Source organism: Pelodiscus sinensis, chromosome 16 (assembly GCF_052426305.1).
Source record: "Pelodiscus sinensis isolate ZL-2025 chromosome 16, ASM5242630v1, whole genome shotgun sequence".
Classification (NCBI taxonomy): Eukaryota; Metazoa; Chordata; order Testudines; family Trionychidae; genus Pelodiscus; species Pelodiscus sinensis.
In genome coordinates this window covers 26054479-26120602 of record NC_143067.1, presented here as the reverse complement: position 1 = coordinate 26120602, position 66124 = coordinate 26054479, and the positions used below count along the sequence as shown (strand labels likewise).

At 51.2% G+C, this 66124-nt stretch overlaps 1 long non-coding RNA gene across 1 annotated transcript; it reads right to left on the bottom strand.

Moving 5' to 3' along the window:
* Positions 1-28811: 28811 nt before the first annotated feature.
* On the bottom strand, positions 28812-60286 carry LOC149523515 (uncharacterized). Its single transcript, XR_016346973.1, has 3 exons — positions 59890-60286; positions 40926-42103; positions 28812-40490 (listed from the first exon to the last, which is right to left on the bottom strand). It is a non-coding gene; the product is annotated as an uncharacterized LOC149523515 (long non-coding RNA).
* Positions 60287-66124: the final 5838 nt, after the last annotated feature.

Below are 66124 nucleotides of genomic sequence, written 5' to 3'. Positions count from 1 at the left end.
TATAAACAAAGCTCATTCCTAGCAGTTTGCCTTGAATTAATTTAGCAGAGAACTTTTGATTTGATGTGAAGCTCTTGAGATCCTTTTATACTACAAAAGTCATGGAATTGTGCTACTTTCATGTGCACAGGGAGATGGAAGCTAATTTTTGTATATGGTTCCTGTACAGTATTGAAAACATGAGTCTAGCATGGGAAATGCCATCATAGGCACATCAGAATGTCATTATTTTTGAAGGCACTTCCTGCTATTGCAGCCATTGGGTTTAAAAATGAATATCTCTTCCAAAGAGGGTGAACACTTGTGTAATACACACTGTAATCAGTACCAAAGTACTAAACTGAAGCCAAAGTACTAAACTCTATGAATCGACACAGATTCTGCTCTGCCAGATTCATTCTGTTCCCTTACTAATTAGAGGGCAAAACAAAATATTTTGCAAGCTAAAACAGACTTCCAAGCAATTATAGCAAACCTACAGTGGTCCTATATAAGGCACCAGCCTCCTAGTGAAAGCTAGAGATCCTGACAGGTGAACATAATACAATAAAGAAAATAGATGCCATGATGTCATGCCAGCCAGTCCAAAAATTCCAATTGTCCAGAGGTTTTAAGCAATTTTGTAACTATCCAAGAACATACTGTCACTTGGATGCTTTTAAAGTGTAGGCACATGGCCAAGATGTCGTCTCCTAAGTTCCATGCACTTTTCCATTCATGTTCGAACAAGCACTCTGGGTATTAGCAGTGGAGCTTCTGGTAAGAGATTCTCAGTTTTGACTTGGGATGCAGCTTTGTTTAAAGGAACAGAGCCTGCCAAATTACCAAACACACTGAAAGCCTGTTCAATGTATAACCTTGATGTACACAGTCTTTAACCAAATTTATTCTTTTGAGGTATCTGAGGGTTCTACTGATTTTTATTAAACTTTTGAACCTAAACTCAGTTGTTGAAGAGATGTATCCTGTACTACCATTTTCTTACATCATACCTCACTCCCTGAATTTGCATGTGGCTTTGTGGATTGTACACCTATTGAAGTCGTCATTTTGCACTGAGGAACCTTCAGTGTCTAGTTCAAAACGTCTATCTAGTGAACTTTTTGCAGGGGTTTCAACTTCTCTTTACGCTACAGTTTAGAAGATGTGGCGTTTAGCCAGCCTGCTCCCTCAGCCTTCTCTATTCCTTACTTAGTGAAGTCGTCATGGTGAATTCTTAACGGCTTGATGTCATATCAAGTTTGAGTGCAAGTTTATGAGCACTGCAGGTTTCGGTGAAGTTGGGCGCATTTAACTGCTACAAGCAGAAATGTATCCCATAATGGGGCAAGTGAGGAACTATAGGAAAGTAGATCTTTGGTTTATTCCTTGATAATGGAACAATGTGAGCATTTGCTGCAAATCCTGTATGCAGTGAAGCCTTTTTGGGCTGTTGTTCAGAAGGTGTAAGGCTGTGGACTTGATTATTTTGATGGAAACCTTCCTAAACTACACAGATGAATCAGTTTTTTGTCCCAAGTTGTGAAGAGAGAACTCTCCCTTTAACACACAATCTGTCCCAAAGAAATTGGGTCTCTTGCAAAGAGCCTTGTAGGTCCCAAATGTACTAAGTCTTCAGCTGAGTTTGAGGTGTTACAAGTTTATGAAAGCTTTGATCTAGTTGAATCACTGATTATGTGCATTAAATAGCATACACAAAGGAACTATTCACAAGTTCAGCATGTATAATTATTACTGCCATCTATAGCCAATGCTGGTTTTAGATAGGTAGGAATAATTTGTGGAAAAAGCAAACTTAGGTGAGGTAGCTAAATTGGGATCAAGCTTTCAAATACTCTAATTACACTGCTAAATAATTAAAGTATGCCAGTGGTTCTCAACAGTGGTAAGTAAACAGGCTGAGAACCAGTGGTCTCAGTACTTTAAAACTTGCCATCAGTTATGCAGTGTTTTGCTTCCTGAGATTTCTTGGAGGTACTTGACCACATTTTCAGTAAATGTTGTGTCGTGTCTGTCCGTTCGCCCCCCGCTTCTGTGACCCAATTGCTTCTCTCCTGGGTTGCTTCTAACTCAGTTCCCATCCACAAATACAAACTTCTTGCCTGACTCTGGGGGTACATTACACACAGGCTAGTTGGTGCATGCTGCAGAGTAGACTAATGCCTGAGTACTGCTTACAATAAGGCTGGTAACCTACTTTTGCAGCATGGATGCAGGTTAAATCACTTAAGTGCTGATAGTCATCTCTTTCCACAATTCCCTGGGTGTGCCTAGAAGGATGGATGTTCTCAGTTTGCTGGGAAAGAATCACAGAATGGCACAGCTATTGCAGTTTTAAGACCTGTGGGATATCTTCCCTGCTGCATCTAGCAGATAAGTGCAGCATTAGTGTGGTCACAGTAACTTGGGTGTGGCTTTGCAATGTAACTGCTCTCACCTGAACTGGACTATTCTGGGTCCTGAGCAGCTGACTTAATTCTGCCATAAGGACAGCTAGGGAACTGATAAGAAGACACATTTACAATGCTTTAATCTGATCTACCTAGAAAAAGCAAATTTTTCTCTTTTGGATTGTTGGGTTTGTCTGAAGTGCTGTCAAATGCTCCCCTTCCCCCAGTTTGTATGACAGTTCTGCACAGCAGCAGAACAGCTCAAATGAAAATATCAGAGGGAAAGGTTGGGGCACAGGTTATTCAGCCTACTTACTGGAAGCAAGTAAGCTCAGATTTCTATGCTGAACTTTATTTTTTGGCAGTTCCTTCGGCAGGAGCATTTGCTATTTTAGAAGGACTACTTCTAAGCTGTTATAGCATATGTAAAAGGGTACGCCTGCTTAATATGTACTACATGCATGTCTAGTATTTAGGACCATTACAAAGGCTAAAGCATGCATTAATAATCTTTCAGGAGAAATAGCCAGTTCCTACTTTTGTGACTCATGAATTTGGCAATGTAACAGGCAAATTAGCAGTAGTGCCTGTAGGTAGCACTTGAAATTCAGTCACATTCTGGAAATAAACCCTACCCCTGTTCCCTCAGGAGGAAATCTGTCTGCAGCTGGATTGCTATTGGCCTTAATACAACTACTTTTCACTCTTCTAGGTGCACGAAGTCAGCAGTATTCTTAATAGATGTGCTTGTACTATAGCAATGGTCTCTAACCTTTTTAATCATATCACTTTTTTAATTTAAATGCAATCCAAGATCTACCTCAAACCCAAATACTCTTGCTGCTCCTCCTTTGTGCCCCTGCTCACTCCATCCTCTCTCCCTTCTCTATCCTGCCTCACTTTCACCAGGCTGGGACAGAGGTTTGTGGTGCAAGCTCTGGTCTTTGATTAAGAGATCTGGAGTGTGAGAGGGACTCTGAGCTGAACTTAGGACAGGCAGTTGGGGTGCAGGAGGGGTTTCTAGATACAGGCACTGGAAGGGTGTTTGGATGCAGGGTTGCTCAGGGCTAGGGCAGTGGCTTGGGGTACAGGAGGGGGTTCATGACTTGGGTGGGTTTCAGGATGTGGGCTCTAAATAGGCACTGCTTACCTCAGGTGGCTTCTGGGTGGTGGTGCAGTGGGGCAAAGGAAGACTCACCCTGTCCTGGTCCTGCACCACTCTCAAAAGCAGCCAGCAAACTGACTCCATCCCAAGCCCTGTTCTCTCTCTCTCTCGCGCCCCCCCCCCATGATGATAGGATACAGGGTGGGAGGGGGGCACCGAGACATCAGTGCCCCTCTTCTCTCTGCTCTGCCCTGCCCTGCCCTGCACAGCAAGCAGGAGGCTCGTGGGGGTGGAGAAGGCAGCTCCAAGTCAAAGGGCAGGAGGTATGCAGCTGTAGGGGGAGGGGCAGTTGAAGTGTGGGCACTTGATAGCCTCTTGGCCAAACCAGTCAGGATCCCCTGTCAGAAGCTCCAAGATCCATCCCGATCATCTGGTTGGTGACCACTGAACTGCAGTGCCCAACATGTTCATGTTTTACCCAGGTTTATGGGGCTCAGCTGCAATGAGGGAGTCTGGCTTGTGATCCCCTTTTTGGCTAGCACTACTCTGCCAGCAAGGCCCATCAGCTGATTACATCATTTTCAATTTGCCCCGTCAATATGTAAGTGCAACCTAGTATTAATTGTATTCCAGAGAGGCTTTGGACGGGCATGGAGACTTTATCTCTGTTCCCTAGACTTGTAGTATGTAAGCTGAGACATTTGAGATCCTGGGCCAGAGCCACCTCTGAATCATAGGAGTATTTCTGCTTAAATGGGCATTTCTTCCAAATAACCAAATTGCAACAGTTTTCCTAATGAGCTACACCCAAACTGCCTCTTACAGGAAAAATGCAGCTGTCATAGCATGCCCAGCTCTTCCTTCTCCCAAGAGCAGTTGTTTCTTTGCAGCAAGTTGACACTTATGGGGCTGTGCTGGAGCTAAAGTGTATTGAGTTACAGCAGCGCTTTCTTTTCGGTTAATGTTGGCAGGAGATCATGGAACTGGGTGAGGAAACTAACACATACCTAGTTAATGGCTGGCAGGGAGACATCCAGCTCCAGCTCCACCTCCAGCTGCTGAGGCCAGAATCCCAAGGGAGAAGGCTGAGCACCAGGGATCCATTTGGAAAGAACAAGAAGACGGTGGGAGGAAGAAATACTAAACCCATGTGAACTCTTTCCAGGAAAGAACTGTATGTTGCCTAAATGTGTTTCCAGAAGGGCACAGATCCATGCAGGAACAACTTCCATCAGCTGCAGCTGACTCTATGACCATCTGTACTACTGCTGTAAGCGTGGACTAGAACAGAAGCTCATCTTGGCCCAGCTTTTATTGCTGGGATACCAGACGTTGGCAGAGATTTTAAGGGTCTCCTAGAGTTATGGTCATGGAGAAAGTGCTTCCACCTCATGGAAGCAGATGTTGATCCTTAGGGCAGCCACTGTCCAATAGCGGAGGAGAAGGGGGAGTCCCTGAAGGGTGCTGAATAGCATTCAGTAATTGGCACAGGGGAGACTGGCCGTCTACTCCAGTTACTAATCTGGGGCTGGTCTATGCTTTAACTACATCTCTCAGGTAAGTTTCAACTGACCTAATCCCTGGCATGGAGCACAGAGTTAAAAGAATTCCTCCACGTGTCTACACTGCAGTGCTATAGGGGCACAGCTGCAGCAGACAGCCTTAATTAAACAATGTTGGCAAAAATAGGAAAGCGGATGGCTATAATTCAAGATGCTTTCCTGCTTGGAGCACCCCAGAGCGAGTGACCTGTAGGAACTGGGACATGTATGGACACGTTTCTCGAGCCCTGTGTGAGAAGGGGTATGAGAGAGACACCTTGATCTGTTTACTTTTAAGGTAACTAGAAAAGTTACCAGTTTTGTTCAGAGACAAGTCAGGCATGCTCCCCATTGACAGATTGTCAACGAAGGAAAAAAATCTTGGTGGCGCAAAGAGGATCTAGCAAGGATGTTTTGCAACATTCAGTGATCCAAACAGAGAAAAGGGTGGAAAAGAGGGCCAGGAAAATGAACAGTAGGACAGAAGTCACTGAGCGCATGCTATAGCTCATGGAAGACCAAACCGAGATGTTGATGTGTCTAAGATGCAGAGTGAACAGAACCAAAGGCCTCCCTGTCAGCACATGCAGAATTCTTTTCATAGCAACCCTGCCAGGATGCCCCCATACTCACTTTCACAGTCAGGTAATGGGTTTTTTCCAGCACAATCCAATCCCTGTCACAGCAGTTGTCACTTTGACGGTCATTAACACAATCATGAGGCTTTCCAGTACTGTTTACCACCACACATTTGCCCTGTGGCTGTGTCTAGACTGGCAAGTTTCTGTGCAAAAGCAGCCGCTTTTCTGGAAAAACTTGCCAGCTGTCTACACTGGCCACTTGAATTTCCGCAAGAACACTGACGATCTCATGTAAGAAACCAGTGCTTCTTGTGGAAATACTATGCTGCTCCTGTTTGGGCAAAAGTCCTTTTGCGCAAAAGGGCCAGTGTAGACAGCTCAGATTTGTTTTGCGCAAAAACGCCCCGATCACAAAAATGACGATCAGGGCTTTTCCGCAAAAGTACTTTTGCAGAAAAATGTCTATACCAATCTAGACATGCTTTTCTGCAAATGTTTTTAAAGGAAAACTTTTCCGTTAAAAGCATTTATGGAAAATCATGCCAGTCTAGATGTAGCCTGTGTGTGACCATGATTGAAAGAGATCAATAAAGATAAATGTGAGGCTGGTTTCCATGAGTTTATTTTGAGTGACAGAAACCAATCACTGGCCCCTGTGGAAGCCTGTAACATCCCTGGGTTTCACAGGAACATCTCGCTCTGGATCAGCAGTGGGATGAGACAGGGAAGCAACCCCAACAAACAAATGTCAGTGCCCCTCTTTGTCAAAGTGGTTGCCACATGTAAGACTTCAAGTAAGGGGTAAGCAGGGTCCCCTAGGATCACTGGGCACTTCTTTATCTCTCCACTGTAATTCTGTGGTCTGGAAGGAAAGTCCCAGGCTATGGCTTTCTGTACAAGCTAGTGGTCCTGAAGGTGTGTGCATCGTGCATCCTTCCAGACCACCCCACATTTGTGAAATGCCCACAGTGATCTACAAGCACCTGAAGCACCATGGAAAAGTACCCCTTCTGATCGATGTATGCTGTATCTTTTAAGGATAACTCATGACTTTCACATTGGGATGGCTGGTCTGCTCCTACTCCCACCCCCACTCCGGTCAGGAGGATTGCTCTGTGATGTGGACACAGTACTAGGAGTCAGGCATGTGGGCTCTAATATCTGCTGTGCCATTGACTTGCAACGTGGCCTGAGATAATCACTTGCAATATAAACAAGAGGCACTTCCCTCTCTCCCAGGGATAGCAATTCATGTGTGTAAAGGGAAGTGTCTCTGCACTTTAGGCCAAGTTAATTACTCTGCCAGTTGCTGAGTTCTCGCTCAGTGAACATAGAAAGGAGGTTGTCAAGATCAACAGGTCCTGAACTCTCCTTGCCTGTCCTTCAAGGTTCTCAGTCTAGGCCTTTGCACTAGGACCATTGTTGTCCTGGTCCAGGGACAGGCAGTGTTTTGTGAGCAGCCTTTGTAAAAGCAAGGACGCTACTGGCTAGGGTTATCCCTACACAAAACCTGGGTGCGAGGCAGGGTCTGTGCACTCTCATGCCACAAGCTTGAAAATGCATTTGAACACTTTCTCCTTGAGACGAAGCAAGATTCACAGTAGAGGGGCAATAGCATTAAACTATTGCCATAGGGCTGAGAGAGCAATCTGAAGCTAGAGCAGTAGATTCTGGACCCTGTACATTGAATTGTCTTAGTTTTAGTTGGTAACCTTTTATTAAAGGCAAACAGGACTTGTGCCAGTCTTGATAATGGTTTTGCTTAAATACTCAAAGGGGGTTGATTTCCCCAGCAAATATCAGAGGGGTAGCCGTGTTAGTCTGAATCTGCAAAAGCGACGAGGAGTCCTGTGGCACCTTATAGACTAACTGAAGTGTAGGAGCATAAGCTTTCGTGGGCAAAGACCCACTTTGTAAGATGCATGTACTTTCCCCAGCAAAGTGACTCCAGAGGAGGCAGCAGATTAGGCATTTCAACTGATGACAGCATGATTTTTAAAACATTCACAGTTAGCCTAACTCTCTGCTCCCATGTGAAGCTAAAGGCAACTTGATCTGCCAGCACCCAGTGCATCTGAAAATCCCCTGCTCTACACAGGAGAATTTTTAATCATTTCAGCCCATTTTGCCCATATGTACTCCCAAGTGTTGAGTTGTTCATTGCACACAGGCTTGAAGTTGCTCTGTTTCTCAGTCCCCTTATTGTGGACATCCACGCATCTGTGTTGTCTTTTCCAGTCACAGCTACCAACACACTGACTGATTACAGCCATTCTAAACAGAGGCATTTAGTCTCTGCATGTAGGATGCTTTGCTAACGCTGCAGGAAGTGAGACAATAGAGTTGTGAACTAATTGTCAGTTTTCTGAGGCGTTTTCGGAAGAGGTTGCTCAAAAATGGTCATGAGCAGAAGAGACGTGGCAATAACTGTATGTCTGTGGTGTGTGTGTGGCCTAATATCTTGCTTGCAAAGAAAGGGAAATCACAGGATGTTTTTCTCACCAATTGTTGAAAGAAATGACAATGCTGTATAACTTCCTTTCGTTAAAGCTTCTAAGCCCGGCTCTACTCTGGTGCTTGCCTCCAGCTCCTCAGCACTACTGGAGCCTTGTACCCAGGAATCTGGCTGGATTCTTTGGGTGACATAAAAGAAGAGGCCACGCTGAAATGTAGTCAAACAGCTGCAGTGCACGGGCTACTGTCCAGTCTGGTAGTCCAATGCAATGGTGAAGAGAATCAGTGTCATGGTCTCATATGGCCACCTCCTGCTATGGATGCTGCAATAGGCCAAGAAGCCTCCCCTCCCCTCTGTAATGAGATCCAAAAGCTTCCACTTACCCTGCTTCTGCTAGCTCCCCAGGAGTGACAGTTCCCCCTGATGATTGTCTGTCTGCTCCAGGCCTGCTATTAGAATTCAAAAGCCAGGATTGAGTTTCTCTCTGTATTCTTAGCCACCTAGTGTGGGGGAGGGGAGGGAAAGGGGAGTCCTGCCATACTTGGTCCATCATTCAGACCTGTCTCCTGAGCTTGTCCTTCCTACCTCCACACTGCAGCTCCTCCCCAAGTTCCTCTATGCAGCTGCCTACCTACATCAGCAGAATGACTGGTTTCAGGTTTAAGTCTGTGGGTCTAGTAGAACCTGTAAAATCTCTCAAGCAATGGGGCTGGGGGGAGCCACTGGGAGGGACTTGGCATCTGATTGGCATGCCCTCCTGCTGTGGTCTGTGCTAGGAGTTATGTGTTTGAAGGAGAGGCCTTACCCTTTATAAATGCCAACAGTGCTTCTGGGAGGAAAGCGTGAAGGGGAGGGGGCTTCTGTGTCACTACTGAGTCCAGTCACAGGCCCTCAACATCTGAGATGCAGAACAGCTGCAGCTGTTGTGCCAAACAATGGTTGGTGTTTCCAGCTGCTTTGTTACCACATGGGTGTTTGCAGCAAGCTTTGCTGATGCACAGAGGTGGGGTGACCAGTCAGGGCACAGTGCAAGAGCCTGTTTAGTTACTCACACATCAGCCAGTCGCCGTGAGGGTGCAGTGAACCCCCCTTGAGGGCAAGAACAGTCTTCTTCCATTGGTAACCAGCTTTGCCCGTACCAGGCGCAGCAGCATGGGAGCACTGGCTTGCAACTCTGGCCGAGCATAAGGTGTGTCCCACAGTGTGGGCATCTCACACGCCTGGGTGCCTGGAGCCAGGAGGGAGAGAGCTCCTTGGAAATCCCCAAATATTGGGCCCATCCTACAAACCCTAGGCTTTGTCTACACTGGCGCGATCTTGCGCCAGAGATATGTAAATGATGCTAAGCATGGAATATTGCAGAGCCTCATTTACAGACCTAATGAGCCACCATTTTGCGGAAGAGGCTCTTGCGCTAGAAGGAGCTGTCTACACTGCCCCTTCTTGTGCAAGAAAAACCCTCTTGCGCAGATCACCCAAACCCGGCTCTTCCGGGATGTAATCTACTCGCCGTGGGCGAGTAGATTACATAGCTTGTCGAGCCCTGTTTATACCTGCCTCTGGAATTGCCACTGCATGCATCTGACAAAGTGGATCTCTGCCCACAGAAGCTTATGCTCCAATAAATCTGATAGTCTATAAGGTGCCCCAGGACTTCTTGTTGTTTATGCAGAAGTGGGCTAGAGAGGGAGCTGAAGGTCAGGTTGGGGTGGGGGGGCTGGCAGGGCTGAGAGGAAGAAGGAAGCTGAAGCTAACATCCTTAGTTTTGCACAGACTAAATAAGCTCATGGCCCTGGAGAACTGCCTGTCCCCCCCCGCAAGTCCCTGGGCCCTTTCCCTGCAGAAGGGGCAGAGCAGTGCAGCGCTCACAGGCTGAGAGACACCCCGTGGATCTGCTCCCTCCAGCCACGTGCAGCTGGAGCAAACAGGCCCCACCCTGCTAAGACAATAATTCTCAGCAGGGCTGTGTGCATTCAGCTTTTCACTCAGGCAACCGGAGGCGACTGAGAGTGGCCCAGCTGAAGCGGATCCTTTTGACTAGAGCTGGTATTGGCCCAAACTCAGTCTAATCCCCCACCCCCTTCCTGATTTTTGACTGACTGAGTTCAGCTGTGATTGCTTAATTATTTACTTAGCCGCCCTGCAAACAGCCGCTCCTAATGGGCCAGGCTGCATGGACAGGGCTGATCCAAAGTTCAGCAGTAAGTACAGAAGCTGCTGCCTGGGTTGGTGTCCCCTGCTTCTCCCAGCTAGGAAGTGGCACAATCCCTCCCCCTCCCCGGCAGAAACTGGGAACAGACTCAGAGGGAAAAGCTAGAGGGGTGGAGTTACTGCCCTGATGCTTTGCAAGCTGAGATCTGGGCTGGGTTCCTGTGCAGGGCACAATCATTGGAGCAGAGGCAGCTGGCTAGGGTGAGCCCCTCATTTCATAGAACCATAGAAGAGACCTCAGAAGGTCATCAAGTCCAGCCCCCTGCTCTAGGCAGGACCAATCCCAACTAAACCCAGCCAGGGCTTTGTCAAACTGACTTAAACACCTCATCTGGGTCTAGACTGGCAAGTTTTTCCACAGCTGCTTTTGTGGAAAAACTTGCCAGCTGTCTACACTGGCCACTTGAATTTTCACAAGAACACTGACAAGCTCATGTAAGAAATCAGTGCTTCTTGTGGAAATACTATGCTGCTCCCATTTGGGCAAAAGTCCTTTTGCGCAAAAGCTTTTGTGCGAAAGCGCCAGTGTAGAGAGCTCAAATTTGTTTTGTGCAAAAAAGCCCCGATCGTGAAAATGGCGATTGGGGCTTTTTTGCGCAAAAGCGCATCTAGATTGGCATGGATGCTTTTCCGCAAAAAGTGCTTTTTCGTTGAAAGCATTTGCAGAAAATCATGCCAGTCTAGATGTAGCCCTCTAGGGATGGAGACGCCTACTTCTCTAGATAACCCATTCCAGTGCTTCACTACCCTCCTAGTGAAATAGTTTTTCCTAATATCCAACTTGGACCTCTCCCACCACAACTTGAGACCATTGCTCCATGCTCTGCCATCCATCATTACTGAGAACAGCCTCTCTCCATCCTCTTTGGAACCTCCCTTCAGGAAGGTCCTAGATAGGACCTTCCAGCATTATTACATATTTCACCTCAGTCCTGGGGAGAGCCCATTGTGTTAGGAGCTGTACATGACACAGAAAGATAGCACCTACCCTAGACAGCCGCCCCTCAGCCTCCCAAGCAAACCTGCCACCTCTCTATGGGCAGGGAGGAAGGGAGGTGCTGTGGCTAGTTACAGCAGAAATAGCCTCCCAGGGTGCTCCTCTAGCATGGATACAGCTGCAGAGCATGTGGTGCTCTCCTAATTTAAAAGGCAATGGGGGAGAGGGGTATGTGCTTCTCTCTGTGTCCTCTCCTCTCCCATGTAGCTGCTGTTGCACTGGCTAAGCCCTGCAGCTGGAAGTGATGGGAGAGAGCTTGACAGCTCCCATTCCTTATCTTATCATGGACTCTCTTCCCCTCCTTCTGTCACTGCAGGGCCCTTTGGTTTGCAGCCCCTGGGGTTTGGGGACCCCACTGAAATGCCACTAGGATCTGCAAGGGGCAAGCTCCCTTGTGCTCTAGCTGCAACAGCTTGCACCCAGGGAGCAAGCACTTAGCAGTAATGGTGGCAGTTGCAGGTGGGCCTGTTACTAGAGGTTAAGTCTACTTCAGTTGTTTTATTGGTGTACTAAAGCCACACCAGCTCGTGAATGGCTGGAAAGAGGAAGCAAGGAGCTAAGGAGAGGGTATTATGCTCCTCTCCCCGGTATTCTCCTCAGCAGCTGGGAGCTCAGAGCTCAAAGTGCAGGCTGCTTTGCAGTCAGAATTAAACGGCTGATCTGACCAAGGCACAGGAAAGAGGGTGACTAGCCCTGTCTGCTTGCCTGCCCTCAGCTCTCTGTGACAGTGTTACCAAGCTCCAGGACCTGGTGAGCTCTGGAGTCTGCATGGGGCCCCCTTCAGCCATCCCTCAGGCTCTCCCTAAATGCCTGAAAGAAGAGAACAGCCCTCCCCCAAGTCCTTCCCAGGACCTGCCAGTGTGGTCTTGGAGTGTTAGCTCCTGGAGACAGTTAATCTTCTGCCTTGCTCTGGGTTGTGCATGCCACCTGCACTCAGCACCACAAGGCTTAGGCCTGAGTGGGGGTCCATGAACAGAGCTGGGCTCTACTCTTGCCCTGCCATGAACAGGGGCTTTGCCATGGAGGGCAAGGGATGGTTGTCTTTGCTGCTGCAGCCCAGCCCAGCCCCTCCAGAACACTCTCTGGTGGCCATTAGGGATGTAAACTCCTGTTTAATCAGTTAACCACTCAAAGAGATCCTGCAGGCAGGGGGGCTGCTCCAGTCTGGCTGGGCGATTGGTTAACCAGTAAGGGTGATACTTACCAGTTAACCGCTGACAGCCCTAGTTGCCATGAGCCAGGACTTGCATTTTGTCTGCCCTCTGCTCACTTCCTGGTACGCTGGCCCAGGGCCTCCTCCTAGTCACTGTGGGTGATTGCACAATAGGCTGCAATGCTGGGAGCAGTGGCCCTGCCTCTCTGCTTTCCAGCACTGCTGTGGGCCATGCCTGGGCCCAGCCCAACCCCGCCCAGCCGGTTCAAACTGCTCTGCTTGTTAGCACAGGCAGGGACGCCAGCTCCGCTTTGGGCCACAGAGGCTGCTGACGATGGAACTTTCCTGCCCTGCTTTCAGCTGACAGTCTGGGTGTGTCTGGGCCGCGGATCCCTCTCCAGGGCAGGGCTTGGCCTGGCTCTTTCTTCCTGTGCCATCCTGCCCAAGAGCGTCCCGCTCCCGTTTGTCTGCTGGCAGAGGAAGCTGCAGAGCAGGGAGGTAATTGGGACCACGCCTTGCTTGAGCCCCTCTGTTAAAAAGGAGCCGAGCTGGGTCAGCAAACCCTGCAGTGCCAGTGTGCCAGCAAGGGTGTCTGAGTGCAGCTGATACTCCTGGCTCGCAGGCCCGCCCAGGGGCAGGGATGGGGCCAGCAGTCAAGGTGGCCATTTGTCCTCTTTGATAGAGCACAAGACTGTCTTCTGTCCTCTATCGATAGGGAAGAGGACACCTTTATGAACCAGAGGTGAACGTGAGCCAGTGCGCCCTGGTGCCTTATTAAGCAGCAGGCAGCCAGGTAGTTGAAAGGGGCTGACTGGGGGGTTCATCCCCTCCTCCTGGGGCTGCCCCAGCCCCTTGCCCCCTCCCCCCAGCACCCTTTTGGGAAAGGAAGGGGACTGCAGCCATGCATTCTGGCTTTTCCCTAACCATCCTGGAGCGAGGGGAAAGTGCTCAGCTTATGCCTTCCTCTCATTCCCAAATGCGGGGGGGGGGGGGGGCGCGGCAGGAATACATCAGGCTGTGAACTTTCCCGTCGCTCCTTGAGGGTCAGAGGAAGAAGAGCAGCTGCAACCCCTCCCCCTGCCTTCCTGAAATGGCACCCTTGATCCCTGACCTCATCTTTACACCCCCAGCCCTGAGCTCCTCACTCTCAGCCCTGACTCCTGAACTGCCCACATTCCCCTGCCCTGGGCCCCCTATGCACTGAATGCGACTGTCCTCTATTCGTGAGGTACCAGGATGGCCACCTAACCGCACTGTGGCGGGGCCTCGCTGCTCTTGTACTGGGGTCAGCAGCTTCTCCTGAAAAGTGACATGCGCCACACTGCCCCTCCCCTGATAGTGCTCATTTTGGGAGGGCAGGAGCATGGCCTCTGCTGTCTTTCCATGGGCAGCACAGTCCCAATGTGCCCAGCCCCAGGCTTGCCCTTCCTGCTGCACCCTGGCCCCTTGCACCTTTCCGGTGCTCCTCTACCAGTTTTGCCCTCTGTGCCCAGCTGTTCCTGAGACGCATAACACAGCAGTTATTCATGCGCACAAGGCAGGACTGGAAAACACACACATGAATCTCCTGGAGTGCTGACTCAGGCAGGCGGGGGGCGGGATGCCGTGCGTGCGTGGTGTATAATTCCCCTGCTGTTGAGTTTGTGCTGCGATGGGTGAAGGGCAAACAGCGGGAATGTGTGCCTGGCTGGGAAAGGCACTCAGCACCCCCCTGGTCTCCAGCTTCTCAGCCTTGTCTTCCCTAATTGCTCACAATGCATCTGCCTTGCCACCCCTCCAGCAGCCCCCGCCAGGCACTCTGGGCATGGCCTCTGGCCCATGGGGTGCCCAGTTTTTTATTCTGGAAACCTAGCCTGGTTCTTTGTCTGCAAATAGAGGGAGGGAGACTAAAAACCCAGCTCCTTCAAATATTTGCCTGGGAGCGAGTGTGCCGTCATATGCGTGTCTGCTGGAGGTGACTGGATCAGGGTAGGAACGCAACAGAGGCTAATTACAGCCATGGTGCCCTTCGCTCTTAGCAGCTGAAGTCAGCGGCTGTGCTGCTTCCTATTGAACACAGGCCTGTGAGGTGGGCCCATGGATGTGCTGAGAACAAGTCCCTGGGAGTCTGCTCCCTGTTCCTGAGCAGTGCCGGAGGACGGTGGAGTTCACTAGCTGCATTTGTAGTAAAATTGTCTTGGGCCAAGCCCCCCTGTGAGCTGGCAAACTGGGGCTTGAGCCAAGGTGCTGCCTCTCTCCTGAGGAGCCAGGGATATGTGTCTGCCCCTGCCCATCCCCAGATTTAGCTTCCCTTGCAATGGCCCCTGAAACGGCCACGCATGGATATAAAACCTGTCAGGACGTCTCTGAGCCAGCCCTACTCAGTCGCTGCAGGAGTATCTGCTCCAGTGCATTGACAGCAGGTGTATCACCCTCCTGGAGCAGTGTGACGCCACTGCTGTGTCATCGCGTCCATAGACCAGGTGCCCTGCCCCCGGCACGCAGGATGCGGACTGCTGACTCCCTTGTTGGAAGCGGAGGCAGAGACCAAGGACTGAATGGGCCAAAATGGTGTCTACAGCTCAGTGCTGTGACCCATGCGGAAGGTGTTTAGGCTCCCGGGCCTTCAGCAAATCCTGGTCTGGAAATACTGAGCACAAAGGAGGGCGCGCGCGCGCGTGTGTGGCCCTGACTCTGGTTAGAGATTTGCTTATTTGTCCTAATCAGGAGGCTTGCAAAAACATTTGTCCTGAGCAGATGGCTGTCCCCAGCTCCGGGGAGAAGAGGAGCAGACACTTGGCCCTGTGTGCCGAAGCACAGCTCTGAAGCAAGCAGGGATTGGCACATGCAGCAGGTCTTGCTGCACAGGAGTTGAAACTGGAGCAGCCATGAGAACCTGGGCTAGCCCAGCGCCACCTGACCCCCAGTGGGTCAAACAATGAACCATCTGCTTCAAAACAATGCTCTTGGCTCAGGGTGAAGTTAGAGCCGCCCTATTGACATGTTACCCAGTGGGTGCTGGATGGTGCAATAGGGAGCTGAGGTTGCTTCTTTGACCATTGCACAGAGAGACTGAGCTGCGGGCAAGTGTAACTCACAGGCAAATGTGAGTTTCAGGTCCCCTTCTGGGCCGATCCATGGATGATCTAGGTCAGAGCCATTCCCCAGCTACAGCACTTTAGCCTTGTGCTTTTAGCTCAGGAAGTCCCTGGTTCAGAACTAAGATGGCAGCCAACACTGAAGTACAAGGTATGTGCTGCTCGTACAGGAGCCTGTCCCATGTCTGTGGGAGGCACCTGTTGGACTAAGCTGAGGTGAAGGTGCTACTGTAACTGGCTCAAGAGAATGCAGACTCTGGGCCATTCATGGTGGAAGCATGGAGTAGAGGTTAATCCCCCCAGGCCTGGAACAGAGGAGATGTGGGTTCTGTGCTCAGGGCTGCCTCTAGCAGACTTCCTTGGACAAAGCACTTAACTCTGCAAGTTTCTGAAAGTGAGGACAAGGGGAGTGTGTGGGGGGGGGGTAGCCATGGGTGGGCTGTGGCTCATCCACTTTGTATCCAGGCCTGCCTGGAACTCCTGCTAGGAAGCAGGGATGGGGCTTCGCCTGCTCTGCTCCAGCTGGGGCGTGGGGCTACAGTGCCGGGGTTTATTCCACTTACTCCATTCCTCCCTGGCATTTGGCTGAGGAGAGGGGTCAGGGCTTACCACCTCATGCCTCCTGTCCCGCTCTCCCATCCTTGCCCGCCCTTCCGGCTACACCACGGGTGTGTGTCCACCTCAGAGAGCTCCTAGCTGGACAGAGCCCTGGGGCTGCCTGCGGGATGGACTCAAGAAGTGTTTGCCGAGCTCAGAAATGTCTGATCTAGCATGGACCCACTTCCCTCTGGCAGCAAGAGCAGCTGATGAAGGCCTGATTCACCAGCACAAGTTGCTCTCCTACGACATGACTTCTTCCCTTGGTACCAGAGAAAAGCTTGGAGGACTCTGCGCCTGCTCTCTGTTCCTTGCCTTGCCTGTGGAGCGGTGCAGCGTGTGGGAATCAGCCTCTCTTGGGCCCCAGAGGCCAAAACAGGACAAGGGGGATTAGTTTTAAGCGGATTTCTGCCACCTGTTAGGGAAGCACTGACACTAAGGGGATACTCCACGTCACTCTGCAGCCTCCCCAGCAGCTGGCATGTAAAGTCACATGGTGCCCGAGTGTGCCCGGGGTGGGGCTGGATTTAACAAGGCAGTGTCAGAGCAGACAGGGAGTGGGGGAGGGGGAGGGAGTTCCAACAAGGCCCCTCTGCCCCCCTGAACAGACCCGATGGCCTTGTTCCAGCACGGATCTCCCCTGTAACAAAAAACCTGGTAGAGGCAGGTTTTGGAGAAGGGCAAAGTGAAACTGCCCTTTCTCATCAGAACCCAGTTCAGCTGCAGCGCTACCCATCCAGCTCCAAACCATTCACTCGACCTGCCAGCTGATGCGCTTTCCTCAAGACTCACGTCTACTGGGTACTTGTCATCAAGCCCAGAGCTGTGGGAAGTTGGAGGAGGGGCAATCGTCCTCCTGCCCTTGAAAAGAGTAGCACAGACAGCTGATTCCCTTGCATTCAGCCAATCGGATTGGGGTGATGAGAGAGAACATGTTCCATCATTTTCCCTGCCGTCCCGAATGGGGCAATCGGATCTCTCTGTCACACATGCACACAGGTCTGATTAGGATCTGACTGTTGTGTGGCTGTGAAATAACAATGCTAACTCCTTCTCTTTGACTGCTGACTCTATGCTGGCCTTATGATATCTGGGGCACAGCCCAAAACCTCCTTCCTGTACCCGTTTACCCTGGCTCCTGCCCCTCTCCATAAGGGCCACATGCACTGCCCTGCTGCAGGCCCCGCTCAGTGAAACTCAGAGGCTGTGTCTAGACTGGCAAGTTTTTCCGCAAAAGCTGCTTTTGCGGAAAAACTTGCCAGCTGTCTACACTGGCCGCTTGAATTTCCACAAGAACACTGACTTCCTACTGTCTGAAATCAGTGTTCTTGCGGAAATACTATGCTGCTCCCGTTTGGGCAAAAGTCCTTTTGCGCAAAGCCTTTGCACAAAAGGGCCAGTGTAGACAGCTCAGGTTTGTTTTGCGCAAAAAAGCCCTGATCGCGAAAATGGCGATCGGGGTTTTTTTGCGCAAAAGTGCGTCTAAGATTGGCATGGACACTTTTACGCAAAAAGTGCTTTTGTGGAAAAGCGTCCGTGCCAAACTAGACGCTCTTTTCCACAAATGCTTTTAACAGAAAACTTTTCCATTAAAAGCATTTGCGGAAAATCATGCCAGTCTAGACGTAGCCTCTCTGTTTGCTCCCCAGTCACTGCTGTGGAGCCTAAACAACTCTCTCACCTGCCTGGGGGCTGCTGGAGGAAACAGCAGTGTTATGGCAAGAGCCTTGGGACCATCCACTGGGGACAGGTGGAAAAACATTACGATTTGTTTTGATTTCCCCCCATCTATATTCTTATTGCCATGCAGAATTAATCAAGGGACTTCTGCTCCACTCAGAGTCCCTCTGGTAACTGCTCTTTGATCTTCTCACCTACAATCTGCTCGTAACCACCGGCACGTCTTGGACCCTGAGTACTGCTTGAAGCACTTCTTGCCACGAACTGCCAGCAGGGTCTTCATCTTATCCCCTGGAGTATAAACCTTCATTACATGTATCCCAGAAGTATTTTTGAAGGTATCATCATTGCTATTTGCTTACATGTTTTTTTTTTCCAATTAGGCAGAATTTTTTGCAATATCCATCCCCCCACCCCAAATCCTTTTGATCTCAATATATTTGGACAGTATGTATCATACCCCACAACAAACTGGGAACAGATCCATTAGCCAGCAAGAGTTTCTCTGTTGCTCTGATGGAGTTCACCCTCTCTCTCGTCCTTTTTTGTTCTTGATGGGTTTTATCCTTGCTACCTTTCATTACTGAGGTGGGGTTAGTGCCCGAAGCCACTGTCAGTGGCTCTTTTCTCTTGGACAATGTGGATTCCTTTGGCAACGTGCATGGAGAGAAACAGAGAAGCTTCTTCTAGAGCAGAGGTGTCCTGTTTCCTAACCAGGTGCCACAAGAAGGGGTGTTCCCCCGTGCCCAACAGCGCTGGTGCTCTTCAGGGCTTGATAGGGATGGCTCTCCCTATCTCTCATCCCATGTAATCTGCTGTAACCATCCCACAGGCTGCTACATTGGCTAGCTTCCTTTTCGGAGGGCACCCGGAGGTAAGGAATTCCTGGACCCCCCATATTTTGCACAGGAAAAGGTTTTGCAGGTATCCAGGGTCTACGTAACAGCATAAATATCAAATGGGGAGCTATAGATGCCAAACGCTGCTCCTAGGCAGCCAATGTCCCACAAAAATCTACCCTCCTGTGCTCTGTTGTCATTTCCTCTTGCCACTGCTCTGATGTCCAGAATGCAGCTTTTAATTCCCAACCAGGAGGAAGTGCTCCTCTCTCTCTCTCCTCTCTCCCCCCTCCCCCCCGGATTCAAATCCAGCTGCAAAGAACCAGCTGGCCAGCCGGAAATGCAAGTATGGCTTCATGCTGAAAGCCTGGCTGTGATTCATCTTGCAGAACTGGCAGACATCTGCTGACTCACCACCACCCTTGCCCATGAATGGCATGTTCAAAGAGCAGCCTCCGAAGTGCCAGCAGAAGGCATTTGCATTCTCGCATGATTTCCCTTTTCTTTCTGTTGTGTGGGTGTAGATAGGAGTAGACAGCAGGGCAACCCCAGCTAGCTGAGAAGAATTCACAGCAGCAGCAGCACTATAACAGCAGCAGCTTTGGGGAAATCTAGGGCACACAGACCAAAATCTGACCAATGAGGGGAGGTTCTGTGAGGTATCAGATCTATGAGGTTTTCATACGGATCTATGGGTTTGAACTGGATCTAGGATGCCCCAGGGCCCAGGCAATCCAAATGGTATGCAGTCCATCTGGCTGGGAAAGTTGGCAACGCTAGTCCCGTGCGTCATGTGTCAGTGAGTGCTAGGCTGGTGTGGGAACTTTGGGGCAAGGGAATGTAAAGCAGATCCTCCTGACCGAGGTTAGCAAAAATCCCCTGGCATTGTCTGTAGGAGCAGAAATATTAGGCTGGTAACCTAGACAGGAGGCCTCTCAGAAGCTCCTCAGCAGTTTCAGCTGGATAGAGTGTTCTTGTCCCTAGACTGTTAGGTACTGTTTGGTTCTGAACAGCTCGTGTTTTTCACCCCATTAGTGATGTTTCACACAGTCTTTCTCAACTTCCCAGAACTTCATTAATGTGTGAAATGGGCTTTATAGAAAGTTCTGTGGAGAGGCAAAGTATTAGGATGATAATGGAAGAACCACCAGGCCTTTCATAGGAGCTTACCTCTATGTTGTTAACTTCTGTAATTTCATCACAATTCTCATGCTATTCAGTGCTTTTCTTAAAGCACCAGCTTCTGGAGTCTGGGGGTCACAGGAGGCTCTCAACTTTAATTTTAAAAAACAGCAATTTTCACACCCTTGTTATTGCAAAGAAAGGCAGGAAACAGCTTGAACCCCCAAAGCCAAATTAAAGGAACCCCAAGCAGTACAGGAGGCCCCCGATTTGCGACTGCCCGAGTTCCGAGCCCCCACACTTACAACCATTTTTGTAAGTGTGGAAGGGGCCGAAAACCCCTGAAATACGTCCTCGGCCCGCATTTTCAACGGTGCATAGCACCTATCATAAATGAGGGCTTGAGGTACGATGCCCCCAACTTGCGATATTTTCCCAGGTATGGATCGCGTGGCAAGCCAGGGGCCTCCAGTATTTGTTTTTTAAAAGTCTTCTGATTTATTTAATGCTTGATGTTGGCAGGACTGTTACCATATTTCAGTTTGCTGCTTATCTTAGATACATATACAGCCCATGTCATGAGAGGGCAGGAGCTCTTCATAGTGTCTATGCATTTATCCACCCAACATCGCTGAGGTAAAGTCCAGTCAGTTGGGAAAGTTGGCAACCCTAACCCAGAGCATTGTGTATCAGTGAGCGCTGGGCTGACGGGGGAGCTTTATACAGACCATATCATGAGAGGGCCTGAGCTCTTCATAGTCTCTATGCAGTCTCCACCTCACGCCTCTGGGAGATAAAGCAGTGCTATTATCCACAGAGAAGCTCTGTGGGTTTCTAAGCCAAGGGCCAGTTCCATAACCCCAGCACATTTGTTGTAAGGGATCGCACCGCTGCAGATCTGTCTGACAGCTCCACCATATCTACAACATGACTGGTAGCTGCTTGAGTTGTTCTCCTGGGTTTTTTTGCCCCAGGCTCCGGAGCCAGGTCTCAGTAGGTCATGGCTGGCCTTTTGAGGGCAAAGGGAAATTAGAAGACGGGATGTGTAATCTTAGCATTTCACTCTATCGCTTCCTTTGGGGAGTTGTGGGCCCTTCCTTGAAGTTTGGACTAGAAGCAGCATAGCTCTAAGGCCTTCAAGTATGTCTCAGACAGACCCTGAAGCCAGGATTTGCCATCTCCCTGGAGACCATCTCTGGCTGTTGACAAATCCCAGCTGTGGCAAACAAATTGGCAGCCTAAGCTGGTCTGCACTGAAGCAATGTATCTGAGGATTTTTAGGGTGCATGAAAGTGAAGACCTAAGCACTTCTGTTAGATCTGTCCTGACCCATGCTTAGCTCCCTCCCAAGCCCCCTCCATCTTGGTGTGACTGTCAATGTCAGCTCAAACATCCCCGAGAGATGGTGTTGAAACTCCACCAAATTCAACACCTCGGTGAAAAGAGGCAAAAGCAGAGCTCCAAACCAATCTGGACTTTCCCATACAGGCAAGTTTGAATCAGGAGCTTGGGACCATCTCTACTTGTGGCCACAGCCAAATGGGAAGCTGCTTGCATTTGTCCATTCTGCTCACCTGCCATCACTTGCTGAGGATCAATGTTAATTACATCCATCCCCACTGAAGCAGGATCTAACAGACTGGTGAGGTTATGGGGAGGGACAAGCTGCAGAAGCAGTTCTCTTTCCCCATCAGGGTTTGCAGTACAGGCAGTCCCTGACTTACGCGGATCCGACTTATGTCAGATCCGCAGTTACGAACGGGGCTTTTCTCGCCCCAGAGGACGCGGGCGGTGGGACCGCTCAGACGAGCCGTGGTCCCGCCGCCCGCGTCCTCCAGGGCGAGAAAAGCTGCTCCGCATCTCCCTGGTCTGCTGCAGACCAGGGAGACGCGGAGCAAAGCCGGGGAGGATGCGGCGTGTCTCAGCAGTCCGCCGCCCGCATCTCCCTGGTCTGCTGGGGGAACCTCCCCCAGCAGACCAGGGAGACGCGGAGCAAAGCCTCGGAGGACGCGGGCAGCGGGACAGCCCAGACGCGCCGCGGTCCCGCTGCCCACGTCCTCCGCGGCTTTTCTCCGCGTCTCCCTGGTCTGCTGGGGGGGGCCCTAGTCTGCTGGGGGGGGGCCCCAGAAGACCAGGGAGACACGGAGCAAAGCCGCGGAGGATGCGGACAGCGGGACCGCGTCGCGTCTCGGCGGTCCCACCACCCGCGTGTCCCTGGTCTGCTGGGGGGAGGCGCTGCTAGTGCGCCCCCCCCAGCAGACCAGGCTTTTCTCGCCAATGCCTGGGGCAGAGCAGCTGGGGTGCTGCCGGGTTGGTCCCACAGCGCCGGTCCTTGGCGCTACTGGACCAACCCGGCAGCACCCCAGCTGCTCTGCCCCAGGCGTCTCCAAGTCAGCCGCTGCTGAAACTGGTCAGCGGCTGACTACAGGAAGCCCAAGGCAGAGTTGCTCTGCCCCGGGCTTCCTGGAATCAGCTGCTGATCAGTTTCAGCAGCGGCTGACTTGGGGACACCTGGGGTAGAGCTGCTGGGGTGCTGCCGGGTTGGTCCCCACAGCGCTGAGGTGCGGCACTGCGGGGACCTACCTGGCAGCGCCCCAGCTGCTCTGTCCCAGATTCAGCCGCTGTTGAAACTTATCAGCGGCTGTTTCCAGGAAGCTCAGGGCAGAGCAACTCTGCCTCAGGCTTCCTGTAGTCAGCCGCTGGTCAGTTTCAGCAGCGGCTGAATCTGGACGCCAGTTCCGACTTACATACAAATTCAACTTAAGAACAAACCTACAGTCCCTATCTTGTACGTAACCCGGGGACTGCCTGTATAATGCCCCACTGTGTCCAACCCTTGTGATTTTACTGGGAAGCTCATTTTTTCTTGCAGCTCCAGGTCCTGGATTCATTGGATTACATGGGACTGTCATCTTAAAAAAATGTGTTTCTAGCCCTCATGGCTGGGGAGAAAAGTTGGACATATGACCCACATGCATCCTAATGGCACAGAAACCAGAAGGCAAATAAAATACCCCTCTATGTATTGTTTCTAAACCAGTCTCATGATTTCTGAGGGCCTGACTCTTGTTCTTCCCATCCTTGGGGTTGGCAGTCCAGCGAACCCTGGCATTCAAAGCCCCTTCTGTGCAGCCGGGGGGCTCTCTGTACAGATGAACACTTAAACTGGAAGCATGTCTTTGACCTTGTCTTCTTTAATAGAAACACATAGCAACGGCCTATATTTAACAACAAATCTTTCAGGGCAAGACACGCCACTCCGTGCCACACACATCTCCCCCGGGGGAGAGGCAGAGAGAACAAACAACATGTGATAGCTACGCAGTCGTGTTGCTCAATGTACTGTTGGAAGATGCTCAGATGCTACAGTGATAAGCAGAGTGTAAGAACCTATGGAGAGCAGACTAGATGGCCCTGCAGGGCTGAGACACCAAATGTTCCTCCCCCTGTTCCCGGAAAACAATCATCTGGAAATCCCCCTTGCTGGGTGATTGGGAATAAGGCTGAGGGGCTGGGTTGTCTGTGAGATGAAGTCAGTGCCTTCACCTCCTCTTTGAATACCCGTGGAGATACAGGAAATCAGCCCTGCCACTGCTCTGTGGTTTAGGAGGAGGGGGCTGGCTCCACCTGGCAACGACCATTATCTGCCTGCAGTGCAGCATCCCTGGAAGGTTCCAGGCCCAGGAGTTGTTTCATTAACTCTGTCCCGTTTCTATGATGGCTGCATCTGGGCTGCACCAGTGAGGAATGGATCCTGGAGGAGAGATGCACGTACCTTGGGAAGGAGCTGCGGCCATTAAAACAAAGGTTGAAGTAGCTGCAGGGCCAACGCTTAAGGGCGCAAGCATCAGACATGCAGCATCCCAGCCTGGCTGGAATCACAGATTCAAATCCAACCCTATTGTGACCTCTGAGCCCTTTCTCCTTCCAAGGAGGAGGGGTCCCTTGCAGATCACTGTGTTGGGGTCTTTCAGATGACAACTTGGCCCCTAAACTCCTGTCTGCTTGACGTGGACAGGAAAGATCCCGTGGCTTGACTAGCATCCTGGGCCACCAGGAGAAGGAGGATTTTTGTGGCTAAAAAGGCAAGGGATATCTCAGTGTGTTGGTCACATAGGCACCCTCTCTGCCTCTGTTTTCCCACAGCAAAAGGGTCTGTGCTCCATCCCTTCGTCCCAGGGATACAGGGAGACTATATTAACTATGGGTTATAAAGCAGGCTGTGAGTGTAAGATGGAAGGTGCTGTGGAAGCACAAAATATCTGCAGAATGCCTGGTTTCCATCCTGCACCGGAGACAGCTGCATTTTCATGGTGCTATAATGATATAGATTGTTTGCATTGTTTGGAGCACCCTACAGAGTGAAAGCTGCTATTGAAATGGAAACATCCATGTACTTTATTCAAGAGGCAGAGACAGAAGCTTCCCTACCAGAGCTGGCTGGGGGCTCGCTGCATATTTGTGAGGTCCCCGGCCCTGACGGTTGTTCAGATCCCCTGGGTCTAGAGGACGGGGGCAGTGTGGGACTCTCCTTATGTGTGGGTAGGCCTTGGTGACCATTTCATCCCCAAGATAGTGTGTCAGGGTCTTAGTGCTGCAGAGAGGCCTGACCTGGGACCTGCACTCCCTACAGTGGAGCTGGTCTGGAAGTTTTTGACAAAACGTTTTTTGCTGGAAATGCTGATGAGGTGAAACTGAAGCTTGTGGAAAGGGGCGCTGGGAATGTCCGGGATAAAAAAATGTGGAAAAGAAGTTTTGCAATTGTCAAAACATCCTGTGGAGATGCTTTAGAAATGAAGTTTCTTTCTCAGGCTGAAGATGACTTTCCCTTTTGAAGTGGAACAATTTATACTAAGAAAAGGTTTAAAATGGTTGAAATTGATGCAAGCCTTTTTGATTAGCCTGAACTGACATTTTCCCCCAGGTTTTTGGTTTGTGAACATTTCCAGGACTGTGATTATTTGCCCTGCTTGGGGACAGGAATAAGTTTTGAAATCTCAACAATTCTCCCGGGATGGAAAATGGAAAACTTTTCACAGCCAGGCCCCCTCCGAGGAAAAGGCATTTTCCTCAGAAAGTGCAGTGGGCCAAGGCAGATGGAGCCCACCACAGGCTCAGGGGGACCTCTGCTGCGGTGACATAGCCAGGATGGGATGTCTGGGTGGGCCCTGAATTTGGAGGGGCAGGCGATGACAGAGATACAGGGAGCAGGAGAGATCGGGAACAGGAGAGCCTTTCCTCCCACCCTCTTCATCTGGCCGTGCATGCGGTGATGGCTGCTCTGGCCAGTGGTCCTTTGGGGCCCAGGGTCGTACACCCAGCTCTGGGAAGAGATGCAGGCATGGCTCCTGGCACCCATCCCCATCCCACAGCCCCACACCAGGCCCAGCTCCCTGAGGCAGCAGACTTACCTTTTTGAGGATCTTCTCTGCCACTGTCAGGCCACCTGCTCACTTGCCCACCTGCTTCCCAAAACCAGATTAGTCCCAGTGTCCCAGGGCCCACAAAGCCACGCACAGAGTTCCTGGCCAACTGAGGAAAAATGGGCACCCTTGTGCCACAACCTGCTTCGCCTGCCCACCTCGCACTTGTGCTGGGGCAGGGACTTACGTCTGGGTGGGTGCTGGAGTGGGGCAAATGCTGGGTCAGAGCAGAGCCAGGGCTGGGGGGTTGGCCTACAGTCCCCTCTCCCCCACACTGTAGCCCTGCCCGTGACTATGCAGGACTGCACTATGCCATGTAGCTTGGTAGGAGCCCAGCCCCTTTCACCAGCAGGGTTCACCTTCCGGATGAAATGGCTCCAACAGGAAAGCTCAGAGTCTGGCGGGCAGTCAATGGGCCTGTATGTGGCAGGGAGGGGGGCGTGGGCAGTGTTTTGGAGCATGGCAGGCTTTGGGGGCACTCTGCTATTATAGGGTCTCTGGGCAGGGCAGTCCTGGTGATCCCGCCTGTGCCCTGTCTCATACCTGCCCACATTCAGGCTGACAGTTTCCTAGACTCCACACTCAGCCATGCCCACCCATGGCACCAGCGTTCCGCCACCTTCCTCTGGGCATGAAACCATCCCCTGGAGGGAAGGACACGGGAAGGGAGGACGTCATTTCACCAAATTACAGCATGGCAGACATGCAGGCTGGGGCTGGGGCTGGTGCAGGGGCACATGCTGCCCACCCCTCTTTGAGGGAGGGGTTTGCTGTGGGGACAGGATGGGCACCAACCCTGCTGTTCACTTCAGCTCTCACTAGCAACGCCATTTGAGTGTCAAAAGGGCAGGAGCCAGCAGCTGACACTGGAGTTTGTTCTTCCAAGGGACTCTCCAAACTAAAGCAGCAGCTCCTAGCACTGCCCATCTCTCAGCCTTTAGGATCACAGCATGGGGGCTGGCTGGCATGTGGGTATGAATACATACCCCCCAGGTCCGAGGCTCAGCCATTCACTCACATGGTCTCACTCACCCCCACTCCTTTCTCACACACTCAGAGAACTCCCCCGCCAACACCCTTATGTGGGACACAGTGTGTAGCAAAGACCCCAAGTGAGGGACACACTGAAGTTATCCAAGCAGAAATCTGCTCCTGCTCCTGGAGTGAACAACTCTTCTTAGAACCTGCATATTCTCCCATGTGGAGCCGGGAGCAAACCATGCGATGCCGCTTGATCCCCGGGGTGGTGTGCCCATACATGCTGTTGGCGCTATACCACGGAGCAGCAAAATGGAAATTGCTTGGGGGGGGGGGGTCATGTTTTCTGAAAACAGGCAAAGCTGGTTCCAGCTTGCAGCACAAGTGGGAAGTGGAGACTTCTGGGTGCAATGGAGCAGCCTCCCAATGCTCACTAGAGCAGCTTTTCTAGTCTGCACGTCCCCTTCCTGCCCTCCTGGAAATTGTCCTCCAGGCCTGGGGGGAGCCACTGGGGTCAGCAGAGCTATGGCAGCCAGGATGGGTATGAGTGTGCAGGGGGCTGTGACACTCTTTGGGCCACTGCCTGTGTTTTTTGGGGTGGGAGTGGGGTAGGGAGCCGCTCTGAGCATATGGATGGTGCTTACAGTGATGCAGCCAGCGTGTGAGCTGAGATAGCAGCCTGCTCTCCCCAGGAGGAAGGCCAGCTCTGGTGAGCCACAGACCTCGGTGAGACAGAGGATGGCATGGGGCTGCACCTGCTACCTGCACCACAGAGAGGAAGAGGGACAGAACGGGGGAGGGGAAAGAGCCAGCTAAGTGGCAGGGGAAGCAGGCAGGGCTGGCGAATTCTGCCAAGAAAAGGTGTGAGCTGCTGGGGTTGTTCCCTTGCCTTGTTCTGTGCCAGCTCTGCAGAAACTCCACCTGGGCATGTCCTGCCTGTGCTGGGCAAAGCTGAGTCAGCAGTCGAGAGGTTTGATCTCACTAACCTTGGGATGGATGACGTTTGCACAGTGCCTGCCAACGGGAGGCTCCGGGCTGGTCTGTACCTGTGTGTGAGAGAGAGGAGGCATTCCTGTGAGCATGCGATGGGTGTGTGGTGCTGGGAGGCTATCAGTGTGTGTAGGGAGGAGTTTCCGGTCATGTTGCTGTGAGTGTCTGTGAGGGTGGCCGCTGGGAGTGGGAGCACTCGGAAGCCACTTGAGGGTGACTGGAGCCTCACACTGCTGGGAGCTGGGGATTGGTGTCTCTTGGGATTTGGGTCAGTGGCGTAGCCAGAAGGGCTCCCGTGGGTCCTGACTTTGGGTTGGTGGGCAATGGTGGGGCCAGTAAGCCTCCACCCGCTGGTCCCACTCCTCAGACAAAATGTGAGCCACAGGGTCAGCTCCCATGCCCAGCTTGTAGGGTGGGCTTGCATGAAAAGTGGGTGGACCATGGCCCACTCAGGCCCACTCCTGGCCACACCGCTGGTCTCCTGGGAATTGGCCACAGAAGCTGGAGGAAAAAGTATTGCCCAGCAGTTGCAACAGGCAGCTATAAGCTAGAGAGCTGCAGCAAGAGATAGGGCCAGACCCTACCCCACATCTCCTTGTGGGGACTACAGCCAGGGAGAGCCAGTCAGGGCTTGAATGAGCAGTGCAAAAATCAAGCCATTCTGCATGGCAAAGTCTTGGCTCAAGGCATAGTAGGTCTGGGCTAAGGAGAGCGTGTTGGGGAACAGGGGATGGGGAAGCCCAAGAGGCCGCTAGCTTACTCCTGTTGAACCATCCTGAGGTCTTTCCCCATGCTTCAGTCTTCACTCAAGCAAATGGGTAAAAAGCCCTTAATGCCAGTTGATCCCAGTGCATAGTCAATATTCAGGGCTTCACAGATGGTTTCTGTTGGAAGAAGAAACTCAGGATGGAGTCAGGTGTCTGTGGTGCAATCTGTTTATTTTCAAAGAACGCACAAAATCTTGTTTCTGTGAACACGAGCAATGAAGCAGCAGGAGAAAGTTTCCCTGCACTCAGTTTCAAGTCCCTTTCTGACAGCCTAAACAGTTGGGGAGAGGGATAGCTCAGTGATTTGAGCATTGGCCTGCTAAACCACCTGTTGTGAGTTCAGCCATTGAGGGATCTGGGGCAAATCTGTCAGGAATGGAACTTGGTGCTGCTGTGAGGGCAGGGGACTGGACTTAATGATCTCTCAAGGTCCCTTCCAGTTATATGAGATGGTATATCTCCATATATTCTTTCACTCACATGTCTCCTTGGCTTTCAGCTGCATCTACTTGGCTGTGTCTAGACTGCACCCCTTTTGCGGAAAAGGGATGCAGATTAGCCACAGCGCAATTGCAAATGAAGCGGGGATTTAAATCTTCCCCGCTTCATTTGCATAAACATGGCTGCCGCTTTTTTCCGGCTCAGGGCTTTGCGGGCAAAAAGCGCCAGTCTAGATGGGGATCTTTCGGAAAATAAAGCCTTTTCCGAAAGATCCCTTATTCCTCTTAAAATCAGGAATAAGGGATCTTTCGGAAAAGGCTTTATTTTCCGAAAGATCCCCGTCTAGACTGGCGCTTTTTTTCCGGCAAAAAAGCGGCAGCCATGTTTATGCAAATGAAGCGGGGAAGATTTAAATCCCCGCTTCATTTGCAATTGCGCTGTGGCTAATTTGCATCCCTTTTACGGAAAAGGGGTGCAATCTAGACACAGCCCTTAGGTTCTCTGGTGTTTCTGTTGCCTCTCTCCTGATTCCCTCCCCCAGATGCAATCACATGAGTCCTCCACCCTGGTGGGGACTATGGTTTTTATCAGACCTGCAGGAAACCTCTTGGACTGCATGTTCCATCCACTGTCCAGGCTTGTGTGTGTTCTGGTCCTTGGCTGGGGCTGTTCCCCTTTGCTTCAGCTATCACAGAGCAATGGAGCATTTAACATCCTCTCTATCAGGCTGAATGGGAGGCAGCTTCCACACCCACCCTTAACCCCAGGGCCTAATCTCAGGCTCCAATTCATCCCTTGGCCTGAGATGAGCCTAGCACAAGGGGTGTGTTCTGCACCATCTTTCTGTCTCCCTTGTGTTACAGCTGCAGCTATGGCCTTGGAGCTGGCTAGAGGAGCCTTTGGGGATGCTCCAACCCATGTCTAGCAGCCCACAGTCTCTGTGGACCCCAGCACTAGCTAAGGTCCAGTCTACACTTAAATGTTAGATTGACCCAGCTCTGTTGCTCAGGGGTGTGAGCAATTACGCTCACCTACTGCTGGTATAGACACGGATGGGTCAATGGAAGAATCTCAGAAAGGTGGACCACCCACAGCAACAGGAAAACCCTTTCTGTCCATGCGAGAAGCCATATTGCCAACACACCCTATGGCAAGTGGAGTGATGCCCTGCCCAGAGCCCTTTACCTAAGGCTATTCCCCGTCATGCGCTCTAAGGTTGTGTCTAGACTACATCCCTTTTCTCGAAAAAGGGATGTAAATCAGACACTTTGAAATTGCAAATGAAGAAAAACGGCAATTTACAAGGGGATCTTTTAAAAATAAAACCTTTTTTCGAAAAATCCGGTCAACCTTATTTTTTGACGAGCACAGGATCTTTTGAAAAAGGGTTTTATTTTCGAAAGATCCCCGTCTAAACTCCGTTTTTCTGTCAAAAAGCCCCATTTCGAAAAAAAGCATGGCCGCCATTATGCAAATGAAGGGTGGGAAATTTAAATCCCAGCTTCATTTGCAATTTCGAGAAAAGGGATGTTGTCTAGACACAGACTAAGCAGCAGACTCTTGGGCCTCTGGAGCCATTCCCCAGAGATTCCTAGGACAGACTTTCTGCCATGTGATGCCACTGTGGCCTGTGTAACATGACCGTGCTCTGTCGCTCTCAAACACTCCCCCCATGCTCATCCCCAACAGCCTCCCCTGCCTCAAGTCTCTGACTACCCAATCCCTCACTCTGCTGATTTCCAGGGGAGCCAGCCTCCCTGCGTGGGCCCTGCGATCCAAAGCTATTCTTAGCCTGCCTTCCACTTGTATCCCCTGACAGATGTAACAGGAACCAACCCTCTCCGGCTCTGCTTCCCTTCAGCTGCCTCCCAGGTCACAGGAACTATCAGATCTGCTCAGGCCCCTTTGGCCAGGAAGGGCCACTGAATGGGGACTCTCATGCTGTGGGGCAGGTAGGTGCTGGGAGCACCATGAGGCCCAGGGGCACTGGGCTGAGGTGGGTGGGAGCACCAACAGGCCCCTCATGCACTATGTGTCCTGGGGGTGTGAGCTTGGAGGAGCCCACTGCCATGGGGCAGGGAGCACTGAGGGCTGCTTCTTTAGTGACAGACTGGGGTCACCCAATAGCCCGCGTGCCTTCTCCATGCTCTGAGGCCTAACTTGTTGTGTGCCTCCTATGCCTAGGGTGAAGAGCTGCCAGGCTGGGATGGGAGCAGCAGGCGGTGTTCATGGAGTGGGCAGGTTCCCCTCCCAGTGAGGCCAACAGCTGGCCGGGATTGACTGGCTGCAGGGGCGGCCCGTGAGCCTAGGCAAACTAGGCGGTCACCTAGGGCGCCGCTGGCCCGGGCGCCCGATGATGACATCATGGGGCGCTTGGGCACCCCATGATGATGTCATGGACATTGATGGCCGTGCAGGCAGGGGCGCCAATCACGTCTTCTGCCTGGGGCGCCAGCTGCAGCAGCCGGCCTCAGGCCGCTCCTGACTGGCTGGTGACGGCTGATACAGTTTTCAGGGCACACCCCATCTCTGCCGAGCCCCCACAGCTCCAGAGCAGAACATAGTCCCCCGGTGGTCACCCTCCAGCCACCTCCAAGGGGGAGGGCAGCGAGAGAGGCAATGACCACCACCTAGGTGGAGCGAATGAGCTACAGATCAAAGGCTGTGACCAGGAAGGTGCTGGCCGGCTGGGCCCCAGGAATCGGCGCAGCTGGCAGCCAGGCTCCCTAGTGCTGAGGATCACGCTGAGAAAGCGTTTCCTGGCCATGAATCACCTGGAGCCAATCCCAGGGCACCGCCCATCCTCAGTGAGTCAGGGATCAGTCTGGTAGGTGTGAGGAGACTAGGGAGCCCAGTGCAGTCTTGCTGCTGCCCTCTGCAGGGGGAGACCGGACAGCACGAGTCAGTAGCCTCTTGCAGCACCCACCACCAGCTGGGGTGGGGGTTGGCGTGGGGATGGCTGGCAGGGCTACTTGTCCCAGACAGCCTTGGGACCCCTTCCCCTATGTTAACACAGAACATCTCTGCTTTCCAGCATGGGTCCCAGCTGGAGAATAGCCATAGCAAGCTGGTAGCCGGGCCCAGCCTGGCCAAAGAACTCAGGCAGCTAGGGGTGCCCCCAAAGTCCCACTCCCTTGACCTCTCTCTGGGGCAGTGCTGGGCTGAGCTTCAAGGGCTGGAGCAGAAACCAAGGGCCTATGCACTGTGGGTAAGAAACACCAGAGGTCAAACAGAGACCTCAAGGGGATTTTTAGTACCGTAACTGTGAGCTAGTTCCAATGCCATCAATGGCACACTTGTCTAGCTATTTACCCACCGCTGCTCAGCGCTGCTGGGCTTAGTCCGGCCCAGTCCAGAGGTAAAGAGGCAGCTGAGAAGGCCAGTGCCATGTGGGATACCCCAGGGATCAGGTGCCTGTGTCTGTTGCCGGATGCTGGCAGGGAGGCTGGCCTGGCTCTGCTCTGTGGGAGCTGGCAGCACTGGCAGGGGTCCCTCTTTAACTGTCTTAGGTACAGCTTGAGGGGGGTGTATGTGTGCTCTCTAAGCTCTGAACTGTTCACATGTGGGACTGGCCCAGGGAAATGCCTCCCAGGTCCCCAAGCTATGCTGTGGTGCCTCAGTGCTGAGCCATGCAGGCTGAGCTGGGCAGAGGAGCCTGTTTCACCCATAGCGGTGGGGGCGGGGGCGGGGTCTGGTGACATAGCCATTTCTTGCAGCACCGCTGCGTCAGTGGGATGTGTCACCCCAGCCTGCTCAGAGAACAGCTCGAGGCTGGCAGCTCCACTGCAGCGACTCCACACCCCCGCCCCCGCACAGTGCCATATAGCTTAGGGGCAGAGACCTGCTGTGTGTTATCCAATACAGTGCGGAGTCCCCCTCTCCAGCTGCCAGGCCATGGGGGAGGGGTAGGTCAAGCACCAAGGCGAGTATGAGGACTGGGCCCAGCCAGGGGAGCAGCATAGAGCCTTGAAGGCGTATGTAGAGAGCTAGGGACTGGGGGAGGCAACCACAACCAGCAATGGGGTGATTATTGCCTGCAGGGGAGGGGCTGCAGGGAGGGGACAAGTGGGGCACCCCATGTAGCAATTAAAATTTTGGCCAGGGCATAGTGGGAAGCAGGGCACCGCTTGTGTGTTACCACAGGTCACCTAGCAGTAGGAGATCAGGCCCCTTGGGCAGTGCTCCTTGGAGTGCGCAGGTAAGTGTCCAGTGGGCTTGGCAGACTGGAGCATGGACCTGTCTGGCATAGCTCAGGTTGGCCTGTCCGCACAGCCAGTGAGAATTGCTGCTGCTGCTGCATGAGCCCTCCCTTGGCAGGTCCCAGCTGGCAGCAGTGGGACTCCGCTGAGTGCTCCTCCTGGTCCCTTTCTCCATCGAGTCTCTCTCTCCCTTCCCTTCCCAGAGCAAATTCTGCTTTTCACACAGGGTCTTGCCTTCACCTGGGCTCCCCACTGGCCAGATTGCCCCAGGGACAAGAGAGCCTGGGACTTCCTGGGATCTGACACTCAGGTCTCAGGGGCTCCTTGTGGCTGGCTGACTGGAGGTGGGGGTGGGTCAGAGTGTTGTTGGCAGCGCCTCCCAGAGCTGCAAAGCCAGTGGCCGTGCTGTCATTCAGTGGCTTACTCTGGCAGCACCTTGGGGCTTTTCCTCTGCCACCTGGCCAGAACGGCACCTCCTTGCAGGGAGACCATAGCTCAGGGGTGGGCAATCATTTTTGACTGGGGGGCCACTTAAAAAAATGGTCGCACGTTGCCCGGGAAGGGGTAGGGATTCACGCAGGAGGGGCAGCAGGATGGCAGGGAGAGCGTGCTAAGTCTCTTGCTCCCTGCCCTTAGGAGCATGGTGCTTAGAGTCAACTGCCAGGGTTGACTCTCAGCACTGTGCGCTCCCTGGTCCCTAGGCCCCAGTTGGCCTGGGGGCAGGGAAGTGGCAGAGCCTCTGCGGGCTGGATCAACCCACTTGGTGGGCCAAATCCGGCCCATGGAGATCCTTTTGCCCACCACTGCTTTAGGTGCTGGGAAACTGGGTCCAGGCACGAGCACAGGCAGGGGACCCACAGGCGGAACCCAGCTTGTTCAGCTGGAATGCCCCATTAGAAAGCGCTCTGTGTGTTTGTTCCACATGTGCCAGCATATTTGCATGCAATGTGGCCCTTCAGCCCTGATTTGCAGCTCCACCCCCACTCCACAGCTCTTCCCAGTCTGAGCCCCTGCAAAACTCTGCTAATCTCCTCAGCTTGATCCCCACCCGTCTGCTATTTCCATGGGGATGCTCCACCCTGCTACTGCCCCTTCTGCACAGCAGGTGGCCTTGCTTGGCTGAGAGCCTGGCCTATGGCACCCCCTGCTGGTCATGTGCCTGCCTTTACACAGCTCTCTCTAGGTGCCAGGCTCTGGGTTCTCTGCAGAACACTGATGAGCCACCGTGCAGAGAGCAACCGCGGGTGCCGGCCAATCCCTGTCATTTTCTGAGGAGGGCAGGACTGAACTCACGTTACCCTCCCTCTCTTTGGCCTCACAGCCCAACTGCACAGCCTGTGTAGCAATCGCAATCTCACAAGGACCTGACGTGGCTTTTGAGTGCAGTAGCCCAGACTCTGCAGAGCTAGATGTGAGCAAGGGGCATCCCACTGGGAAGTTGGGAATTAAACTAGCCTGGAGGGTTATCGCCTGGAGTCTGCCACTGTGGCAGGGCTCATCCTGGCAGCGGTTTGAAGAGGCCTGGGCTATCGGAGTCAGCCCAGGGCAGGCAGCTTGGTGGGCAGAGTGCAGCAGAGGGATGTGGAACATGTGATTGGGCACCCCACAATCTTGCTCTTCCTGCTGCACACCACAGCAGTTCCTGACCCCTGCACCGCTGTGGTGAGTTTCTCTGAGCATCCAGCATTGTGCATAGTAGAGTCACATTATTGCAGGGTGCCTTATTGCCTATACATTGCCAGCATGAGCCAGAAGGTGGCGCTCATGGCACAGGCTGCACCACTCTGCTACAGCCAGGGGGATTGCCCGGGGCTGTTGCCAGCAGGCTGCATTGCTTAAGGTGGGGGATGTTGTGGTAGCGAAAGCTGGCCATGGAGGGCTTGTGAGAGGATGCCCAGAGCACTCTTGGCCTAGGCTCTGGAGCAGAAAGCGGGAGCATACCAGGGTAGGTGGTACTCCAGGGACGTGTGCTTGGGGTGGTGGCATCTGGCATGAGACACTCAAGCTACCAGTGAAGACTCCTGGGAGAAGAGGGTTTGCCGTCCAGCCACCCTACTGCAGTGGTGGGATGGCTTATGGGGAACGCTATAATCTGGGGCCTGCCCCGTAAGTGAGCTGTGGAAGCAGTCATTAATAGGCAACCAGCAAGCTCGTGACGTCAAGGCTGGTGATTCCACAGCATGTGGAATTACACAGGTGCGTACCCCCCGGGACATCAGGGCTTTCCCCACGTAGGAAGCTGAGCAAGCTGGTGTGGGGGTGGTAGGCACATGGAGAGGAGTCACTGGGAATGAGGGATTTGGGCTCAGGTCTATCCTGACCTCTGCACAGCCTTCAGGAAGGAAGATTCCCCTGTCGAGACTTCGGGGGCTCCAGTGACTGGTTATTTAGCTTGTCTATTGGGGTAGCTCCTGGTGACAAACAAGGCCAGGGCCCTGTTGTGCTAGGTGGTAAGCAGACCTAGAGCACCATACCAAAGAGCTTGCTCTGTAAACTGCTTGTTGCCTGGAGGAGGGGGGCACAAGCTGCAGAGGTGGAGCTCTGTGCTCTTGGTTGCTCCATGCTGCCGTTTGCATTTGCTGATGGTGGGGCATGACTTTCCCTCTCCCCTGCCTCCAAAAACCCCAGCCACAGACAAGTCAGGTGATGAGCCCAGATCTTTATTTACACAGCAGCAGCCAAGTAACACCCCCAGAACACCAGGGAGGTCTTTACTCACATGAAAAACCCCACAATCCGAATGGCAGCACACCTGGGAGCAGGGCTATCGGGAGATACTAAGGGGAGAGGTGACTCCCGCTCTGAGCTAATACAGGAAGATGCTCTGCTCCTGCAGGATCCCAGTACATGGCAGTGAATGGCCTTGCTGGTGGACCCCTAGGTTGCTTTGCACTGTGGTGAGTTGTGGTCCAGGGGTGCAGTAGCACTTGGATGGGCTTGGGTCTTATAGCTTGGTCTGTAGGAGCTGGGGAGAGTTAAACAAGGGCTACCCCCTACCCTCTCCACAACCAGCATGGCCATGGAAGTGTTGGTGGGCTCCATCTTCCCTCCCTCTTGGCCTGGAATTGCCAGAAGTGAATCCCCGACTGGGCTTCATACCTTGTGCTCCGGCGCCCCTGACTTCTGGAGGTCTCTGCAGTGCCACGGGGCAGGTCTTTTCCAGCTGCTGAGCCATGGCCTCAAGAACAGTATTTCCAGGAATCCCCCTCAGAGTGCCTAAGGGATTCCTGGGAAAACTGGACCCTGAGGACACGGCGGGGGGAGAGCCGCGTGGTCTCTGCCATTCCCAGTACTTGGAACATCCGCTAGCCATCCACAGCTTCGATGTTCCTCCGAGGCAGTGCTGCTCACAGAGGGGTCTGCTGCACAGGCATCGAAACCCAGCTTGTGTCCCTCCTGCAGGGAGGCCCTGAAGTGACCCCATGCTCAGGCCCCCTCCCATTCATTCCTTTAGCCCCCCCACTCCTGAGGAACATGCACTTAACTCGATGTCCCTGGGATACTTTGCAGGTGGGTACTGCACAAGCCCACAGACACTAACCACACAGCTCCGGACTATTTGCAGGTACCTCCTGCAACCCCTGCATGACTCTGACCTACAGGTAGGGGTCAGTGCTCCGTACCATTGGATCCTTGAATGGCCAGCCCACAGGGCCATGGACTCCCTCTCCCCAAACGTCTCCTGCCTTGCCTGAACAGATCCGAACCCTTGTAATGGGTGATGCTCTTTCCCCAAAGCTCCTCTTTGCTCCAGCCTACTTGCCGAGCATTAGGGAATATCCCAACGTGCAGCAGGATTGGATGAGCCACACTGTCCATTAAAGGGGAGGGAACTCACATGGCTGGTGCACGCACACGCACTGTGCGACAGATCCACCTAGGTGCATGCGTACATCCACACACAGCTCTCTGAACCCCTGCCTAGGGTTCAGCAGGGAGACTGGGGCAGAGATCTGGCAATGAAGGCAACTGCAGGGCAATTAAAGGCCTCCTTGATAACAGCTTCCTGGAAATCCCTCCTCACTACCCCCTCCCCTGGTAATCAGAAGACCACCCTGTGTCCAGGTTGGTGCTAGAGACTTTTCCTTTGCTACCTCTGCTCTGAGCTTCAGGTGGCCCAGGGTTTTGTCTTCCCAGCTCTCACCCCATCCCTTTCCTTGGGTCTGAACCCAAGTGGAGAGTCGTCCCTTCTTGCTGTCTTCCTGCTGGCCTGTGCTCCCATGCAGCCCGCCTGAGATGTGTGTCCCTCAGCTGTGCAGCTCCTCCCTTCCCGAGCTACAGTGCTTCATCTCAGACTCACAACTGACCAGAGATGCAGCACTGCACCTTGGGCTGGGAGACATTGACAGAGCTATGTGGGTAGCCATCCAGCCGCAGCCTCCTTGTACAGATCGCCTCATGGCAAGCTGGGGACATGGGATGGCAGGCCTGCCAACTCTTCACTGCTGAGAAAGAGAGAGAGAGAGGGAGGGAGGGGGGAGAGAGAGAGTGTTTCCCACCGGGGTTTAGAGCTGGTTGAAGGTGCAGCAGCAGCTGTGGGCCAGCAGAAGGAGCTGCACAGCCATGGGCAGGTAAAGGGCTGTGTGACTTGTGCAGTGGGGCAGAGGCAGCCAATGAACACATGCTCTGCTAGGATGGGGTGGGCAGGGATGCTGGCTGCCTGGCAGAGCATGTTCTGGAGCTAAGCCCTAGAGCCAAAGGCCCCTGCTGTCAGTACAGCCCATGGAGATCCAGGAGAAAGGGCACTCGCTAGCTTCTGTTTGAAAAGCAAAGAAGAGACAAAGGCCACAGAGCCATGAGGCCCAGGTACCGGGGTGCTGAGTGCAGTGTCAGACAATCCCCCAGGAAACGGGAGCAGGAAGTAAGGAGAGAAAATAAACAGGCCTGGCTGAGGTCCCCAGGCCTCTTCCTTCCTGTATATGGCAGGAAGGCTTTTGGCTCTTTGAAGCAGAGCTGGCATGTAAGGCTCTCATGGGCCTCCTGCACTAAACATGGCTGCAGATGGCTGGCTGGCCCTGGGAGTCCAGCAGGGAAGGGTCCAGAGAGCACAGGGCTGTGGTTTCTTCTGGACAGAAGCCCATTAATCAGACCCTCTGCTGTGGACAAAGAGCAAGACAGGCCCTGGGGCTGTTTAGGCAACTGGAAGTGTCTCCATGTGTTTATGGGGAGAGCTGAGCATAAACTGTTTGCATTGCCTTTCCCAACTTGTGCGTGCAGCTGGAGCTGCCTGGCTTAGAGCCCAAGGGCCCACCCACCTGCCAGCCAGACCATCCCTGCGGCTGGTGGCCACTGGGCCAAGCAGGAAAGCAGATGGAAGTGGGTTTCTGGGCTCCAGGATGTGAAATAGATGCGGGGAGAGGTCAAAGGGTATTGCAGGAGCTGCAGCCCAGGCAGAGGGAGAGTGAGGGATGACGAGGACCCAGGGAAAGTGCTAATGGGGGAATACTGATGTCTCACACTGGTCTGTATTGGAGCCCTGGGCTGCTGGGTCCTTCCAGCCAGAACTCGCAGACAGATGGCTGCAAAGTCAGCAGGAGGGAAAATACCTCTGGCAGGGATAGGGCCAGGGTATTGGGGCTCCAATACCATCCATGCCAACAAATTCAACCCCGTCTTGCACATCCCCATCCCTAGACATGTGCCAGCTAGGCAAGACTCAGGCACCAGGGAGTTCATGGGAGCTAAACCAGCCTCTCTCATCTTCACTCTTCAGCATAAGTCTGAATGAAACTCAGCACATCTGATCGTGACAGAGGCTGCCCAGCTGCCCAATACCTGCTTGAAGGTTTTGGAGCCAATGTGGGTCCCATCTGTTGCCCCAGGAACCAAGACTCTTGACTAGCATGGAGGAAGGGCCTGCCCCACGAGCAGAGGTATTGTAGGGAGGATCCCCCTGGGCCTGCATACAGAGATCAGAACCCTAGATGGTACAGCAGAGAGCATGGGGAGAGGGGGAAGGAGAGGAGGTGGGAGGAGAGCGCAAAAGGAAGGTGGAGGAGGGTGAGAGAGCAGATCCAGAAATGTCTTTTGCAGACAAGCACTAACATCCTGTGCAATCCCGAGCAAGCAGGAACGAAAAGCAGTAAACAGACCATCTATCATAACAACGTTCTCATGCTGAGATCCAGCAACTTCCGTCAGCAGGCAGCCAGGAACAGACGCTCACAACAACCTGACAAGAAGCAGATGGCAGCTCCCTAGACTGGAGTTCCTTCCATCCGGTGCACTGGCAGCGCCTCCTCTCTCCTCTGCCCTATACACAACACGTGGATCTTGGCATGGAGTCCGTAGGAGAGGAGCTGTGTCCATGGATCTGAGCAAAGTGCAAGCCAGGGCTGCAGCTGTGTCAGTTCGACAGCTAACTCCAGTGGGCGGAGCAAGCCCAGGATTGGACAATGGTACCCAGTGTCCTGGTCCTTTTCCAGCATCTGCCCCCCTGCTACCAACCAATCCCATGTTTCAAGGTTCACTGAAGGAAAGAACACAGCAAAATTAAAGGCAAGCTTGTGCAGAATCGGAAAACAACCAGGAAAGTGGGTCTCCCATCCATCTTCAGCTATTAGCAGGCAGCCCGCCTAGAACAGCCAGTAGACCAGGTATCAGACACACAGGTGGGGACGAGCCTTTCCAGCTGCTCCACAGACATTACAACCGTTCTAGACATCACAGAGGTTTTCACACTAATGGGGGAAACCCTCTTAACACAACACCTTCACTCTGTCCTGACCAGCTTGCTCATACTGCAAGCTGCAAGCGTTGCCGCTGGCTTTTTCTCAAGTCACAAGGGTTAGCCAGAAGCAGAGCAGACTAGCTTACCTACATCCGCCTTTTCAGGTTTCAGCAGTTGGACCCAGCCACCTGGAAATACAGCCCTGAAAGATCAAGGGGTTAGAAACATTTCCAGCCACAGCGTTTATTGCCAGGCCCAGAACTGGCTGGCAAGGAAGCAGCAAGCTCTGTCCGTCTTTGGAAATCAGCTGCCATGAGTTAGAGAGACAAGAGGCGCTAACTGCCATTGTCGGTCCCATTCCTGAGAGATGGCGCAGTGCATGGATGGAAAATGAGACAGACTCCTAGGGGAACATAGAGGATGATTACAAGGCAGCCAACTTTCAAATTGCTCACCCACCAGCTCCTTCTTCCTGGCCTGCACAGAGACCATGCTGATGCAGAGGAATCCTAGGGTTGCGTCTACACTGGCATGATTTTGCGCAAATACTTTTAACGCAAAAGTTTTTCCGTTAGAAGTATTTGCACAAGAGAGCGTCTACACTGTCAAGTGCTTTTGTGCAAAAGCATCTGTGCCAATGTAGATGCTCTCTTGCGCAAGAAAGCTCCAATGGCCATTTTAGCCATTGGGCTTTCTTGCGCAAGAAATTAACGTTGCCTGTCTACATTGGCCTCTTGCGCAAGAGGGCTTATCCCTGAGTGGGAGCGTCGGAGTATTTGCGCAAGAAGCACTGATTTTGTACATTACAACGTCAGTGTTCTTGCGCAAATACTCGCGGCCAGTGTAGACAGGCGGCAAGATTTTGCGCAAAAGAAGTCGCTTTTGCACAAAATCTTGCCAATGTAGACACAGCCTAGGAGTCTCCCTCCCCCAGGCAAGTCCATCATACATGTCTTCAGGGCCTAGTCACACATCTAACCTTTGCTTTCTGCTGTGATATGAACCTGGCCTGCAGGGAAGGATGCACCCTACCTAATCCCTACCTGCAGAGAAAGGCATGTTTTTACCCAGACCATGAAGCGAGGGAACGTACCCACCAGTGACAATGCAGCCAAACAATGTATGTCAAATAGTAGATGGGGCAGATGCCAGCTCAGAGTAAGAAGGTCTAAGTCAGGTTTGGGGAGGATGGAGTTTTAGGCAATGAGCTATGAAGATAGCAACAGAAAAAACACACAAACAAGGACCTCAAGCTGAATCCACTCAGCTGTATTCTGGGGCTACGTCTACACTGGCCCCTCTTCCGGAAGGGGCATGTAAATTTCACGAGTCGTCGTAGGGAAATCCGCGGGGGATTTAAATATCCCCCGCGGCATTTAAATAAAAATGTCCGCCGCTTTTTTCCGGCTTTTAAAAAAGCCGGAAAAGAGCGTCTACACTGGCCCCGATCCTCCGGAAAAAGTGCCCTTTTCCGGGGGGTCTTATTCCTACTTTGAAGTAGGAATAAGACCCTCCGGAAAAGGGCACTTTTTCCGGAGGATCGGGGCCAGTCTAGACGCTCTTTTCCGGCTTTTTTAAAAGCCGGAAAAAAGCGGCGGACATTTTTATTTAAATGCCGCGGGGGATATTTAAATCCCCCGCGGATTTCCCTACGACGACTCGTGAAATTTACATGCCCCTTCCGGAAGAGGGGCCAGTGTAGACGTAGCCTGGGAGAAAGAGGCCATCCTTCCCCTTATATAGTGAATCAATAGCTGTGCCCACTTACCTGAGTAGGAGAGTACATTCTGCACTACATTGCCATTAACCGACCCTTATACACACTGGCTACGTCTACACTGGCACCCTTTTCTGGAAATGCTTAAAACGGATCAGTTTTCCGTTGTAAGTATTTCCGGAAAAAGGGCGTCTACATTGGCAGGATGCTTTTCTGGAAAAGCCAATGTAAACACGCTTTTCTGCAAAAAAGCCCCGATCGTCATTTTCGCGATCAGGGCTTTTTTGCGGAAAAGACTACTGTGCTGTCTACACTGGCCCTTTTCCGGAACAGTTTTTCCAGAAAAGGACTTTTGCCCGAACGGGAGCAGCATAGTTTTTCCGGAAAAACAATGACGATTTTAAATTAGATCGTCATTGCTTTTCGGAAAAGCAAGCGGCCAGTGTAGACAGCTGGCAAGTTATTCTGGAAAAGCGGCTGCTTTTCCGGAATAAGTGGCCAGTGTAGACACAGTCACTATGTACATGGGCTCCATGGAACTAGTAGAGCCTAAAAACACTGCACCAAAAAGTGGCTTGGGGGACAATATCACTCCAGCTACCTGTGTGTATTCACTAGAATCATCCTACACCATATCCCCAGTTCTTACCTGTGCATAACACTGCCACACCTCTCCCACGGACATGAAACATCAGGGACAAGAGAGGGCTGGACTGGAACAAGAGCTGATAAGAGCCCAGATCTGATAAGCCTTTCTCAGCCTTGGAGATGTTCTGGTTCAGCCCCTTCTCGGTGTTGACTTGAGCTGCAAGGTCAGTCTCTGTGGGACTCTGGTTTAGAGCCAGCTCTCATATGGACTTCTTTATCTGCCTGTAAATACCCTCTCTGGACCACTGAGGGACAGGTTCGTGTGTGTGTGTGTCACAAGGAAGTGAGTGTGGTTAGGAGTGCTGGTATGTGCTTTGACAGATGCTGGTGCTTAGTGACTATCAATCCGTCAGCTGACACTTTCAGGCCATCTTGGCCTGCTGCCAATTGCCTGGATTTCTGAGTCTGTTCCCCAGCAGGTCACTTGACAGCCCCTTCAGGCAGTCTTCAGTCCTGACCTCTCCAAAGCTACCAGCTGTGTGCTGCTTCCTCTTTTCAGCCAATGTCCTCTGAGTCCCATGCCTGTAAGAAACCAAGAGAGAATGGAGAACAACAGGCAGTCAGGAAAGGCCCTGTCACAAGGAGCTTGCCAACCAGGACATCAATGCAAATACAGTTGAAAGTCACAAGTGTCTTGAGTTTGTTGGTTCTCAGCATCATGGCCTTTTGGGACATTGCAGCACTATGGCCTGAAGGGGCTGCAGGCCAAACTGGTGTGGATGCAGGGACAGTGGGGTGTCCAGCACGCTTGTGAACCCAGCAGTGACCCCTGCGTGGCACTTTGCAGTGACACTCGCACAGTGCTGAGTGCACATTTGTGTGTGCAACACCAATGTGTACTGGCAGATATGAATGTGTATGAGCCCGTGGCCAGTGAGGCCCCTGTGACTGGGCCCAGGGTAGCCAGTATCAGTGCCTGGCTCCTATGTGTGCTTAAGGCTGACTATCCCAGTGCTGACTAGCCAGGCATGCTCAGTGCCACCCTTCCCCAGGTGCTGTGGGCAGGTCCCAACAGTGGCACAGGCAGAGCTGGCAGGCACTAAGAACTCTGATGAGGCTTTCATGCCCAGAAGTCACCCTGGGTATTACACTGGACACATCTTGGTTGATCCCAGCCCCCACCCCTCCTCCCTGTGAGCATTACAGACACTGATGGCCCTTGGCAAGTATAAGGGACCTGAAATGCAGGAGGCTGCTCCGAGGAGCACCCAGAAAGGCTGGCTTGCAAGCCAAGAGATGCTTTCTGCACTCCTCCCTGACGAGATGCAGTGGTCACAGATGGGAGCCAGCCATTCCGGTCAGAGAACCTCGGCACAAGGGACCACACACGCACACGCTGTAAACACCCGTGCACAATGTATGCACTGACACACATGCACAGAATTTAACCTCTTCAGTTTGACAGGGAAGATGAGAGAATCAGCCCAGCATAAAGGGCCCAGCACAGGGGAACAAACTTAAAAGATGGAGAGGTGAGAAAGGGTCTGGCTAACCAGAGGGGTAGTCGTGTCCCTCTCCTCTTCCCTTGCCCTCACTGGTTGCTCAGCCCCTTCCCCACTCTCCTCTCCTTGCTTTTGGTCTAAAGATCATAAGTCTCACACGCTCTCAGCTTCTCCCTCTCTTGGGAACGGGGAATTGAAGCTGCTGGCCCCTAGACTGGAGGTCTGGTTGTGATCTCTAGATATGCAGTGAGCCCAGCTGGGTCCCAGAGCTCCTTGGAGGATGGGTTGCTTAATGTTCTCCTGTGCTTTCCCACTGGAGCAGTTCAGGGGACACAACTGTGCTCGGAGACCTCATAATTAGGGTTGCCAGGTGTCCGGGATTCACCCGGACAGTCCGGTATTTTCACCGCCTGTCCGGTAAAAAAATTCAGAGAATACCGGGCACTTGAGATGTCTGATATCTTCTGATTTTTTCCCGGCTAGGGGGCGAAAATGCCGGGCACCTGGCAACCCTACAAACACTCAGCACTTGGCCTCCCCCCACCCTTGAAACCCCAACACTCCCAGCTCCCTGACCCCAGCCCCCATGCTTACCTGGTTCCCCAAGGCTGCTGGCACAAAATGGCTGCAGGCCAAAAGACCCAGGGGAAGCAATGCTTCCCCTGGGTCTTAGTGTTCAATCGCTCCCCAGTTCCTATCCCTGCACTCACTTTTAAAGGCATGCTGTTTTATTTTAATTTTTTTTTTTTGGCTTAATAAGTCCTTGGAGTCCGGTTTTTTTTTTGGTTTTTTTTGGCTCAACAACTTTGGTCTCCCTCCCCCTTTTTTCCCTTTAACAGAATTTTTTCCCAGTATTTTTTTGGGGGGATAGGGGGGTGTTTGGTATTTTTGTTTCAACCATCTGGCAACCCTACTCATAGTCAGAGACCTGCTTCATTCTCAAAGCTGAGTGTAAAGTGCCTGGGACTCCTCACAGGTGAAGGCTGGCCTTCCAGGGAAATACTTTAATACTGGGCTACCCCCTAAAACAGTACTATTAGGATAGTACTCCAGAGCAACCCTCCAACGAGCTGCCCAGTTCCCGCCCTGCTCCCGGCCCGAGCCATTATCCTGCACCAAATGTGTTGGTGGGAAACACCAAAGCAGAGAGTTCTCTTCATCCTGACTGCAGGGGTCCGTGAACTCAGCTGCTGTCCCCAGGGAGGTGACAGGCAGCTGAAGAAATGCCATGAAGCACTGTTGGATTCTCAGGGCTACGCATCCTACAGATCTTGGAAGAGAAACATCTGCTGGGAAGCAGTCGTCCCTCCAGTGCCAGAGGAACATCCCCCATGCTTAGATCTTCCCAGTCCCTGAGGAGGGGCACAAAGCAAAGCAGACAATTGGCTTGCCAGTTTGCCCTCCTCTCACATATTTAGTTTTCTCCCTAATTTCTTTCTGCAGGGAACCACGACTTCCCAGGGAACTAGGGTGCAGAGAGGTTCCTGCTTCTCAGTGAATTTCCCAGCTAGATCTGACTTAGGAAAGTAGAGTTTAGATACTCTACAGCAGGGGTTCTTAACCAGTGAGGTGCGCCTCCCCCGGGGAGAAAGGGGATACAGAGGAGGTGTGAGGTGCCTCCCAGAAAATTTATCACAATTGCCTTCTCACTGGATAAAATTCTAAGGTTTAGATTTCTTCATAATTAGTATTATGAATTAACTTCTAGAGATCAGCACACTATAATAGCAGTGCGAATCAATCAGGCCTATGTGACGACACACTACAATAACAGTACATGAGCACTGCCAACTTTCATCTTCAAATATTACGTAAATTTGTTAGGAAAAGGTTCAAAGTAAAAAGCTCATATTATTCAGTTAGGCATTGTAACGGGGTTCACTCACCCCACAGCGCCACCAGCCATCGGACTTGGGAATTAGCTTGGACGGCTGCGCCCAGCTGGTTCGCCAGGTCCCAGGATTCAGGCGGGCCTCGGGGTTCGAGCTGGGCCTTCAGCTCAGGCTGGTCCTCCGAATCGCCAGGCACCAGTAGAGCCTAGGGTTCCTCTAGGTCAGAGGGTAGCCCTGCTGGCCAGCTTGGCCAGGTCTCAGCAGCCCAGGCAGGGAAGCCTTCGCTGGCCTGAGGGAAGGCGGCTGTGGGAGGCCCAGGCCTAGTCTCAGTCTCATCAGCCAGGAGCTCTGGGCAGGCCTCTGTCTCCCTCAAAGGCTGGGCCCCGACTGAGCTCCCTGGCAGAGTTCTTATAGACCTAGCCACACCCCTTAGCTTCCTGTCAAGTGAGGGGGCGGGGCTAGGCTGTGCACAAAATGGCTCGGGGGGGGGGGGGGGTTGAACATGAAGTTCACTTTCAGGGGAGGTGTGAAGGTAAAAAGGTTAAGAACCCCTGCTCTACAGAGTCAGTAGAGCATCTAAACCTGTGTCCTCCTGGACCACTTGACCACACAGTCGCTCTCTAGTGGAGGGGGTTGGCTTCAATGGTGCCATAGCTATACCAGCAGAACCCCAAATTGTAGACACAGTCTACAGCGATCAAAGGATTTTTCCCTTGCGGCAGGAACACCATATCCAGAAATATTGTGACGGAAGCAGTCTTCCAGCAACCTAGTTGCATCTACACCAGGGTTGGGATTGGTATAGCTATGATGCTCTATGGCATGGATTTTTCACTCCCCTAAACTTCATAGCTGTGTTGATCTAAGTTTTAAGTGAATCCAGGTCTCAGCAGGGTGATGCATGCTCTGTCCTGGGATCATCCTTAACATCAATGGAGAGCAGGGATGAATTTGTCCCAGTTTTTCTCACCTTCTGGACAAACTGAATGTTTCTTCCTGCATTAGCTATAGACACAGATCCAGATGAGGGAAATCTCCAAGCCCAATGGGTCACCGTGTCGTTCTGCACTGTGTGCATCCTCCCAAGAATGGAGTCCTGCTACAAACAGATCGCCAGGCTGGCTGGATTCCCAAGGTAGCCCTCTCTGGCTGATCACAGTGGGGGCTAAAGAACACTGTCTTTAATGATACAGCTGTGGCATGACAGACAAAGTCTGGAGTTTTTGCCAGAAGCAATGATGCAGGACGGGCTGAGCAATCCAGAAGGAGGCTGTGAGACCAGTATTCCCTGTTTTGTTACCCTCTTTGTGTGCTCTGAAGTCTGTCTTTTATAAACTCTTTTAATGAGCTGAAACCCTCCTGGAGGGATTAGATTCTAATGGGACTCTGCTGCTGTAATGGAGTCACTGCAGGGATCACACCAGGAATAGCAGGGAACGCTAGATAGAGAACAGGCATAGAAGAATAATGAGCATTTCACCCACATCCATGCCCCCTCCCCTGGAGGCTGAAAAGTAGTACAAATGGGAAACCTGGGGCAGCAAACTTGCCTCAACCCCAGAATGAGAATCGCTTGGAAATCTTTGTTCAAAACTATTTTTCAACTTAAAAAAATGGATTTTGAAAAGGTCCGTTTCTACAGGCAATGTCTGTTGTGTATAACACTTTTTGTAACTGAAATCTCCAAACATTTTTTTCAGTTTCCAGCAAACAACCCCCCCAAATGTTGGTGGTTTCTTCTTCTTTTTAAAGGAAGCCCAGACAATTTTGACACAAAATAAGATTTTCTCATTGCCACTGATGTTTTTCTCAGTCACAAAACATTTCCCGCTGTGGTTCTGCCCAGCATCAGGTCAATGGCAGAGCTATGATTAGACCTTGGGCCTTCCTGTCTCCCCACTCTGGGACACAATGCAGGAAGGGAGTTATTGCTTTCTCTAGTGCCTTTCCTCCATCCGTTTTCCCAGCACCAATGCATGGGGAACTTGATCCAAAGTCCTTTGAAAAGCTTCACTGGCCTTCAACGCTGTGGCCCTGTCTGGAGAATTATAGTCTCTGGTAACTGTGCGTTGCAATCGGGTTCCTTTGCATATTCCCATCTGTAGAATTTGCATATTCCTGGATGAACTTGCCTGAGCCATCCTGTTTCCTATTGTGGGGTCCCTTCTCAAGGTCTCCTCCCACCCCAGTATCAGTGGGGGTGTTTGCCGGCTACAAAACATTGGCTGATATTTCAGATCTGACCTCCCTTCTTTGCCACTCAGTGCCCCTTAGACATGCAATGCTCATTGGACAACGTGCCACACAGACATGGGGAGCTAGGAACAGAATCTCACCCTCTTTCCAGGCACTTTGGTTGCTGTAACTGCAAGGCACTGCCTCCAGAGTCAACCTCATCCTCTGATAGATGGAGCAGGTATGAGACAGCTGGAGCAGGAGCCGTCCCTGATGTGATCATAGCTCTTACAGGCAGGTCTCAAAGCAAGGTTTTAGCTCAACTCAGACAAACATGCCTCCCTCTTGACCAAGCACAGCACCTCCCCTTACACACACTGCTTGGATACAGCCCAACCCTGACAGCTCCCCTACTGCAGTGTAACTTCATACAGGGACTTTCAGCTGCAGGGAGCCCCGACCCCTCCTCATGAAAACCCTTTGGAGGCCTGGGGAGGCGCAAGGAGCCATAGAAGAGCATTTTCCCCAAACCTGCCTCATCAGCGTGAGGCCTGGTTTTAAATCACGGGTTTATGAGAAAAAGGAGAGCGGGAGAGAGATTCCAATCTGATCCCAGGCTTGCAGGCTGATTAACCCCAGTTCAGGCTCTAATGCTCACTATAAATAGTGCTGCCTTTCCTTTCCCATCCTCCCTCCAGGGGATGAGAAATGCCTGGCCTTTTATGGTCAACAAGTCAGATTCCTGGGGCTGTGTTGGGGACAAGCCAAGGGGGCCCAGGGGACGCAGTCCTGGGCCTTTCATGTTGCTGCTCCTGCTCTGTGGGTTTTTCTGGGATCAGTTATAATGCTAGGAACAGAGAGCAGGTTTTAATGGCTTAGAGGAAGGGGTGAGTGCAGATGGGAGATGATGCTAACGCATCTGGAAGCAGCATCTGGGAAATGCCTCTCGTTCCAACCTCTGGGCTCATGGTACCCACTCCCACTGCTGGTCTGAGCCAGCAGCACCAGGGACGGACATTTTGGTGCCTGTGCTTGGGAACCAGGCTCCTCGCGAGAATGACAAGCAAAGGCATGTGCCCTTTGAGAGCTTCCAAACTGCTCTCTGCCAAAGTGAACAAGGCCACGGAAAAGCCCACATATGTGCATGGATGTGATCCTGTGTATGTAAGTGTATGATGTGATGATTGCAGTCAGTTGTGTGTGTGTGTGTGTGCGTGCATACATTCTGGATATGATGGGAGGTAAGCCCCTTGGACAGGAATTGTCTCTTCTTTGGATCTGTCTCACACCCAGCACAATGGGCGTTTGGAAGTCCCTGGATGAGAATCTTTGGGGGCAGGAGAAAGAGTTACTGTTAAGGATGGGTTTGTATGGGAAGGGCTTGGGGCTGTGTCCACGTGTCCATGCATTTGTTAGGGTAAAAGATTGTCCCCTGCCCCCACAATGGTGCCCCCACTTTGTAACAGGGGGGTTGGGTTTAGTATTATGGTTGGGGCATATTGCAAAGGGGGCTTGTGGTTCTTACTGCCCTGCCTTCTGACCGCTTCCTGCCCCCAAAGATTATGGGCCAACTGGCTTCTGAAATGGCAGGGGCGTTGTCATGGAAACAGTCCCCACTCACTCCACTGCAGCTGGTGAGCCAAGGCCAGGCTGCAAGGGGCCAGCCATAGTCCAGGCCAGGAAGCCAGTGCTGGTATATCTGGGATTACTGCCCCTTCGAGAGCTCGTTTTGAAAGTTAGCAAAAAGTTCTCATAACACAGAACACAAAGTGCAGGCCAGCTCCACATACAGGAAGAGTCCAAACTGTGTGTGCCATCCCCCCGCCACCCATAGGTGCTGCTCCTTCCCACCATGTGCACCGTCAGGGCATTTCTTCCCTGCTTCACCATGATGCAGCTGGAGCGAAGGGACAGAGCACCCTGGTGGGAGGGGAAGAAAGGAAGAAAGCACTGGGGGGATGGTCACTGCGGGAGGAGCAGTACTATCGGTGGCGGAGGGAAGGGTACCTGGAAGCACCCGCAGTTTGTGGGGATGGGCGCAGAGGGGTGGGGGTGGGGAGGAAGGTTCAATCCATTATTCTGGGGTGTAAGTTTCCATAGAGACCCTCAATCAGTCCCTAGCGGTGCCAACTATCTCTCATTCTGTCAGAACCCAGCACAGGATTTCTCTGCCCACTTGGCTCAGCCTGGGGGCTCTTTAATTAAGTCTACAGATAGGAGCAGGCCAGGAGGGGATGGGGCCCAACTGCCATGGACTGTTCAGCATTTGGGGATTCCTGAGGAAGGGCAGAGATGGCAGCAAATGGTCCTGAGACCCCAGGCCATTTCCACAGCACAGCATCAAAGCCTGGCCCTGCTCTCCCCCGTCACCACCACCCACCGCTCAGGCCCATCCCTTACCCTTCTCCGGGCCAGGCACTGGGGAAAGGACACTCTGAGGAATTATGTCTGGAAAGAAAAACTGCAGTCTTGAGTGTCTGTCAAAAGCCTTGAGATGACCCCCAGGCTTCCCACTTCCGCAGGGCTCCTGGGGCGTGTGAGCGAGGGGCTCTGGGAGCAACTCCTGCTCTGTTTGCACATCACATTCCTAGCAAAGAGGAAACGTGGTTTGCAGGGTGAATTCCCAGGGGAGACAGTCACGTCAATGGGCCTTCCAGAGCCAGTTCTCTCTTAGTAGCTAGAGACGTGATGGGAGTGGGGGAAGGCACAGAAACATGAAGGGAAAATAGCTGGGGTCTTATACAAAAGGTAGCCTGGATAAAAATCCATGGCTGTCAAATGCTGGATGCATATGGAGGGCTGAGGCCACCAGTGCCTCCTACTGGTGGGAAGGGAAACAGATTGCAGAAGGAGCCAGAATTAAACTCGGTAACAGAAGAAACCTGGCTAACATTTTAGCTGCTACTTTTGGGCTTAGTTGGAAAGAGACAATTCTGCTGGTCCCCCTGCTACAAACACTTCCCGGCCTCCTCTTTTGCCTGCCCAGGCGTATGCCATGAAGTCACAGCACACTTCCACCTGGCCAGAGGAGCTGGCTGGTCATGACTTCAACTAATTCATCAGGACTTTGGACTTTGGTAATGCAAAGCCTAGACCAAATGCAGATAAAATGCCCACTGATTTGGGAGTTATTTATAGATTCCAAGGCCAAAAGAGACTTTTGTGGTCATCTAACACAGTGGTTCTCAAACTTCATGACACCATGTCCCCCCCTTCTAACAACAAAAAGTTATTACATGACCCCACAAGGGGCGGGGGGAGCTTGAGCCCCCTGAGTCCTGATGTCCAAAGGTGGAGGAAGCAAATCTAACACTAGTCCTGGTGACCGCATTAAAACAGGATTGTGACCCACTTTGAGAACTGCAGATAGTCTGACCTTCCGTACAACACAGGGCAGAGAACGTCCCCAAAATAATCCGTAGACTAAATCTGTTGGACAAATACCAAATCTTGATTTAAAAATTGCCAGTGATGAACAATCCAACATGACCCTTGGTCAAGCATTCCAGTGGTTACTTACCTCACTGTTCAAACAGTGCATGAGTAGCTAGTCTGAATCTGTCTCGCTTCACCTTCCAGTCATTGGCTCTTTAATATCTTTTACTGCTAGACTGAAGTGCCCATTATCAACTATTTGTTCCCCCATGTATATACTTAACTTCTGAATCAGATCTTTGCTATGCTAAATAGTTGGAGCTTCTTGAGTCTAGCACCACAAGACATATTTTCTAATCCTTTAATCATTCTCAGGGCTCTTCTCTGAAACCTCCCCTACTGATCAGCATTCTGGAATTGTAGCCACCACAACTGGCCCAATGTTTCAGCAGTGCCAAATGCAGAGGTGAAAGAATCTCGCTCCTCTGACTCAAGATTGTTATGCGTTGAAGGCTCTCATTAGCCGCACTGCAAGTACATGTCCAACTGCTTATTTACCTTGAACCCCAGATCCTGTTCAGTCACCATTTCACAGGATAGAGTTCCCCACATCTTGTAAGCATTGACTACATTTTTATTGCTAGAGTTATACATTTACATTTTGATGTATTAAAATGCACCTGATTTGATTGCATCCAGTTTACCAGAGTGCTCTGTATTGGTGACCTGTTTCTTTATTATTTCCTGCACCCTCAGTTTTATGCCATCTGCAAACTTTATCGGTGCCAATTTGATGTTTTCTACCAGGTCACTGATAAAAACATTAAATAGCACAAGGCCAGGAACAAACCTGGTCTGCAAACCCCACTAGTACCACACCCATTCAATGATGATGCCCTGTTTACAGTTACATTTTGAGACCCATCAGTTGTTCAGCTTTCAATCCATTGAATGTGTGCCATAATTTTATATTGTTCTAATTTTTTATCAAAATGGCATCTGGTATGAAGCCAAATGTCTTATAAAAGTCTAAAAACCAACTGATTTTCATCAATCACATTGGTAATCTCATCACACAAGGTATCACATTAGTTGGACTCAATCTATTTTTCCCATATACCCATGTTGATTGGCATTAATTATATTACCCTCCTTTAATTCTTTATTAATTGCATCCTGTATCAGCTGCTGCTCATTATTGCCTGGGATCGATGTCAGATGGACAGGGCTCCCTGGCTTATCCTGTTTACCCTTTGTCTGAGCAAGGACTCTGAGACATGGCAGTGAACAGCCTTATGGGGTAGGGGTAGGGGGCAAAATATAGCCCTTAATGTTTCTTTTATGTTGGGGCGGGGACTCATGCAACTGCCCCTTTAAGAATTCCAATCATGGTGAGTCTGGATGGTAGTGTTTATTAAGCAGCTGTTCACTTTTTATTGTCCTATGCCCAAGCTAGTGAGGGGAGGGGAAGAAGTACTGGAAATTGTGTGGGTCCCTTTAACAAATCTTTTCCCTTAACGGGCAACATTTTGAACTGCTGAGGCTACGTCTATGCTACACAGCTGTCCACACAGCCATGTTGCTAGAAGTCAGGTAGTGTAGCCGCTTTTGTCGGCTCTTTTGCCAACAAAATACTTCCACCCTCAGCCAGTGGCGTTCACGTTGTCAGCAGGAGAGCACCGCTGTTCACACTGGCATTTGTTATGGCTCAGGCCTGCTGACTGACAAAAGTGTAGACAGAGCCTCATCAGGGCTTTGCTGCTTGGTAGCACTCTCAGCTTCGCGGTCCTGTTCTGACGATGCTGCTGAGCAGAGAAGGGTAGGCCGCTGATGATACAAGAACTATACAACTAAATTAAAACTGCTGCTACTTAGAGCTGGGCCCTAGCAGAGGTGGGATATGAGTCACTGGGACAGACACTCAGATATCAGACCCTGGGGCCCTGAATGTCTCAGATTGAGTCCCTGCCAACAGCCCCCAAAAGGGGAGTCTACGCTTGAGGACTAAATCCATTTCCAGGGACCTGCCTTCCCCCCACTTCCCTAACAAATTAAAATATGACCCTAGACTCCACCAGCTCTCCCATCTCCCTGTGCGGAGTCTCTGCGTGTAGGAAGTCTCCAGCCGCGTGCTGCAGGTCTTTAGGGAGGTTCATTAATTTATCTGGCAGAATAATTTGGTGGGAGGAATTAGTTCTGAGCAGGAGTGGGCTCCTCTCTGCATTGCTCTCCAGGGCAATGAGTGAGTTTGGAGGCCAGATCAGCTCTTTAAGAAAAGCCACTTGATCCCGTATATAGGGACCTCTTGGAAGCTGGTGCTCAGACTCAGAGATTGATATTATTGCCCCCATGAGAGAGGTACCTCCCAGGCGCTGCCCATCATCACCCCCCGATTGTTCTTCTGCTTTATTCCTTCTTCCAACTTCAAGGCCTGGGCTGTTGACCACTCTTCTTCCAGTCCAGGACCGTGTCTCCTCCACATAGCTGCTCAGTAGGGTGAGGCATCACATCAGAACATGGGGCACCATGTAGGGACACAGCCCCAACTCAAGTCTTTTTAACCAACTCGTGGCTAAAAATGACTCTTTCTGTCAGTGTCTGCTTTAGATAGCCTGGCCTGATTTGTGTTACATCATTCCTTTTGCACGAAGGCTTTGCTCTGCTCTCCGACTGCTGGATCGCTATAAAAGGATCTCTTCAGCAAGGGAGGAACTGACAGGTCCCACGATTCCCAGGAGCTCTGCCTGGGTCCTGTTGCTATGGATGGAGATGAGCACAAGTGCTTTTTTCCCTGAAAGACTGGGATCTGACTGGCTCTCTAGAGGGCAGTGACAATGACAAAGGCCTGCTGCGTGTATCCCATAAACAGAGACAAAGGCTTTTGCTTCCTTCAATTACTTGGTTAGGGGCTACTTATAACTCAAGGAGGTGCAATATTTTCCGCGGGGTAGGATTTTCAGATTGATGGGGGTCACTATAAAACCGGTGACCTAAGGGTTAAAGTTAATTTGGGCCTGTCTAAGGAGTAAAAGGAGCCTGTTCTTAGCAGATCACGTGCACCGGGAGCAGAATATGCCTCCTACACAAGGCCGTTTGCTAAAGCTTCCCACATGAGACGCTTGCACATGGGAGAAGAAGGTGTTCTGACAATTGAGGGTGGCCAACTGTGCTTGGCTCAGAGGAGCTCAGAAAAGAAAGAGGCACAGAAAGGTTTAAGAGAGAAAAAAGAAATGAGCATATGGAAGAAGGAAAGTTGAATTCATGAGTGAGGGCGCGAGAAGACGCAAAGAGCTGCAACCAGACATACAGGTCAAACAAGTCAGCATGTATCTACAGGAAAATGCATGGTGAAAGGGACCAAGGAAAACTCCTCATGGAATCTGCTGAGAACTGGGAACACAGTGGCTACGTCTAAACTGGCATGATTTTCCGAAAATGCTTTTAACGGAAAAGTTTTCCGTTAAAAGCATTTTCGGAAAAGCGCGTCTAGATTGGCAGGATGCTTTTCCGCAAAAGCACTTTTTGCGGAAAAGCGTCCGTGGCCAATCTAGATGCGGTTTTCCGCAAAAAAGCCCCGATCGCCATTTTCGCGATCGGGGCTTTTTTGCGGAAAACAGTACTGTGCTGTCTACACTGGCCCTTTCGCGCAAAAGTCTTTCGGAAAAAGACTTTTGCCCAGACGGGAGCAGCATAGTATTTCCGGTAAAGCACTGACAATCTTACATGAGATCGTCAGCGCTTTTCCGGAAATTCAAGCGGCCAGTGTAGCCAGCCAAGCAGATGATTTTGCAGAAAAACTTGCCAGTCTAGACACAGCCAGTATGTTAGTGAGAGTCAGGATTACTCTGTGGTTAGGCAGAAAGATCTCTCTGCACTTTGGGCAGCTGTGTCCATCGGTGTCTGACAGTTCCATTGACCACCCATAAAGGAGGAGCAGCTCACCCCAGCAACCGAGCATCAGACCAAACTGTGCCTTGAGCTAAGATTTACAATGTGCCCACACTTCCTGCTGGGGGAGTGATTTCCAGGGTAACTACTTGCATTGCTGCGGCTACATGTCTGTCTTTAGTGCACAAGCTAAATCAGAGCTGGCTTGGAAGTTAGAAGTCACGTCCCCAGATTGCAGGGCAGACATATCCTTAACCTAGCCAGCCAAGCATATGCTCACTCACAGCTTTAAGCGCAGGTTCTAGCTGCAGTAAACATCAGTGCCCTTGAACCTGGAGACCCCCTTATGTGCATGCTGAATTTGTGTGAGGTACCCCACTGAATGACTTCTGTTTACCTAGAGCCAGAAACTCCCGTTCACCAGCACATGACCACAGCAGATACCATGTAGAACAAAGAGAAGGTCCATCACAAGGCATCCTTCCCTCCCTTGCATTGTGATGGGGGAATTCATCTGGTATTAGACATTCCATCTTAGAAAATACCTCACTGCTTGGATGACATGTTCCATCAGATGGGAAAGAAACCTGCTTCCCTGCATCCTAGGGCAACTTAAGAGTCAAATCCTGAGAGGTGCTAAGCACCTGCATCACCCTCTGACTTGGGCCAGGACTGCTAGTCAAGGTCAATGGTAGGCTTTGATTGGTTGGGGAAGGGGCAATGGTTTATACTAGACAGGCAGCGTCCCAGGAGACTCATTCCTAAAGAGTAGAGAGGGTGACTGCAGGGCCTGTCTGGGTGGAAACTCACTGGGGTCCTTATAATTGAAATGACAACTTCAGCCTATCCTTTTGCTGTTGCTTTGTACAGGGCATTGGCCTGGGCTCCCCTCTGTTTGGCGCATCTACTGTTCTTTTGGTGTCTCTGTGTGTGTTTTTGGCCAGGGTCTCCAATGATGAAACGGCCCCAGTGGCTCAAAGCTGAGATTTCTGGCCTCTTGCCTCATCCTTTCCTATCTGACTCCTATCACTAGCAAGGGCAGTTTTCTCCTTCTCATACATGCAGGTTAAATCCCTGGGCTGTGTTAGCTGAGGGCATGTGCAGCCCCTAACACACACTACTGCCAGCACACACACATACTCAGACACACACACATATGCATGCATAATCACACAATCACCCTGTAACTCACATACACACACATTCTAATCAACACATGCCCAGGCTAGCACATATGCAAAACTTCACACTCACTCTGTAAGACACATTGCATACCACGCTAGCATGAACACACTCATAAACAGGCATGCTCTAAAGGACACACTTGTACACACAATCTTACACATCAACAACAGATGCTTGTCTGCCAACACTCACCCTGAATCACTCTCACTAAACACACACTATTAATTGTTGTGATTAGCCCAAATCATACAATAGATAATACAATACAACACCTCATACCCTTTAACTCTTGTAATATCTGGCCCAGCTGAGCGGGACAGAAGGATGAGGGAGAAACGGAGATGGTGCTTTTTCTCTGGAGCAGGTGCGAAGGGGAGAGGTTCCCAGCTTCACAGCCTTGGAGCCCAAAACCTATTTTGCAAGCAGTGGTTAAAAAATACAAAGCTTCATCATCCCCAGACAACACTCCTGACAAACAGCGAAGTAAATGTTGCGCTGTCCAGGAGCAATTCAGAGCTACAGCTTGTCTAGACACAGCCTTCCTCTGAATGCCTGCTGATAACTTCTTGGGAAAGCTTTGGCAGAGCTGCATTGTGCATGAATGCGTGCTGGAAACGAATGCTTCACCTAGCAGCGGATTAAAGCCTCCTCTCTACATAGGAAGTTCTCTAAAGCTTGCGACTGGGTAAATGGACAGTACAGCTACTGTGCAGCTGCAGCTGATCACTGCCAGAGCAAAGCAGGTCCCTGAATGCTACTAATGCAGTGAATTAGTGGGGGACAAGTTGCTGTGATATTGACACCTTTCTTTCTGTTCCCATGTCTCATACATGACACTTCTTGTCAGCTTCCCCCCACAGGGCCCTGCTTCTAGAAGGGGTCAGAATAAGGTGCAAGGTGATGGTTTCCCCATCGTCTCCTCGATCAGTCTATGGACAGGGACCATAGTCCAAGACCACCTCCAGCATTAACATGCTGTACTTGTCATATAGCCCCACTCTGTGTCTCAGTTTCCCCATCAATAGAGTCCTGCAAATCAGCGGAGATCCACTTTATATGCACGGGGATCTGCATCCGCTGATGTCAATGCAGAGCTCCACAAGTCATTTTTACAGATACAGATACAAATACAGATACAGACACAGATGTGGATACAAATTTTTTATCTGTGCAGGGCTCTACCCATCGTATACTGGGGATAATGACTCTGTTGGGGGCATGGTGAGTGAAGTACAGCTGTTAGTGAGAAGTATAGGTGGTCGCAATCTTTTTTGACAGAACAGTTTTTCATAGGAAAAAAGCAGTTTTATCAAAATTAAAATGTGTCAATTTTGATGAAATGTTTGATGGGCAATAGTTTAAATTAATAATTTCAGCTTTCTTATTTAATTTTGATATGGTAAAAACATTTCCTTCTGACTTTATCATTTTAATTCATTTTGGTTTGGCTTTTATATTAAATCCTAGCAGATTTTTCAGTGTTGCTTGGGTTCATTACTCAATTAAGTTTTTTTTAAACTTAATTTAAGTTTTTAAAATAAAACATATGTACCTTTTTTTTAAACTACAGTGGTTACATAACAAATACATGTATGTATTTTCAGTTTTCTGTTTAGTTTACTATACATTTAAGAGAGTGTCTATCTGTTTGATTAATAAAATGTATGGAAATGAAAAAGTTAAAAGGAAGCATTTTCCCTAACTGAAATGACACAATTGCATTGAATCAAAATGATTCCATATGATCAAAGCCAAATGAGTCAATAGTCCCATATTGAAATTCTTCAGAATTTTCATTTTCTGAGAAGTTTCGAAATGCTAGCTTTGGATTCCAGTTCCAGTTTGGAACATTCCTCCCCCGCCTCCTGAAATGGCATTTCCCAAGGAGCGGCCAACTGCAGTAGGAAGTGCTTGAGTGTACAGTGTGGAGGAGGCGATACCTTGCTGACCTTTCTCTCCTGTTATTGATTTGATCACATGGGCCAATTTCTGGCTTGCGATAGTGAAATCCCCATGTCCCAGTGTTTTCACGTTGGCACGTCGGAGGAGAGCGATGCTGGAGGCTCTGTTGCCACAGCCAGCTGGGATCTGCCCCTGCAGCCTGAACATGGCATTCATTTTTCCCAACCTGTGAGTGATCAGCCCAGGGGCTGAACTGGGTCCCTCACTCTGCCCCTAAGTTGCGCAGCTGTCAGTAGGGGAAAGCAACTGGGTATCTCTGGGAGGGAGGAACCTCTTGGATGCCACAGACCTCTTAGTGAGGAGCCCTGCTATGACCAGAGATCCGAACAAGCCTGGTGTTACTCCAGTGACTGGGGAAGGTCTGGGCTTGGGAGAGGATCTGTTCCTTGTGCGCTGGATGGCAGGGAAAGGTTGATGATCAGTCGGAGATGTAACATGGCTGTGCCAGCCGTGACCGTATGGAAATGTCAGTCCTGACAGGGCCACCTTCTGCACCTCTGGGCTGCCGTTGGGCAGTGGCCACTCTGCAGCAACCTCTGCGCACAGCCAATGCAGAAGTGCTTGCTGGGTCTTTGACTAGACACCAGAGCAAAGTCACCTTTTGGGTACAAGAAAAGGACACTTGCCTAGCAAACCCCTGGCAGCCTGCTGAAATTGCCCCCATTCTCCTCACAGTGCCTTACCGAGCTCACCCACCAACTCCTGAAGGCAAAGGGACAGGCCCAGCTGCAAAAAGGGGGGTGGCGAGAGGCAGATCTGACACCCCGACACACAGCTCCGCTGAAGCCAGTGCAATCACTCTGGATTTACACAGGAGCTGTATTGCTTGGATTAGTTGGGGCTGGGGTCAGACAAAGGCAGCTGGACTCTGACCCACACCCACATACAGTGCATTGCTTTCAGGCAGCTGCCTGCCCATTACATTCTCTTTATAGGGGTTCACTTCTGCCTAATCCTGGGGTGCTAAGCCACAAGGCCCATTTTCTGCCACATGGTCTGGACACGCTGTAGAGAGAGCAGCAACCTTTCAGCAAGGCCTCTCGGTGGGGAGCGGTGGAAATCCTGACCTTGGGAGGAAGCTGGTGCTGGAGGAAAATCCAGGTGAGCCAGCAACAGCAGGTCAGGCAGGCTTTGGGGTTCCATCAGCCTGTGAGCCAGGATCCTGTCAGTCACTGAGGCACACAGCAGCTGGGCACACGTGAGCAAGGAGAGGTGCAGGGCCCCCTACACATCTTCAGAACAGTTCCCCCCTTTCTCCAGAGCACTTGCTTTGCTGGCTTCATGTCTCAGTGGAAAATGGCAGCAGTGTCTCTGGCCAGATCAGCTGTAACCCAATACAGCTCACACGGTCTATCGGCTTCTTCCCCTTGGGGAAGGCAGGGAGCCAGCCTGTGAGGGTGTCAATTTACTTAGTTTTCCTCCCTGAAATATATGTGGAGCAAAAAGCAGCCCAGTACGTCTCACAGTGCTTTGGGGTGAAATATCAGCCCTGTCCGCTGACAGCTGCCTCCTGGGACGGGGCCAGCAGCCCTGGGGGAGAACACCACTCCTCACACCCGGAGGGAGCTGGCTGGGCTGGCCACTCAGTTTTGGAACTGAAGCTCGAGGCAGCAAGTTCATGCACTGCCAGTTGCAACAGCACTGGGGGCTGCCTGGAAACCTTCCCCCCAGACTCCTGGGCTGCAGATGCTCAGACACACAATTCAAGTGATTTCCCCTACTCGCCAGAATCTCTCTGTTGTAATCATTGGCCCTCACATCCCCCTGAGCTCTGTTATCACAGACCACCTCCTGCTCACAGCACCGCTGACCCCAGAGCTACAGCCCCATTCGCAGAGCAGAGGGGACGCAATGCAGGACCCAGGCACTGGGGAGAGGGGCTGTCCCGCTCTCCTCTGGCTCGCAACCTCTGCTTCTGTGTTCCACTAGACAACCCCTCCCGCAAAGCTGGGTGCTACAAGCAATCCCCTCGCTCCCAGCTCACACACTGTGAGACTTTGGGTGTGATCTGAGAGGAGAGAGAAGCCACCCCGCCCAATATTTACTAGAAGGGGGACCCTGGGAGACCCATTCTTGTTTTCTCCCCCTTCCATTCCCCTTTCTCCTGCCCATCTGCCTTGCACACTCCTTCCTATTCAGCCTGGAGAAACTAAGTTATTGCACAAGTGGAGACTGACATTTCAGCACAGAATACAGCAAAGAGTAGCATAGCCAGGCGGTAAGGTACATTTACAAAGGGAAGCCTCTGCCTGGTACGGATCGGTGTTCCCATTAGCCGAGAATTTGAGCATGGGGCCATTCTAGCTATGGCTCTCCTGTCGCTAGTGCACTCTCTCCCCAGAGCTCTTCAGACATGATAGACATACAAAGGAATGCAGCTGTGCCAAAGTGAATCTCCCGCATGCACACAGACTCTCAGCCCTGCTTCTCAGTCTCAGCATGTACGTACCTGTGTTGCACAGGGATCCGAAGGGTTCACTCACACCCGCTGTGCACTAGGCCCCGGCCAAGGAAGAAGGGGGGCTGCATCTCCGCTCTTCAAAATATAACCTGCTACTGAGACCCAGTGCTCCCAGCCTCAGATTTTTAAGCAGCTGGCATGGGGGTCTTCAGCGGAATCTCCTTCCATGCTGCTCAGGATCTGGAAAACCTTTTTCTTTTACCTTATATGAGCTGAAAAAGGAGGCCAGGCTGCAGACGGCCACATCTGTCAGGGGCGTCAAGAGGAGCCATTGGCTGCTGCCCGATCACATGGGTCTGCTGCCTTGACCTGCGACAGTTCAGCTGAGTGCTGGTTTTACCCCCTAAGGAAGGAGCGTTTGACAATTTTCATATTTCTTCTAAATTTGGAGATTTCAGACAATGCTGGGAGGCTTGGCTCAGGATGCCAGAAGCCCATGTGGAAGTCATTAAGTCTGAGAGGGAGAGCGAGAGAGAGAGAGAGAAGGAGGGAGGTGGAGGAAGAGGGGGAGGAGAGGGAGAGAGGCCTGTGGCTGTTGCCAGTTATGCCTGGGAATGTAAGTGAACTCACTCAGAGAAAGTTGTTTGTAATAACTGACTTCCTCTCCGGCCTCCTGCCCCATATGGGAAAGCAGAGGAGCCCTGAGAACTGTGTGTGGAAGGAATAACTCCTACCTCAGCAGCAGGACCCCCGCTGCTCCGTTGGGGAGAACTAAGGGAAAATACTAACTCGCCTTCAAATGCAGCCGCTGTCCATTCCTGGCGGCTGGCTGCAGCCCGGATTGTCGGGCCATGAAGGGAATGGAGATTCTCCCTGGCCAGGCTTAGGCTGTCTTGTGATTCCCATTACTTTGAAAAGCTCCACCTGGCCAAGCTTGAAAGAGGCATGTAGGCATGTGAGCGTCTGAGCATATGAACAGCAGAGCCCAACCTGTCCCGGGTGAGTGCGCATACCAAGGGGCCCTACCAGTCTGCCTGAAGCCAAGCGGTTCTCTGGAGAAATAGCAACTTTCTGCCCAGCAAGGCCCCCCATGACAATTCTTGGTCTGTCACCCGTCAGGGAGGAGTGGGGTCTTGGGTGCAAGACCAGCAGCAATGGGCTGGATGCACCACTCTGCCACTTAAGCGCTGTCCACATCAACAGCCACGAAGGCAAAGTGTTCCTCACGAGGGCCCAGGGTTATGGGTCAGACCAAGAGGCCTGACTCTGGGCTTGCAATCCTGGATCTCCAAGGTAAGGGCAACCAACACTCCAACGCTGTCTTGAAGGGTGCAGGGTGGAATGGGGATTCTCTGCTTTTGGTTATCTTCCCTTCAATCATATCTGCCCAGGCCCACAGATACAGCCTTATGTGTCTGGGTCTTTGAGCCTCTAATTCCCCAAGCCATGTTTGCACAGAGCACCCCAGAGCGTGCACAGGCAAATGCAAGCCAAAGTATGGCTTGTGCCGCGCCCAGAGAATGATTTAATTAGCAACCGCTTGGCAACTCCTGAAAAACAGTCAGGTCAGAGACACCCACTTCTCTGATTCCTGCATTTCTGCCCCCCAGGATCTCAGTCACTAGAGACGTTTGCAGGACTCCACAGTCACTGTCCCTGGCAGGTAAGGGAGGGCATTTCATCTGCTTTGGATGCAGTCCCCTACCCCCACCTAAATTCCTTAAAGCTATAATTCCGCCAGCAGCATCACAGTCATCCCCGCAGCAATTAACTGTGCTGAAGGCTCATCTAAATCCAAATGAGGAATAAGCCAGTAGAGCAGCATGAGGACTCCAAATAGTAAACTGGCCTTCCAACAGAGTGCAGGGCATATGCAATGCAAGGCCAGCTTAATGAGCCCCTTTCATACACAGGGACACTGAGACACAGGCACTGGAAATGCCTTAGCCTGGAACCAGGAATAGACCGCAAATCACGTGACTCCCATTCTAACCACCATGATGTCCTTCCTAAGGGCTCAAAGATCTCACTTGCAGGTAAAGTCCTTGGTGAGAGATGATAGTAATAAATGAGGAGCTGGGGAGCACCAGAAGCTATCCAACGGCAGACCATCCAGGGTTAGAGTCCAGCTAGGGATACCCCCTGCATTTCCTCTTGCTGCCCTGTGCTGCGTTGCTATTGCCTCAGGCTGCTGCTCCCATGAGGCACTGCGCTATTTCTCCTAGTGGAATCTGAGGCACTAGAAATGGGTTACGGCTGGTGTTTCACTTTCCTTGGCAGTTTGGGCTTAATGGACGATACTCCTCTGAGTGAGGCCGCAGGCTGTAAACAAGTGCCTGCTGGTGCGGGGAAGGAGAACATGAAGAAACAACGGAGGGGGTTGGGCACCTTCTCCAGTTCCCTAATGCAAGGAGCAGAGGGAGAGGCAGACCCTGGAAAAAAGGCTGAATTTCCCTCCAATCCTACAGCAAAATACAGAGCTTCTCACCACTAGCATGCCAGCATTCAAACTCCATCTTAGAGTACCAGACCTGATGTGCCATTTCACTCCAGAATCATAACCAGCTCCTGGAACTGATCCCAATGCTTCCCCCCCTGTCTTGGGACATTCACGGAAAGAGGTGCCCGTCCTGACACTGGTTTCAGGGTGTGATTCAATCCATATACACTGCACACAGCATCACAAAGTGTGATGTTTCAGTGCAATGGGCAGTCGCTCGTTCCCACGTCCACATGAATGGCAAATTTGTGAGTACTGGGAGCTGCAGCTCCTGGCCCTTCCATGGTGAGCTCCCTGCAGCTCCTGAACTCACCGTGGGGGCTGGGAGCCATGGGGAACTCACCGTGGCTGTTGGGAGCTATAGGGAACTCTTCACAGCTCTGGGCAGCCACGGGGAACTCACCACAGCTCCTGGGAGCCACAGGGAACTCACTGTGGGGGCCAGGAGCTACCGTGAGTTCCCTGCAGCTCCTAGCCTCCAGAACCCCCTCCTACAGGGACAGGAGACCTGTGAATATGCAAAACCATGCATAGCGATTCCACGAATTACAAGGGTCTCCTGTACTGAATATATTAGGATGAGATTCAAGCATATAGACAATGTGTGTCTAGTTATCACAACTGCATGTGAAAATCAGGTAACCGGGCATGCAAATGACCTGACAACATTAAGCAATTGGGTACTAAGTTATTTAAAAGTCTGACCTGTGATATCTATTAAGCAAGCCAAGTTGGATGGTTTTCTCTCCGGCCAATATTGCATCTTCTGTGTGCAAAATACTGATCAGAACACACAGGAAAGAATGTATTTAAAAAAAAAATCTATAACTCAAACCCAACCGAACCGATTTTGCTCAACTGGCCTGGAAATGAGACGACGGGACTGAGATGAGACATGGAAAAGGTCTGTGGAAAAAAGATTATGAAAAAGGAGTTTGGGGGAATTAAGCCTTTCATTAGAGCATGCATTATCAGCTGAGCTCCCTATACTATACACTACAGAGGTAACACGGTTTGTAGCTCTGGACCCTCCTCTCAGTGAAAACAGGCCTCTACCCATTCAGAGTAAGAAGCAGCTCCACTGTCTGAGGGTACGTCTAGACTGCAAGTTTCTTTCAAAACCTCATTGTAGGAACAATACCAGCTAATTCGAGTTAGGGCTTTAAATCGGACTCCCATTTCACTGCCGCGTGTAGACACGGGCAGTTACTCCGGGCTAGTGAATTTCTAAAATGGTGACCAGCTGGGAACATGCTTAAATCCCGGGCTTGATTTGCAACTTCGGTATGCTTCATTTGCCTCCCTACTTCAAAGTAGGGGGCAAGCGTAGACATACCCTTAGGGATTATGGTTAGGGTTTAGGGTTAGAGTTTAGCAGTAAGGTTAGTGTTACGGTTCGAGTTACGGTTAGGGTTAGGGTATGGTTTAGGGTCAGGGTTGGATTAGAGTTAGGGTTACAGTTAGGGTTGAAAATTATTTTAGAGTTAGGGTTAGGGTTAAAGGATTAGCAATAGGCTGTGTCTATATTGGCACCCTTTTCCGGAAAAGGGATGCTAATGAGACCAGTCAGAATTGCAAATGCCGCGGGGGATTTAAATATCCCTCGCGGCATTTGCATGAACATGGCTGCCGCTTTTTTCTGGCTCGGGGCTTTGCAGGAGAAAAGCGCCAGTCTAGATGGGATCTTTCAGAAAATAAAGCCTTTTCCGGAAGATCCCTTATTCCTGATTTTAAGAGGAATAAGGGATCTTCCGGAAAAGGCTTTATTTTCCGAAAGATCCTGTCTAGACTGGCGCTTTTCTCCGGCAAAGCCCCGAGCCGGAAAAAAGCGGCAGCCATGTTCTTGCAAATGCCGTGGGGGATATTTAAATCCCCCACGGTATTTGCAATTCCGACTGGTCTCATTAGCATCCCTTTTCCGGAAAAGGGTGCCAATGTAGACACTGCCTTAGGGTATATGATTTATAGTTTATGGTTAGGGTTATTGTTAGGGTTAGGGTTTAGCGTTAGGGGTTAGGGTTTAGGGGTTAGGGTAAGTGTTTTGGTTTATTGTTTAGGGTTAAGGTTAGAGTTATTTTTAGGGTTGAATAGGGTTAGGGATAGGGTTAGTGTTTAGGGTAGGGCTAGAGTTAGGATTAGGGATTAGGATGAGGGTTAGGGTTAGGGTTTGGTTAGCGATGGTTTAAGGTTAGGGACAGGGTTTAGGGTTTAGGGTTAGGGTTTAGGGTTTAGCATTAGGGTCAGGGTTAGGGTTTAGAGCAGGTGTGGCCAACTCAGATTAGGTTTAGGGTTGGGGTTAGCATCAGGGTTTAGGATTAGGGTTACAGTTTAAGATTAGGGTTTAGGGTTATGATTACATACAGGGTTAGGGTTTAGGGTTAGGAGTTAGGGTTAGAGTTACGGTTAGGGTTGTTAGAATTGAGTGTTAGGATTAATGTTAGTTTTAGGGTCAGGGTAAGGGTTAGTGTTAGTGTTAGGACTGGGATACAATTATGGTTAGGGTTATGGTTTGGGTTAGAATTAGGATTATCTTGTACAGTTAGGGTTAGGACTAGGATTAGGATGGGGTTAGGGTTTGGGTTAGGGTTAGCGCTTAGGGTTAGTGAGTATGGTAAGGGTTAGGGTTGGGGTGGTTTAGGGATAGGGTTAGGGTTAGGGTTAGAGTTAGTGTTTAGTAGATATGGTTACGGTTATGGTTTGACTTTTGGAGGTAAGGGCTAGGGTTTGGTTATTGGGGCTAGGATTAGTGTTAGGGTTAGGGTTAAGTTTAGGATGAGGATTTAGGGTTAAGGTTATGGTTAAGGTTTAGGAGTTAGGGTTAGGGTTTAGGTTTATGGTTAGGGTTAGGGTTAGGATTGAGAGTTATTTTTAGGGTTAGGGTGGGTTAGGATTATAGTTAGGGTTAGGAATAGAGAGCCCTATTAGTTTGATCTTGGTAAACAAAAGGAAAAAATATGTAGCACTTTAAAGACTAACAAGATAGTTTATTAGGTGATGAGTTTTTGTGGGCCTTAGTGTTAGGGTTTGGGTTTGGATTTGGGTTAGGGTTATGATTAGGGTTGAGAGTTATTTTTAGGTTAGGGTGGGTTAGGGTTCAGTTTAGTGTTTAGTAGATACGGGATTTGGTTGTTGGGGCTAGGATTAGTGTTAGGGTTAGGGTTAGGGTTAGGGTTAGGGTTAGGTTAGGGTTAGGGTTAGGGTTAAGGGTTAGGGGTTAGGGTTAGGTTAGGTTAGGGTTAGGGTTAGGGTTAGGGTTTAGGTTAGGGTTAGGGTTAGGGTTTAGGGTTATGGTTAGGGTTTAGGAGTTAGGGTTAGGGTTAGGTTTATGGTTAGGGTTAGGGTTAGGGTTAGGGTTAGGGTTAGGGTTAGGGTTAGAGTTAGGGCTATGGTTAGGATTAGGGTTTATGGTTAGGGATGGGGCTAGGGTTTAAAGTTAGGGTTAGGTAAGTTGTGTGTTAGGGTTAGGTATAGGGTGAGACTTTGAGTTAGGGTTAGAGTTGGGTTGGGTTAGGTTTTACGGTTAGTGTTAGGTTAGGTTTTTGGTTTTGGATTTGGTTAGGATTAGGTTGAAGAATAGGGTTTAGGGTTAGGGTTAGGATTAAGTTAGGGTGAGGATTTGTGTAGGATTATGGTTATGGTTAGGGTTATTGTTGGGGTTAGGGTTTAGGGGTTAGGGAAAGGGTTAGGGTTTTGGGTTAGGGTCAGGATTGGGGGTTTGGGGTTTAGTGTTAAGGTTAGGATTAGTTTTAGGGCTTACGGTTAGGGTATAAGGTTAGTGTTAGT